Below are 67,535 nucleotides of genomic sequence, written 5' to 3'. Positions count from 1 at the left end.
AGGAGTAAGGTCTGGCTTCACCACACATACATCCCAGGATAGATGGAAAAATTGCTCTGGGTTGTTTGCTTTTCTTTAAACCAATCACAATCGTCTTGGGACGGCTCTAAGCTCCAAACGCAGCGACAGTGGCTCTGCAAAATGGTCCCGGGAAGGAACTTGTTTTGGTGGAACATTTGCACCCTGCAAAAGAAAACATCGTATAAAGCCCGCACTGACAATCTGATTAATCCGAACAGCTCTGGTTCGAGCATAGTTGCTCCACAACGGATCAAGTCCAGACCGAACTTCCCGACCTCAAGTGTTGTGGGCGGGGCTAAGTTCGGCTGGCATCCAGGCTAATAGCCGTGTGCACTTTGTCCACAGCAATCCCACCAACCGGTCCCAAAGCGTCCCAGTTAGAGAGGAAATACCGTAAACGTATTCTTTGTAAATCTTTACAGTCATTCCCCGAAAGAACCAAGCAGGCATGCCTTGTTGCACCATCCAAATATGGTTTAAAACTTGCCTTTTTCACATGTAGCTTCCTAGCTCAAGGTTTGTTGTTGTTGTTGTTGTTGTTTCCGAAGCGACGGGATTTTGAGAACGGCGACACGCAGAACTACCGTTGATTCCGACTACTGTCCTTGTGCAGCACTGCATGGCCGTAGGTGTTTTTGAGTTAAACTGGTTGCTTTATGCTTCCTGTCAGTCGGTGGTGTCCGGGGTAACCACAGCCTACAATCGAGAGCAGCTGTGGCTGGCCAACGAGTGTCTGATCGCCAAGCTGCAAGCTCGTTGCCGTGGCTTCCTGGTGAGAAAAAGACAAAGGGAGCGGATGAGCTTCCTGAAGTCCCAAGACCCAGCAGTTTCATGCATACAGGTGAGATACACCTGTAACACAGCTATCATCCTGAGTGCACACATTGAAATGGCTGTCTGCTGTGAGGACTTGTTATTACACTGATTGTCTCTTCTTTCTCAGGCCCACTGGAAAGGCCACCAACAGAGGAAGAAGTTCAAAGACCGTAAGCAGTATCTGAAAGACCACAGTGAAGAGGCCGTCAAGGTAACGTTATTATGCAACTAAATGTTAGTATCGGACGTACGAATACAGTAAAGACTGAAAGGATTTATTTTTGTCTTCCTCAGATCCAGTCCATGGTTCGGATGCACCAAGCGCGTAAGAAATACAAGGATCGTCTAAAGTACTTCCAGGATCACGTGAGTGTTCATAGCCTCAAACCTTGTTGAAGACAATGAGCCGAAAATTGAGTTTTTGAGACAATTTGAAAAAAGAACCAAGACAATGGGTTGTAAATGGTCTGTCACAGAAATGAGGGTTTAAAGTTAACAGACTGCAGTGTTATCTAATAACAGCTTCTAATAAAAATGACTGCATTCATTTCCTGTGACACATCGCTGACATTTAGTCGGTGTCCTGTGGGCTTTGAGGGAGGCAGACGGATCATTATCACTCTGACACGAGTGAAGTCATTTCCACTTCAACTCATTTGGAGTTGTGGATTCCTGTGGTACTGTTTAAAAAAAAAAAAAAAAGGTCAGCCAAGTGATTGCTGTTTTTCTACTGCAGATCAATCAAGTGGTGAAGATTCAGGCTTTCATTCGAGCCAACAAGGCCAGAGATGACTACAAGACGCTGAGTGAGTAGGATCCCAAACAGACAGATTTTTAGAAATAAAGGCTGATTCATGGTCCTGCGGGGGCTCCGCGCAGAGCTTTTGCTGTAGACTACGTAAGTGGCCTGATGTTTACACTTGTGCGTTGGTGTGTGCGTAGGATTGGGTACCGTTTGGATTTTTACGATTCCGATGCCGAACCGGTACTTTTAAAACAATTCTGATTCCTAAACCGATTCTTGGAAAACTGAAAAATGACATCAAAGAAAGGCTCTTTTTCTAATTATTTAAATTGAACGATATATTAATGTTTTAAAGTACTTAAATATATAATAAGAAAGGGAAAGTGGGGAAACTAGTTCAGTCGACACATTAAGTGGAACCAAAATGAGGAACCGTAATTTGTGTTCTAATCCGGTCCGATTCCTACCGGTTGCGTAGGAACCGGGTTTCGGTACCCAACCCTGTGTGTGTGGGGAGTGTGTGTGTGTGTGTGTGTGTGTGTGGGGAGTGTGTGGTAGAGCGTTAAATTCTTGAATTTAAAAGAACAATATTTGGTGTCCGTGTATCGATTCATTATTGCCACGGAGAATATAGCGATACTATGCTTTATCAATGTTTTCCCCCGCCCCTACTTGACCGTCAACATGTCCTTCCTCCTCCCCCCAGTCAGCGCAGACGATCCTCCGATGGCGGTGGTGAGGAAGTTTGTCCACCTGCTGGACCACAGCGACCAGGACTTCCAGGAGGAGCTGGAACTGATGCAGCTCCGCGAGGAGGTGGTCACCAACATCCGCTCCAACCAGCAGCTGGAGAACGACCTGAACCTGATGGACATCAAGATCGGCCTGCTGGTGAAGAACAAGATCACGCTGCAGGAGGTGGTGTCGCATAGCAAGAAGCTGACCAAGAAGAACAAGGGCCAGCTGTCCGACATGATGATGATGAACAAGCAGCGGGGGGGCCTGAAGGCCCTCAGCAAGGAGAAGAGGGTCAAACTGGAAGCCTACCAGTACCTCTTCTACCTGTTACAGGTAACCTTACAGTTACAGCTCTGCTCTTTGATTGCTTTGTCTCTAAATCCTGATACCTGCCGTCTGCCTCAAGGCTACTCATCAGGGGCGCGGCTGCAAGGGCGGCACGGCGTGGCCATCGCCCCCCTAAAATATGATTGCCCTAGCAAAAGGTTGGCTACACGAAACAACAAAGGCATAAAAGTAAATGAAAACAATATAGATATAATGAGGATGTGTGGACTTGTGTGTGCGAGTGGGACAAAAAGATGGTCTCACATCACTCCTGTTGTTAAGTCTCTTCACTGGCTCCCTGTTGCAGAGAGGATTCAGTGTAAGTTCTCACTCTTACATACAGAGTGTTGTAGCCTGACAAGCCAGACCCACATCAAGATGTTGGGTCTGGGAACTCACCATTGGCAGGGCTCAATCCGAGGGGCGGGATAAACGGTTGTCTTTCCCTCTGCACGTAATAGGATAGCGCTACAACCAACCAGAGCAACGAAGAAGGTAGCGGAGCTAGTTGATAGAGTAAACTCCGAACACATCTTCCTTTTTTAAGAATGACTTCAGTGCCGTTCTTTGTTCTTTTCTCAAAGAAAAGCTGAACTCCAAGTCTTCCAGAGTCTCGGCCAAAAGCCGATTCCAAAGACCGCCGTTCGCCAGCAGCAGCAGCAGCAGCAGCCATCTTCTTTGTTTTCAAGTAGCAGGGAATTCACGCGGAACCGTCGCAACTCTGCCGTCCTTATGTTAAGCCCGCCCACCGACTCTATACACGATGTGATTGGCCTGACTAGAGTTTGGTTTTTCCAGCTCGCAAGCCAACGGAGAGTTGCTAGATGACCCTGGCTGCAAATGACATTTGCTGCCTCTAGGGTGGTCTAGAGTTCTAGGCTAAGAGTGTTGTGCAATCAGGCACCTTTTTATTTTTGTTTTATTTCACCTTTATTATTATAGGTTATAATTATATATTATTTTTTCAGGCAAGTCATTAAGAACAGGTTCTTATTTTCAATGGCGGCCTGACAAGTGGCAAAGCCACTTAGGGAAAGGGAAGGAGGGCTAGAAAATAAAATACTTTAGAAATACATACAATTTAATGACATAAAATAGAATTTGAAATACAACACAGAACGCAGTAAACACATATACTGAGAGGAACACACAGGTACGTGGGTGAGTAAAAGAGGGAGAAACATATATTACAAATATTTAGCTGGAAAATGTTGACGTGGGAAAGCAACTGCATATGTCGGTGAACAAGGATGATATACCTGCATACATGGCCGAGCTACTTTTGTCTGCTCGCTCTCTTAGGTCTACTATGTCATATTTACTGTCTGTTCCATTCACCTGGCTTAAGACCCGTGGTCATCGATCTGTTGAGTCCGTAGCACCGAGACTTTGGAGAGCTCTGCCTCCACCCTTACGGTCTGCTGTTTCTGTGGACTCTTTTAAAAAATCAGATAAAGACCTACCTTTTTAAACGGGCATTTGGTTGACCTGTCTCCACTTTATTTCTTTTCTATTACTTTGTAATTTGTATGTAAATTTGTAAATTTTTTAAATGTAAAAAAAGTTGTGATTTTTATCCGTGATATGTGCTCTATAAATACATTTAACTGACTTACTTATTTACATCTCTCTGATAATATTTAACCCAATGTCTGCTTCCTTTTTTATAGACCAACCCCACATATCTGGCCAAGCTGATCTTCCAGATGCCACAGAATAAATCCACAAAGTTCATGGACTCTGTCATCTTCACCCTGTACAACTACGCGTCCAACCAGAGAGAGGAGTACCTGCTGGCCAAGCTCTTCAAAACGGCCCTGCAGGAGGAGATCAAGTGAGAACCAGACACTGCAACAATCATTTATGAGCACGGTTTTAAATCCGATGTCCATAAATAATACACAAAACATGTTTCAACAACTGTCCGCAGGTCAAAAGTGGACCAGATGAAGGAGATCGTCACAGGAAACCCGACAGTCATCAAGATGGTGGTGAGTTTCCACCGCGGTGCGCGGGGACAGAACGCGCTGCGGCAGATCCTGGCACCGGTCGTCAAGGAGATCATGGATGACAAATCGCTAAACATCAAGACCGACCCGGTGGACATCTACAAGGGCTGGGTCAATCAGATGGAGACGCAGACTGGAGAGGCTAGGTGAGCTTAAAGCTACGTTGTGTAAGAATTTCTCCCATCTAGCGGTGAAATTGTATATGACAGCCAACTGAATATTACTTTCTGGCCCCTCCCATTCCGAGGGCGTTTTAACTCCTACGGTGGCCGAACCCGAAATTAGCTCTTAGTATCTCCATCGTTTACACGCAGCTGTTCTAGCCACTCCAATATTAACTTTGGTCTTGTTGCTTTGCCTGTCGCGTTGTTGTTTTTAATTCTCTTTTTCGCTTCTCTGGCGAGTAATCTCCCCCTGGCATTCATCACGGTGCCACTGAGTGTAAGAGGGCGAAAGGCGGAGGTATGTCCCTCTTTGGCTAATGTATTTTAAAGATGGAGGCGTAACATGGCGGCCGTCATGCGAGCGACTCGCTCGTATGTATTGTGAATGATTCTAAATGTCAGATTCTACGCTTACGAGAATACTTTGATTAGTTGGTGGAAGTAATTACACATGAATGAGCACATATTTGTGAAAGAACAAAGGGGTTTTTGCTAAGAATTAACTCAAAAAATTACACAATGTAGGTTTAAATGACAATTCCGGCGCAAAATGAACCTAGAGGTTAATAACACGTGTAGCGAGGCGACCGTTCTCTGGGACATGTTTTCATGCTAATCGAATGTGACCAGTTTTAGCGCAAACCGCTAATTAGCTTATAACGCTAGCTAGCTTAACCCCTAGGTTCATCTTGCGCCGGCTTGACAAGAGGGTGGCTGTCTAATGTTTTCACATACAGGAAAAACATAATGCAACATCACTGCAAAAACAAACCAAGAAAGTCATATCACTTATTTTACGGCCAATTAAATCTTAATATTTCAAATTATCGATGTTAAATACTCTGGTCAATCACCATTTACATTAGTTCAGTTTCCATTAAACATTTTTAGAGCAAAATATTTAATCTGTTTTTCTGCTAGGCTTGGCAAGTAAAATATATATATATATATATATATATAAAATTATTGCATGATAATCCCACTTACTGTATATCACACACTATTATTAAATGAAAACTAGTTGGCGTACTTATTTCAAGAATCGGACCAAACTTAGAACAAGGCAAAGACAAAAACTATATTTAATTATTTATTATGTTAGCATAATTATGTTTTTACATTTTTGTCTATTTGGCATACCCAAATGGAAAAGCTTATAACAGAAGAATTGTGAGGGGAAAAATCCATGTACAATACGTGAGACTTCATTTGGAAGGTAACCTCTTCTAGTGTCTGGAAATGGGCTTTATGATGTGGCTAAAACACAGCCTAAACTACATCAGTACAAAGTATTTTTGGTCCTCGTCTGTAAAAAGTCATATTTGAATAACAATAACTTGGACATGCTTCATGCCAGAACTATTAAAATCACCACATTCATTCTACATATTGTCAGCCACAACTGTCTACAGTTCCAGACTTTTGGGTCTAACCTTATGGGAGCCAGGACGTTTTTAGTTTGTAGTGTCACTGGATAGACACAAAAACAGAGTTATGGGGTAACTAAGTACAGTAATAAATATATAAAAAAAATATAAGCTGTCTTTTTCACTGTAGTTTAAAGATCAGATGGTGTTTTATAGTGGCCTGATTTTTATGCTAGTTTCAAGAAATCTTATCAATTCATTATTGCTTACCCCATTGACAGATTTCTTTGTTGGTGTTGGCACATTTTTTCGAATTACAGAAGAATTACAGTGATGAAAGCGTGGCTACAGTACTGCACACTAGTGAAGCAAAAAAGGCTTTACCAGGATATGATATGAAATTAACGGTTGTTCCTTTTCTCCGTCTCTTTCTGTCCTGTCCTCAACAGTAAGCTGCCTTATGACGTGACTCCAGAGCAGGCCATGTCCCACGAGGAGGTGAGGACGAGACTGGAAGCCTCCATCAAGAACATGAAGACCATCACTGACAAATTCCTGTCCGCCATCATCGTCTCGGTGGATAAAATCCCGTACGTTCCTCACTCACGGCGCCGCTGTCTGCATTTTTACAGACACAAGTCAGCTGCTTCGAACCAGCAATTATAGTGACATTGTTTCCGCTGCCTGTCTCACGCTGTCTGTGTGGCTTTTTGTCCGTCAGATATGGGATGCGTTTCATCTCCAAGGTGCTGAAGGACACCCTCCATGAGAAGTTCCCAGATGCTACGGAGGATGAGCTGCTCAAGGTTTGCATCTTTAATTTGTAAGCGTAATGTTTGTCACTCTGTGCTTCCCAGTCTTTAAAGGGTCAGTTCTACCAAACCACAAAAGAAAAATATATTTTCCCAGTTCCCACTTACCAGTGTTATCTAAACATGCATCATTTCAGTTTGATGGAGCAAATGAGTGTGAAATCTCTGACACTGAGACTTACCCGGATTTTCCACCAGGCGCGTCTGGTGCTGTGTTCCGGTTTTGTTCCGTCCTCCGTCACGCGCCATACCACACCGAGAGCGTCTCAGAAGCGAAGCGTCTTGCATCCCGACTCGATTTTATTCTCTCTACAAGTACTTGAAAGAACAATCACGTGTTTATTTAGCAAGTATCTACCTTCCACTCCAGGCACTCTTACAGTTAAACTCCATGCCTTCTCTTTTCTGGCGTTGTCCTTTTAAAAAAAAGAATCTATGATGTAGTATTATGTTTTCCACCTCTGAGATGAATCTCTCGTCGTCCCTGGTGTTGTAGTGAGGCATACACGATATTTGGGGGTGTCTTTTGGTAAACTGACTGGATGCTCTCGCTGTGTGACATCCTGCCCGGTCGTCTCAACGCCCCGCGGCTCGCGTGAAAATAGACCTGGCGCGTACCTTTTAGCGTAAAGGAGAGGCGCTTCACGCACGCTTCTGGGACGCAGCTGGTGGATTATCAGCATTGACTTGAATGGCTGCGATTGCTCGCGGCACCTCTGGAACGCAGCACAGACGCGTCTGGTGGAAAATGGGGGTTATGCTACAAACCCAATACAACTGTGGTAACTGGCATTTGATTTGTGTCACTTCAAACATCTAAAAATTAAATTCAGAAGCAGGTCACACAGACAGATTTGTCCGCCTTAAGCTTTGACCACCACCTCCTTCTGCATACAGATAGTTTGCAGTCATTCCGAGATAGAAAGCTCTGTTGAAAACTGGGTGAACTGACCACCATAGCTCCTCTTCTCTGGCCTCGTCATTGATCATCTTCTGCCTGGCTCTCTCTTCCCTGTTTATTACACCTTTCTTTCCATTTCTTTTTCTTTTCCCGCTGTTGCTGTGCTCTTCCCCGCCTTGCCGCCCTGCTGCAGCCTCTCTGTCGGTGGTGGTGGTGGTGTCCTCCTACTCTCTGTCTGCTGACATTAAGGTGGCCCATGACACTCTTCTGGCTCTCCTCCTCTTCCTGCACACGCTGACAGGGTCAAGAGCCTTTTCGTCTTTTTGCACTAGCACCTACCAAACCCTTGAATCTCAACTCATTCCCCTCCTGGTTAGTCTGAATAGTCCTAAAATAGAAAGATGCCAACAAGGATGTAATTTGCAGCTTTTTGGTATGACAACAAATGCAGTCCCTAAATAGCTTAAACTAGCAGTGTGTAGGATTTAGTGGCATCTAGCGGTGAGGTTGCTGATTGCAACCAACTGAATACCCCTCACCTCTGCCTTTCCAAGTGTGAAGTAGAACCTATGGTGGCCTTCAGGTGACGTAAAAACGTGATAGACCCTCTCTAGGGCCGCTTTTTGGTTTTCCGTTCTGGGCTAATGTAGAAACCATAGACTGTATACAAAGATGGAGGACGCGTCTCCACTTGTACTCCCGATGTACAAAAGTGAAGCCAAAATACCCCGGATACGGGCCCTGACTTCTTGTAATTAGAGATGTTCCGATACCGATACCAGTATCGGTATCGGCTCCGATACTGCCTAAAACGCTGGTATCGGGAAGTACTGGAGTTTATGCACCGATCCGATACCACGTAATAAAGCCCTAAAGAAAAAATACGTTAAAGTAGTTTATTTATGTTCTTTTTCCGTTATAACTGACTGTCAAACTGCAGAATAAAAGAAAGTTCTGTGGCGAAGAGTTTAACCTGAGCCAGACCGACAACAAAGATAGAAATAATATCACATCCATACAGGGATAGTAGTATACAGCTGTTAAAACATAATAAAATATATGACACACTGGTATCGGATCGGTACTCGGTATCGGCCAATACGCAAGTTCAGGTATCAGAATCAGAATCGGGAAGAAAAAAATGGTATCGGACCATCTCTACTTGTAATTTCGGAGCCAGAGTCTGTGCAGTAGTGATCGGTGCGGTGGAGCCGCGGTATCAAAGTCCCGCCCATACAGCCTCCTGACCAATCGCGAGTCATTTACAGCTGTCAATCATGACATTTCCCCCCGTTTTTTTATAGCATCAAATAAGTAATAAAAACAAAACTTATCAGAAAAATTAACACTTGAACAAACATCAGCGTGATAAGAACTACCTAAAATGACAGAAACCATCTTTTGAATAAAAAATGTGTTTGACGTGTACTTTAATTTTTTAGTTTGGCCCATGTCCTATTTGCTAACATGGAGGGGGCAGGATTTATAACCTATACTGCTGCCAGCCACCATGGGGCGATCCAGATGTTTTGGCTTGACTTTTACAGTCCTTGCATCAACCCCCTGGTAAAAATGGTGGGGCGACATGGTGGGCTCTGTATAATAAAACAAAAACTCCCTATGTAGATATGAAGGGCTCATTCTAAGCTAATGAAAACACAATGATTCTTAGTTTCAGGGGATTTACACTAATGAAAACATAGTTATGAATATTATATTCCATCTTTGCCGATAGGTCCCCCTAAATCCTACACACTGCTCCTTTAAGTTAAATAAAAATAATCCTAGGTTAATGCCTGCTTATTATTTTTCTGTATGCAGATTTAATTCAGTACTGCGACCACTAGTATTTCTGTTGATGGCTGCATCACCCAGCACACCTTGAATATAACTTCACTAACATTTCTTTCTGAAGAGTTTGATCACTGGTCATACAAGAAGTCCTACGTCTTTGCTAAGTTTTCCAATTTTAAGAGCTTTTTATATGCCATTACGACTTTTCATCCTAAAAAAAAGTGCTCATAAAGCATGAAAAATGTGTCACCTTTTCTCATCATAATAATGTTGACTAACGGAGTCATTTGTTTTTGACGTTTCAGATTGTGGGGAACCTCTTGTATTACCGCTACATGAACCCGGCCATCGTGGCACCCGATGCCTTTGACATCATCGAGGTGTCGGCGGGTGGCCAGCTGACCACCGAGCAGCGGCGAAACCTGGGCTCTGTCGCCAAGATGCTGCAGCACGCCGCCTCCAATAAGATGTTCCTGGGAGACAACGCCCATCTCAATCCCATCAATGAATATCTCAGTTCCTCCCACCAGAAGTTCAGGTCAGATGTTTATCATTATAGAAATTTGAGGCAGATATGCTATAATTAGCAATAACTAGCAATGCTTTTTCTAGGGTGTGTGGAAGCTAAAACTTTTCAAAAAGGGGCGTTCAGTTACTTCAGGATGATGTTAGTAAATGTCTAGTTTCTCCTCAGTGATGCTCTCATGCTGTCTTTGCTGTTTAAAGCTCTTATTCTGACCGTATCCCCTCTTCCATTGCAGGCGTTTCTTCCTGGCAGCGTGTGACGTTCCGTCACTTGAAGATAAGTTCAACGTGGATCAGTACTCTGACTTGGTCACCGTCACCAAACCTGTCATCTACATCTCAATTGGAGAGATTATCAACACTCACACAGTGAGTTTGGACCCTCTCACTCTCGCTCTTTTCTGTCTCAAATCATTCCCACTGCCACACACACATTCCTGTCGGTCTGTACCTAAATTGTTGATATCCAGATGTTTTTGAGAGATTTTTATCTTCTACAGTATGACTAACACACTGCCTGGGCTCTTCTGTCCTGTTAGCTGCTGCTGGACCACCAGGACGCCATTGCTCCAGAGCACAATGACCCCATCCATGAGCTGCTGGAGGACCTGGGCGAGGTTCCCACCGTGGAGTCACTCATCGGTGAGTGGAGTGAAGCAGAAGGCTTTCTTTGTCAGTGTGGTCCAGCAAAAAAATAGCTATACAAGAACTGAACTTAAATAGAAGGGTGGGTGGGTGGGTGGGTCCGTCCATTCATTTCCGACATCCGATCGACTTCACACTTGCTGGATGTTTTGCGGAGGACCCAAGGAAGTGCAGTGTCGAGTGCCTATGTAACTTTCCAAATGAATGCTTTTGTTTCAGGAAATAGCCTGGTCCCAAATAGGGGTGAGAATCACAGGGTACCTCGCAATTCGATACGATACACCATACATGGCTCACGATACCGATAATATCACGATACAGCGATTCTGCAATAATCAATACATTGCTAGACAATCCTATAGTAATATATCACAATATCGGTCTAAATATTAATACAAAATGCCCATGAAAAGGTTAAGTGCAGGTTTTCTCTCTTCATTCACCCCAGTCCTCATTCATGTGTTGAGCACCACCTTGAGGGGCCATGAAGCCGCGACGCTGGGAGCAGGAAAATCTATTCAGAGCGCCTTATTTTATTAATTAAATATTGATATGTGGCGCCAGCGTATCGATTGTGTCGCACGAAGGATAACGATACATTGGCGTATCAATATTTTTTCCCACCCCTAGTCCTAAATAGCTAGCTGTTAGCAAATGACCCGTATACTTTAGCATTCCGAGGGACACAAGTACGTCATGGCAGGTGTATTGTCGAGTGTGAAGTTGTTTGGATGAGCGGTTCTTGAGAAAGCTGAAAAACGGCAATACCGGAGGCCAAGCAATCATTAACAATTATTAAGCACCCGGTATATTATCATCTGATTCTTTGAGCACACTGGCCCTTCATCTGATTAGCTCTCTGTCTCTTTCAGGTGAAAATCCTCTTCCTCCTGACGACCCCAACAAAGAGCTGATGGGGAAGACCGAGGTTTCACTCACACTCACTAACAAATTTGACGTCCCTGGCGAGGCCAATGCTGAGATGGATGCCCGGACTCTCCTGCTCAAGTAAGTATTCATTCTGTAGTATCATGGTAGAGCTGGGGCGATATGGAGAAAATCAAATATCACAATATTTTTGACCAAATACATCAATGCCGATATTGTAGGGTTGACAATTGATGCTTTCACAAAATATTAACACAATGAGAGTCTTGATTAAAAAAATGTTTAGATTAGATTCAACTTTTTGTGCAGAGTACAGTACAAAGACAACGGAATGCAGTTTGCGTCCAACCAGAAGTGCAAAAAAAGCAGAAAAGTCCAATGTAAAATTCAAGTATAGACAGGTGGTGCATAATATATGACTAAGTGGGTAAAGGCAAATCATAGAACAGCTAGTAAGTTCAGAAAATGACATCACTTTACTGTAATACAGACATTAAAACCAGGAGAAGACAACATCAGTGTCATATCACGATATAACGACACACGATATCTAGCCTCATATATCGATGTCAATATAATATAAATATATAGCCCAGCCCTAGTTCATGGCTAACAAAGTAGATTCATATGGTTGTTTCAGAAAATTCAGTGGTTTCTTACATGCTTTTTTTTTAAATTATTATTATTTTTTTTTTCCAGCACCAAGAGGCTCATTGTGGATGTGATCAGGTTCCAACCCGGGGAGACTCTGACTGAGATCCTGGACTCATCAGCAGGCACAGAACAGGTCAGATATAAGATTTAGGGCCAACAAAGCCACTACAGTACACTGCTGATGTCGTGGACCTACAATTTAAAAAAAAATAAATAAATAATAAAAATAAACGTTCCAGAACTAGAAGGGCACTTTGAGAGCGCAGACCTCCGCCAAGGCATGACCTATCTCACAATGTTAATGCAGTGTGACATTTTTACGATTATTCTGACACCACATAAATGCAGCACAAATATCCTGATTCGCATGTTAACGAAAAGTGAAAAACACTTTGCGTATCTGCCCCCGTGAATCCGATCCAATCAGTTCTTCCTTGGTCCATGCTACACACTTTTACCAAGTTTAAATAAAAATTGGGCCAGCAGTTTTTCCGTAATCCTGCTGACAGACATACAAACTGGAGGAGGTAATAACTTGAAGCCATCATTATGATAAACAAACAAACAAACAAACAAACCGTACCCTCGTCACACCACTGTATTCAGCCTGTAGCTTCGTCTACACTGCTTATTTCATCGGGTAGACATTTCTGGATTTCTATATGGCACGAAACAGGAAGAAGGGTGCTTTACTTAGAATAGGTTTTGTTGTCATTGGACAGCAGCTGTACCCTCAGTGGTACACACATAAAATGACAGTTATAAAATGACCATTATAAAGGCAAAAGACACAGAATTAAAACAATAAATATGGTAAATACAATAATAAAAGTCAGATATTGCACATTTGTGTTTACAGAAAGACAGCTTTTGCACTATTATTTGTTGGTGTTCAGTTCTTTTATGGCACATGGGTAAAAACTGTTCATAAGTCTGGATGTGCGGGCCTTCGTTGACCTGTATCGCTTCCCAGAGGGCAGCAGGGTGAAAAGGTGATTGGTTTCCATTTCAAAACAGGCTCTTAAGCTGTTGCTTTTAAGCTGTTGCTTAAAAGCAACAGCTTACTTTATTTAGTAGGCAGTGAAGTAGGCAGTGAAGGGCTAATGACTACGTGTGCCTATAACCTCTATGGCAACATCCTCTTTCCAACAGAAGCAGCTGTGTTTATGGGAAATGGGGAATATTAGCTAACATTATAGCTAATGATACTACTAAAATACCAGAAAGATGTATTGCTGCTAACATTTGTCTTCATCACAGTCTCATTTATTTCCAAGGACCCCTTAACTGAGAGAGGGATGGAGCAGGGACCCCCTACTACATATATAACATTTGCAAAATAAACTGGGCCTACATTAACGTGTAGGGCGGCCTGAAGCCTTTATACATACCTTTTTAGTGCATAGAATACTAAGCTATTAAAATAATTGTTGGCATGATTTTATAAATCCTTTTTTAATGTTAAAAATACATGTGGCACAGTGAATCCTCAGGATGAACTGTATCTGTGGATGGCTGCCTTAGTGACTACCCTACCTATGGGCTAGAAAGCCTATCATTAATGTTTTCTTCAAAAAAATGGGCTGATTTATATTTGCTAATAATATGTTTGATTCATGTTAAGACAGGACTATGGTTAACTGCTCCTCAGATCTCTGCAGGGTAAATCCAGACAGCTAGCTAGACTATCTGTCCAATCAGAGTTTTCTGTTGCACGACTAAAACAACTTTTAAACGTACACGTTCCACCAAAACAAGTTCCTTCCCGAGGCTATTTTGCAGAGGCACCGTTGCTCCGTCCGGTGGTTAGCGCCGCCCAAGACGATTGTGATTGGTTTAAAGAAATGCCAATAAACCGGAATGCTGTGTGGACTAGGCAGACCCTCCTCCGCAGCGCTGTGGAGGAAGGTCTGGCAAAGCGAGACTACATACACTGCAACAGAAAATCAACTTGGGGCCTTTTTAGAATGTTTATTTTTACAACTGTGAAATGGTCCATGGAAACATTGTTTAACTGACATCATAATAAGTATGATCCTCTTGTTTCCCTGGGCGACAGGAAGCAGAGTACCAGCGTGCCATGCAGAGGAGAGCCATCCGAGACGCCAAGACTCCCGAGAAGATGAAGCAGGTAAAACCGGTGGTGGACGACAGCCTGACGCTGCAGGGCAAGAAGGACAAGATCAAGAGCAACCTGCAGAGGCTGGCAGAGCTGGGCAAGGTTCACCCCGAGAACCGCTTCCAGGACCTCATCAACGACATAGCCAAGGTAAATAAAAATGTCTGAAAAGCCCTATTCGCATGGGACTAGTATTACCAGAGGACATCATGCGATTTAGAAACAACTAGGGGTGTCACGATACATCGATCTGGATCGATGTATCGATTCATTCCTTAACGGATCATCGATACAAAGTGAAAATGTTGATACATAAACATTTTTAAGATGCTGTATTCCTACTTTATATTTGTTCTTTTTATTAAAAAGAGTAGTTGTTTTTAATTTAAATGTCTGGAAGAGCTTAGAAATAAAACTGACTATATAATAGTATATAAAACTGACTAACTATATATAAATGTAACGGATTGTGTTAAATAGGCTTATGTATTGCCTTGAGTTGAATCGAAGCATATAGTGGCAGACTTTGTGGCATCAGCAAATGTTGTATCGTTGTCCAAAGTATTGATATAATATTGTATCGTGATAAAACGTGTGATTTACGCCCTTAGAAATTACCCCCCACGTCTGTGTTGGATAAGTTAAGTCCGTATTTTACTCCGATTTTCTGACATCATCCCCCACATATGATGTCAAGGCTCTGTCAAAACTTCCATTTATAATCGGCAACGCAGCCAGTAACGACGCCAAATCACAGGACTAATATCACACCACATATTGTATGTGTTTGGTGAAATATGGCAGGTCATTTGCGGTAGACATTTTAATTGACAAACTCTTGACATGGCAGATTAACACGGGCTTAAGATCACAGACGGACTCCGCAATTATTGCAAATTACAAGAGGTCCCCAGGTAATACTGATCCCGTGCAATAGGGCTAAAGTGGCCAATGAAAACAAGCAGTGTCTGATTTAAATACAACGTGTTTGTGTGTTACAGGACATCAGAAATCAGAGGCGGTATCGTCAGCGTAGGAAAGCTGAGCTGGTGAGACTTCAGCAGACCAACACCGCCCTGAATTCAAAGACCAATTTTTATGAAGTTCAGATCGATTCGTACAATCAGTATATCAAGACGTGCATGGACAACCTGGCCAGCAAGGGAAAGTAAGTGATCTTTCATTTGATTTAACAGTTCACATCTGTCATATACAGTGACAAAGTATTTTTACTTTGTTACATTACAACACTGTTATTACATTATCTGGGTCACATAACAGTGATATTTAACCAAAAGCTGTATCCTGGAATTCATTCAAAACTTTAATTTGTTTAAAAAAAGTAAGAAATAAATATTTTAAAATAAATATTTTATTATTTGACTGAAAGAGACAATTGTATTGTTAATCGCCATTATTTCTGAGACAATTAATTGTACAGCAACATTTGGAATTGTAACATCGCTAATACATATGACTGACTGGCGTCAAGCTGACAGTGTATTTATCAAAAAGCTATGGCGTGTATCAGCAGGCCGCAAAGACGAAGAGCGGATGAAGGCCAGAATACATGGTTTGGTCATTTTCCTTTTTAGGCTACGTTCACACCGCAAGTCTTAATGCTTAATTCATATTTTTTTTCTCAGATTCGATTTTTTGTTTGGCTGTTCACATTACCTTTTAAAATGTGGCCTATATGAGATTCCAGTGTGAACTGTTCTGACCCGCATGCATTATTTCAAAATGTTTGTGTAATGGCAGCCGTAACATTAATGAGCAGGTGCTGGGGAGGAGAAGAATGAAGAGAAAGAGAGCCAAATTGGCTATTTTTTTTTTCAAAAACTGCGGTTACGGTATGATCCTTCTAGTTTTGATTGAATTGAAGTATCTCCCCATACACTAATGAGGTCTAACACCTCCCTCTCCCTCCATTGACTTGCTCCATCACTCTTCTCCATTTTGTAGGCCTAGTCAAGTTTTTAATTTTACTGTCTGGAATACTGTCTAAGGCTAACTCCCGCCGGCACATATTTGTGACAAATGTAGATTGACGTAAAAGTCGCATCAAATCCGCCTTGGTCGTTCACCCTGCGCCCGCATTGAAACAAATCTGACCTGGGTCTGATTCAGGACCACACAGTGTCAAATACAAACCCCATTCTCGACAACCAACCTCCTGTCCTCTGATTTTCCAAACTTGTCGAACAGACTTGAAGAACCATTCTGACTACACGTGCTGAGAGATGTCATCCTGTTGTACTGTACACTGTCTTTCTGTCTCTCCTCAGGTTGTCAAAGAAACCAGGCGACAACAAGACCAAGAAGAGTAAACAGGTTTCGCAGAAATACACCGCCTCTCGCCTCCATGAGAAGGGCGTGCTGATCGCCATAGAGGATCTGCAGCCCAACCAGTGAGTTCTGCTTTCTTCAGTGGTGCAATGTAGTCTATATCCACGCCCTTCCACTTCCGGGATTGGTTCGGCACCAGGGCTCCGTCCGGAGCTTAGCCCCGCCCATGACGATTGTGATTGGTTTAAAGAAATGCCAATAAACCAGAGCACGTTTTCCTCCCGTCCCGGAATGCTGTGTGGACCAGGGCTGTTGGAACGAATACCGAAAGTTGAATATAATTTAAAAACGTAAAAAATCAATACTATTCGAATGCTGAAATTACTATTCGAATGTGACTTTTTTTTTAATAAATATGTTGGCTAACGTTCGCTAATCTCCCTCTTCTCGCCTTGGCTTACCCGCATCTGTCACTCATGTCACGTCTTATGAACAATAACTTAGCGGGAGTGAGAACATTGTCACACGGTTACTCCTTTCACCACATTAACGAGTCTTCCCTCCTGTTTACTCTTCTCTCTTCACAGGTTCAAGAATGCTATTTTTGAGATTTCTCCAGCAGAGACTGTTGGAGTTTTTGAGGTGAAGGCCAAGTTCATGGGCGTGCACTTGGAGACATTACAGTTAGAATATCAGGTACAATTTCTCTTTTCATATCTTTTTTTTTTTCCGACAGTGAATATTGGTGCGTTATACCAGCTGGGATTGATTTATTGCGGCTGACCTTTTCGTGTGTTTTTCTCAGGATCTCCTCCAGCTGCAGTACGAAGGCGTGGCGGTGATGAAGCTCTTTGATAAAGCCACCATCAATGTCAACCTGCTCATTTTCCTGCTCAACAAGAAATTTTATGGAAAATAGAGAAAAAAAAAAGAAAGGATTAAAAAAGGGCGACAGACACTGATTTAAACCACAAAACCCTCTTTGAGGGTTGCAGAAAGCCCTGACCTGAACCACCCCTGGCTTTCCTACACATTCCCTACTGCACTTCTCTTATGTGCCTATGCAAATTTATGTGCATTATTTTTTATTATGTGGATCACCATATGTGCTTTATTCTTAATGGAACACTCCATTGTACGACTCGAGCCATCACACCACAGAAATCTTGCTCGAGTCTTTTTTTTTTCTTGTCTTTGTCTGTAACTGCAGCTAGGTCAGAGGTTTAAGATGTGTATGTTTTGCTTTAAATATTATATGAATATCTTCTGCATGGGCCTTGATTAATTAATTATAAAAAGATGTATGTTACATGTAAAAAGATCACGTTTTGTGTCTTTCTTAGCTGTTAGTTTTATACGCTCACCTGACTGATAAAAGGTCTGTCAAACATCTCCGCAAATACCTACGTTTTCACCATTTTCGCGTTGGATTTTCTGTTGCTGCTTGAGACAAATGGGAAAGAAAAGACCGAGAGAGTTGTGGGGGGAAAAAACAAGATTCACTCTTTCTCCTTCGCTGTATTTTATTTTGAAATCACTGTCGTAAGTTTTTACATTTTTTTTACATATTATGGTTTGAGTAAGATTCATAGCTCTCTTGATTTTGATTTGACCCACCTCAACCCATCCTTAACACACACACATAGTCTGATATTTACGCAAAGAGAAAGTAGCATCACAAAGAGTGTTGGAAAAATCTTTTTTGGGCATGCTCATATTGAGCTGTTAATCTCAAAACCTTTTTTTTTTTAAATATACTTCAAGAACGAACTTCTAATTTGTTGCATGGGCATGACGAATTCACATTACACCACGTCCAGTCTGTCCTGGCACTAATCTGGCTCCGGAGTCTTTCCTGTCTTTTTTTTTTTTTGTTTTTTTTGTTTTTGTTTTTTTTGGGCAAGAAAGTCAGGAAGTTGGTTTGTTTTGAACTGGACTGAGCTGGCCATGACTACAGCCCTGGTGCTCAGAACTAAGCTGCCACTTACGGCTCCGACATTCATAACCAGGATGTGACGTGGCACTGTGCAGATGTGCTCAATCATTGGCTTTCTCAGTTGATTTACTGGGAATGATATATTTTTTTTCTCAATATCTCTCATGGGCTGGTTATCTCGTACAACTGAAACAAGATTGTTACATTCCAGAATCAGTTTAGTAAACACAACATAATGTCTGTCGATCTGTAATAACATAGGATGGGATCTAGAAGTGCAATATGGACATTGAATACAGAGATTTTTATAATGTCATGTTGGAAAGTAATTTGACAAAGTTTCCCTTATTTATATTTTATGTTGTCAATTGACATTCTACTGTAGTTGATGTTTGCAAACCCCTTAAACAGATCATGTAAGTGAGCTTGAGGATGTGCAGAAATCATAGGCGTAAATCACAGGAGGGTCGGGGGGGTCAGGACCTACCCAATCTGAGGGTTGTCTCCCCCCCCCCTCCCCTAAAGAATCATTAAAAAAACATGCTGTGTATTTTAAAAATGTAATAATATATAATTAAAATAATTGTGTAAGTAGTAAAACAATATAATCGGGGCAAAATTGCCTTTTTAGTTTAAAAACATCTTGAGCTCCCCTTCCTTACCTCACAGTGGTTTGGTCCGTTCGGTGGGAGCTGCGTTGTTAAAGCAACACTATGTAACGTTTAGCTGCAGCTGTAGTTCCGATGAGACAATCTGTAGGGGGACCGAAGTGGGAAAGGTTACATAGTCTTGCTTTAAAGGTGCCCTGCCACACGTATTTCATTACTTTGTGGTAATGTCTGAAGTTCTACCATGGACTCTGTAACATTTTTTGTGGAAAAAATGCCTTGGTTACCTTGTTTCAAGCCATTCTAGCGTGGTATAGAAAGCCTGCAGGAAGACTCAGCTCGATTTGTGCCAGTTCTCATTAATATTCAACGAGTTAAGCTGCTTGACTCTGATTGGCTAACAGCTAGCCAATGAGAGCCTGGCTATCAGCATCCTTTACCCAGCGCAACTGGGCGAGCTCATGAATAGTAATGAGCTCAGGCAACATGATGTCAGACTGACCAGCTTTTGTAATTGGCCTGATTTCTCCACTTATTTCTTTTCAGTGGCTAGAACTGACAGAGGAGGTAGCCGTTCATTTTCACATTCACCACATAACACAAACATAAAAACGGTTTTGTGTGGCAGGGCACCTTTAAGAGAGACGGCGCTGGGCTGGGTGGGAGAGAGAACAAAGTTTGAATCACTTCAGTAACTTAAGGTTAGTTATGCAACTCCAGTAAGTAGACAAGGCCATTTTATTCACTTTAAAAATTGGGTGAAGTGATTATTTTCACTGTATCCTTAATAAATTAGTCATGACAAAAGATTTTTCCATGAATCCTCTGTTAGCGGTTATAACGTTACCTAGCTTGTTGGGTAGCTTGTTGGATAGTTAATTAACGTTAGCTAGCTTGCTAATTCCACCCAACATGCTTTCACTGGTTACAGAAAATGCTAGTTAGGTAGCTTGCTTGCTAGGAGGTTCAGTTCTCACATCAGCATAATCTGTATTAGAGAAATTAATCACTTCATCCGATGAATAAAATCGCTTGCCAGCCTTCTTACTGGAGTTCCACAGCTAGCGTTACACATATCCTGTACAATTACAATTTTGGCTGTATTATTTGTGTCCCCTTCAAAAATCGCTTTTGACAAATTTCATATTTATTGTCTCACTCCCCCCCACCCACCGCCCCCCCCCAATTGTTTGATGACATTTACGCCCATGGCAGTATTACAGTAACTCGACTCATGGATACAGTAGATTTACGCCATTCGATTTATAGTTTATAGTCTGTCTCATGTAAAGTTGCCATGATGACCAGAGGTTGACACTGTTATTTGAAATGCAGGAGGTCGTGCTCTCTCATTTACAGTCCATTAAATGTATTTCCCCTGTTTTAGAATAAAGCTCTACAGATGCAATGTGTCTTCCCTCATCTGACAGTTGTTGTGCAGGCTGTGTGCTGGGCTGTAAGTTAGTTTAAGTTTACATATATATATATATATATATATATATATATATATATATATATATATATACACACACACACACACACACACACACCCTTGAAATCAGATAACAGGAAACTTACTTTATACTTCTACTCTGCTACATTTCAGAGGGAAATATTGTACTTTTACTCCACTACATTTATTTGACTATATGGTTACTGGAGATTTACATACAAAACATATAATTATTTTGTAAAATATAATGCATGGCAATAGATTCCACTACAGCAGTGTTGGAATGTAACTAAGTACATTTACTCAAGTACTGTACTTAAGTGCAATTTTGAGGTATTTTTACTTTATTTGAGTATTAAAATGTTTGCTACTTTATACTTTTACTTTACTACATTTCTCTGAAATCATTATACTAGTTACTTTTGACTTCTTTTCAATGCTGAGATCATTAATACAAAATATAAATTGACTATTAAATTATGTTTTATAATGGATTGAGCTATACCTGACAGAAATCCTTTTGAATCTCATTTTGTATACACATTTCAAATATAAAGAATAGATCTGGTGTCTGAATTGTGCAGTTTTTATCTCTGTTAAAAGTTATTATCAGAATCAGTTTTATTGGCCAAGTATACTTACATACACAAGGAATTTGACTTTGGTAGGTGTTAACTCTATACATTCAACAAATAGACATGTAGTAGTAAATAGCAATATAGACACATACTGTACAATAGAGACAACAATATACATATAGGCACATATCAACATAATATACAAAAATACAAATAAGACATAATATAATAATTATTAATTGTATCCATAATACATTGGATGGGAAGAAGAAAAAACAGTAATACAACAGATATTTCCAAACTTTTAAACGGCAGTGTGGTAAATAACCTGAGTACTTTCAGCTCTGATGATGATGATGTTATTAGTAATCCCATAGAGAGACAGGATAATGTAGTAACTTTGTCGCCGCCCTGTGGACATCACAGGTACTGACGACGTTTAACGAGGTAATGTTTTTCTCGCTGTAGTATGTAGGATAACAAGCCAGCGGACCAGATTTGCGGTTACTAGCCCTGCCAACCGACAGCTATAATAAGCTGAAAACATTAGCAGCATTGTCTCTAGAAGAATTCTGCTTTAGCAGCGACGAAGGACACACGCTTTTCTTTCGGCGTTGTTTGTTTATTTTCATTGGAGTCGTTGGGTTGGAGTTTGTGTGAAATAGCTCTGCTGTCCGTGGATTAACACTCAAGAAGACCCAAAGAAGAAGTGCTGTGATATCAATTTAAGTGTAAAATTGTGGATTATATTCCTGCTTCACTTGTGAATATTTGTGTTTTGGAGCTTTCCGCATTTTGTGGCGGTATCATCGACTCGAAATTCAGTTTTAAGTCGGGACAAGACCAGCAGCGGACACTTGTTGAAATAGAATTTACAACTGTTCGGCAGCTTTGCTAACGTTAGTAGCGAGATTTAGCTATCAATGCTAACAACTTTCTCTAACACTAGCGCTAAATCTGCTACAAATCCCTTCTTATATGTGTCTGTTCGATGTTGACCGAGTGTCGACAAGTTGTCAAAGTGCGTTTGTTAAAACTGTTGAGATGACACTGACAGCAGTTTAGCTAACTTGGCTAGCTGCAGCTGTTTCTCGGCTCTCCTGTTAGCAATGACAGCTAACGTTATGTTAACGTTACATTCAAACAAGTGGTTCGCTGGAAATATGAAGTCATATTGTTACATTAACTTTTTTTAATTAACACGTCATTCTTTATGAAAGTTGTTAGAGTTGAATTGTACACACATCATTTGCAAAGGCTTCGTTTATTCCGCTCTCTTGGCATAGGAAGACAACTTTTATTAACGGGAGCTTAGCTACGTTAGCTACTAGCTCGGTTTACAATAACACTCAGTTGCTGCAGCCAGCAGAGTTGACTCTGAATTAACTTTGTCCAACCAGTAATGTTCGCTATGGTTTTAAAACTCGGACTGGTTCACTGCAACACTTACTGAAAGATTCTGGACAATAGACTCCCAGCACCGTCTACCACTTTTTTCACCCCCAAGTAGCTGAAGTTGTAAAACTGCGGCCCGCACAATGTCCGGCTCCCCGAGTACAGGTGGCTCAAACCCCAGGAAATTCAGCGAAAAGATAGCGCTGCACAACCAGAAGCAAGCAGAGGAGACGCGGGCCTTTGAACAGCTGATGACGGACCTGACTGTTTCAAGGGTAAATACTCTAAATTTGCATCTACTTGTCATTTATTAGTGGCCTTTGTGGCATTAATGCATTCAGGGAGAAAGCTCCCTCTTTATCGCTATAAGCTGTTGATTGTCTGTCTGATAGGCTTCATCTGATGACTGAGGTTTTCTGTATTCAACCTGTGCTTCTTGTTTCTGTTCATGCGTTTAATCAGCATACCATATCGATGGCAATTTAAAAACCAACAACAGCAAACACTCGGAGAACCACAACTTAAACTGTCAAAGGGTGAAAATGGGAACCGTATACTATAAAACAGTCCATTTGGAGTGCAGTAAGTAACATACACCGTACAATACCTGTGTTTAATTGCAAGCAGCAATGAAACAGGATATGAATCAGAACCACCCGCCTAAAGTTCCCCTGGTTGCACTGTGATGCATGCCCAAAGGAAGCAGTGTTGCCTGCTAGGATACAGGACTGTTTGCATGTCTTCAGACCCTGCTGTGTTTGCACCTCAAAAAAAGACCTGATGTGCACCCCTGCATCCTGGGCTCAGTGGACAGACTGTACAGACAAGGGAGCTTGGGATCAGCTCAAGAGGATGGTTCATAATTTGGGCATATCGGTCATATACACTCCCATGTATTAGGCAGTGCTACTATTTATTTGTGGCACAGGTGCTTAGGTGCCCCATTTGTAGACTTGCATCGATATTTTAAGAAACTTGACCCAAACAGATGATTTATTATGTCATATTTAGGTGTCTTAAGCACAGCTAAAATGAATCCAGGTGTCCCTTATGTGTCCTATTTATTGTGACATTCAGCTCAAAAGACTTTTTCTGCAGCCTGTAACATGAAAAACTTGGTGTTTTACAATAGGGAGGGAATTAATGCTACTAACACATTACTGTCAATATTGATTCTTCTGGTTATATTTTTTTAATTATATAGTTGCTTTAGTTCTACTTTATAGTGTAATCCTGATGTGTTGAGAAAATGATGCAAGTTATTTTTCTTTGACTCCACAAGTCATTAAAAGCATTAAGGGGGTTGTGCTCCTTGCTCAAGAGCACCTGGCAGTTCTGCTCTTCAGCTACCAATCCACACTTTGTATTTTGGTCCGTACTGGGACTTGAACCAGCGACCCTCCGGTTCCCAGCCCAAGTCCCTACGGACTGAGCTACTGCCACCCCTGTATCCCTGTACGGTGTCCTTGAGTGCAGAGAAAGGCATAATAATAATATTAATAATAATAATAATAATAATAATAATAATGATGATGATGATAGCAGAACTACTACGTGTTCGCAGCTGTACGCGTCCGTTTCGGACTATAGTCGGGCCTTTAGTGTTGTTAGTAGCTCATAACTGATCCTAGGTCAGACTTGCAATTACTATGCCAGAGCAACCGAGTTTGGTGATTTAATTCTTGAAAGTATTCTGCCACCATTCAGGACGCTTCTTCCCTTGCCTTTCACCAAGTCCCTTTAGATATCCTGGATGATTTGGAACCTTTACAGGCACATATATGTGGATCTCAATCTGCAATTGTAGCAGCTCCCTGAATTGCACGTTCAGAATGAACAGATTCAAAATCCTTTTTCGAAGGAGCTTTTGAAATTTTATTTCTCCATCTCATGACAATTTCAAACATACGCTACACATTCTAAATATAAAAACGGGACGTAAAAACTGGAAGGACATAAAAGCCCTTTTTTACATTATCCGCATACCACTGGCTTTATAATATGCTCTTTCTATGAAAGGGAGAGTCATGAATGGCCAGCCAAAGAGGATGTGGTTTTGAGGCGACGGTGAATGAAGTTTGCCATAAGGTATGAACTGTTGGTGACCCCTGTGAGAGAGAGAGAGAAGCCCAGCCAGCGAGGCTGTGGCACGCCAGGGTACAGTACACACTGCCAGCAAACAGCTGGAATTAGAAGTAGCTGCTTTAACATGTACTACAGTGACCAAAGGACTGAGTGTAAATCCCCTGCAGGGCTCTGAATAAATGTACATGTAGTACCCGAGTGCACAAACAGACTCCAGCCTTCTCTCAGCTCTGCTGCATGGAGCTGGCATCCCTGTGAACCATAAATGTGTAAAGTCTGCATTTTTGCTGTTATGTAATAGCTAACACCAGTGGAATAAGGGATTAAATGGGGATTTGTTTTTTAAATATGTTTTATATTTTTTCCATTTGTCCTAGATGGAAAATTGAATGTTGCACAATAATGTCTAAGTTATGTTTGTTTGTATGTCCCTCACTGTTTAGGGCAGCAGTGACAGTTGTAATAAGATTTGTATTGGCCACAGTTAACACATTTTGGCTCCCTGCTACATTTTGGTGTGAAATGTGCCTTCTTATCAGTTGTCAGGTTTGAGTGCAGCTTTCAAGGTTCAAGTGTTTTCTCAGAATTAGAGACGCTCACCATTTCTTGGAAGTTTTAAGTAAGACATTTGTACTAGTATATCATCATGGTGTAATTGCAGAGACAAGGGAAAATGCCCACATTATGACTGTCAGGGTTGCTTTTGCTTCCTTCAGGCGGTTAAGTGGCCCATGTATGCTGATGAATTGAAATGACGAAAAGACAAAAAGGAGTTGCTAGCAAACAAGAAAAATGCACTCATCGCTATATAAATGAACAGTCTGTAGTTAACACTTCACTGTAGTTACTACACATAAACTGACAAATGTTGCACCAAAGGATAAGGTTTTTACTGCCAGTTTCGAAGCCCATCCCTAAAATCTTGTCATATTCACAATCTCTTTGAGAGAGCTCTGTCCATTCGCTGGAAATCCGTTGATAAAATCAATTAGGTCAGTCTTTGAGATTCAAATGTTGCCCTTTAGTCTAAGTAAGAAATGCCCCTCTGATTTGCCTTTTCCTGATAATAGCTGCTGATTGGCTCTGTTTACCTTACTTTGGTAGAACAAGCTGCCTTCTGTTTTCGTTGTGGCATCTCCTGGTAGAGTATAGCCAAGCTGCCCATTTCCTAGAATGTGTCCCTTAAATGTCAAATGTTGCTGCATTTTTTATCAGTTATTATTTCTTACAGCAAAGCATCACACAGCCAAATACAGAATATTAGCCCAACTTCTTTTTCCTGCTGCTTTCAAACAGCCTTTAGACACAAAATCATGACGGGATAAAACAATTACAGAAGCAATTGGCATTTACACTGGCATAAAGCCAAGGTGGAACTAATTGGAAGACTCCTAATGCACAAGTTTTATTTTTTATTATTCTTTGTATTTTGGTATTTTAAATTTCACAGCAGAGGAAATGCTTTTTAGTTTTTTATAGCCTATTGTCTTTTGGGAAAGTGTTTGTTTAGTGTTTGAAATATTCCTTATTTTTCTAATTAGGTTAATAAAAATAAACAAAAAAACAACTTCCAGTTGTACTTTATTTTGGCTTTTTGTAGTTTGGCTTATTTAAAGCTAATGTACTTGCACTTACTTCTTGTTGTCTGGAGTTTGTACCTTCAGGGTTGAAAGCACTTATTGGAAGTCACTTTGGATAAAAGCGTCAGCTAAATGACATGTAATGTAATGTTACAATGAAAATAGTTTACCGAAGTTGCCAGTGGGCAGAATGTTACCTCAGTCCCCAGCAAGAGGATTTTGGCCCTTGCACCACTGTCTGTTCAAGATAAATGCAAAGAACCATTCATAACCGCTTACAGTTGTGTGTTTCTTTTGCCCCCCTTTTGACTGACAGGTGCAGTTTCAGAAGGTCCAGCAGCTTCGTTTGACTCAATCACGGGCGCAGTACTACGGCTCTCTGCCGAACGTCAATCAGATCGGCAACACCAGCACCGAATTCCAAGTGAGCGCTCATCACAGTCAAAATACACAGCACCACTGCATACTAGGAATTCAAACTGCATTAACACCTCTCTTTGACAGTCAAGAGAGACATTCTTCACCTCAGTAGGAACATTTTCAACTCGTCTTAGCATCAGATCGTCTTTCCATCAAAAATCACGCCGTCATTTAAGTTCTATGTCCCGATCGCCAGTACCAGATCGGGACTAAATAAAATAAAACATTTTTTTAACTGATCAGGGATCGACAGTCACCCCGATCGCTTTTACTCCTGTCATCTACGTCGGCTGAGCACAATTTGTGGCAGAACCTAAGTTGATTTCATATGCAAGTTTTACACAAGTGCTAGCTGTGCTCAGATAAATGTAGAAAGCTGAAGAGCTTTTAGTTACTTTGTTATTGTTGTAAACAAAAAAACGGTGCGCAGCTCTATTATCTAGGCAAGCATATCGGAAGTATCGGATCGGGACTCTGTATCTACCGATATTCAACATTTTAAAAATCGGATCGGGGGCCAAAAAAGCTGATCGGGACATCCCTAACAATTACTGTTGTATTGTCTTTGTTACCAGGTCGCGTTTTGCATCCATGATGTCCCATAGAGTTCCAACAAAAGTTGAGCCAGGATTAACTGGTTTTTGCAGGGTGACTGAGCCCTCTGCATCTCAGTAGTATATGTATGTAGATGTAAAAACTAAACATGAATATTTTCTTTAAAACCGTGCTTCCCCTTGGGAACTACAAACTCCAAGGTCTTGTTCTCATTCAGGGGCTTTTCAAGGCCTGAGCACAACAGCCCTCAGTTCTGATGGTGTCTAGTTCACTGGTTCACAAACCTTTTAGACCACAGCACCCTTTTCAAAGTGATGGCACCCTGAGCCACCCAACCCCCAATAATATCAGATTAATTATGTAATTATAGTTATATCAAACCATATTATATCATCCCTATTTAGTCAGATTTTACAGATAAATATTAACCCAAAAATAAACAACGAATACATCTAAATACGCTAATACGTTACATCTATTATTTCTTTTTTTTCTTCTGTTTTAATGTGTATCATAACATAATATATGACAAAAGTCATGTTAATGTTGCTGATTTTTTATTTTTTGAAATGTGGTGAAAGGTTATCGAAACGCATTAAATAAATGAACAATGATATGATAAATCTTGCGGCTTTCTTAACCCGTCCTCAGGGTTGAAAACCACCGGCCTAAACTGGAAAAAAACAGCAAAATACTGTACTGCGCCTTCAGTAGTGCAAACAAGCTTCTCTCGAGAGTGTTAAATAATTCAGCTGCAGACTGGAAAATAGATGGAATAAAAGATCAGTGCAGTCGTTCTCAGTACTCCTTTAAGCAGAACAGTTCTGTATGTGATCCAACTGCTTCCCTGCAGCACCGGGCCTGTATCTGTGTCAGCTCCCCAAGGAGTGGGCTATGCTTGGATACGGATGGTCCAGGTGAAAGTGCCCTTGTTACTTGAAATAATGGCCCTTTGAGGTAGAGCAGTAATTGCAACACTGTGGTCACGTCCAGAAATCAATCCCCACACGGAGGGAGAGAACGCTCACTCATGGAGTCCATTCAACTTCACTTCTGGGAACAAAACTCGAAAAGATTCCACTTGATGATAACCATTTGTGAGCATTTGTGACCAATTTCAATTAAATGAATGCAGAGTACTTAATGTAGCGCTGAGCCTACTAAAACTCACAGAAACAATTTTACTTGAAATCCCAGTCTGCAATTGGTTTGCAGGGTGCACGTGATCAACTATCAAAAGTGGATTATATAGTCCAATTTGTGTGGTCTCTGAAAGTTGGTGCAAACAGGGCCAATAAAGGATTGGGGCTTTAAAAAAAAAAAAAAAAAAAAAAGAAGTTTTTCCCATTTCAGTGTACACTTTTTCTTTTCTTTTTTTTTCTTTTTTTTTAACAATAAAAGGCAAGGGACTAAAAAAGTCGGATCGGTACATCCCTAGCTATGATGCACCAATGTGGTATTCAGTGCATTTTTGAAGAAAGTATTGCTCAAGGGAACATCTTTATGTGATCATGACTCATGTACTATAGTTTGTCATTTCTAAACACAATAGACGGCACCTTTGTGCCTGAAGTGTTGATTAGCAGTCCTTTGTGTTTGAAGAGCCAGCATGACCAAAAACACATTTTTCATTACATGACCATATAATAGTCGTTGATTCTTTCCATATGATGTTGTAAAACGGTTTATAAAACACTGAGGCTGTAGACTTTAGTTGAGGCGTGAATACAAATGAAATATTGGTTTTGGCTTAAATGAATGAAATTGGAGCACAGTACTGCGTTCAGATACAACTGAAATGTAACTAAAGTTACATTTGACAAAGTGTGTGAAACTGCGGTGTCTGATGTCTCTTTTTCAGGGTGGCTTACCGTCCGGATTGGACTCGGTGAGAGGGACCCGCCACCATGGGCTGGTGGAGAGGGTCCACCGCAACCGCATCAATTCCCCCCATCGACGACCCATCGACAAGCACGGACGGCAGATATCCTTCCAAGCCTAAATCATTGACAGTGGGCGATCTCAAAGGGTGATCGGCGGTGTGGCAGTGGGTGTTGTGGCTTCCAGGTGGTTAGTCTTTATTGTTGTTTTCTTTTTCAAATTTGTGTGTGTGTGTGTGTGTGTGTGTGTGGGTTCAAGTTTGACGACACTTTCCAGTGTAGGCAGCTGTTTTGCAGCCTCAGGAACAGAATTAGTCATTATGCTAATTTGAAATGTGACGCAGAGACAGTGCGTTTTACTTGTGCGTAATGGACATCGACGGTACTGGATTCTTAGCATACTCCGGTTGTTTATGCATGTGTGTATTTTAGCAGCAGATGTGATTTATTTTTTTTATTTATTTAATTTTTTTTTATGAGGTTGCGGAAGGGTCTAATTGTAACGGTGATAACACAGAGTGAGGAACATAAGGGTTAGTGTTTGCACATAAGCTCTCAGCTACACCCTTCAGTATGATTTCCCCAGAGTCTCCTCCAAGTTGGAGTGAGTAAGAGCAAAGAAATCGTGCGTGTGTGTGTGTCAGAATTCATCACAGCTGCGTAGGTATCTCATGTAGCACAAAATAGAGACATTAATCAGTGGTTGAATTTAGACGCAGAGTGATTAGCAGCCATTTTAAGTTCTAAAATAATGGATTTTTTTTAAATGGATTGTCGCTTGGAAATACTGTCTTGAAAAATAACAATTAAAGCACTACTTTCATATTGGTCGTGTATTTTGAGCTGCACTTAGGAAGTTGATTTATTAAGCAGGAATCATTATGGATTTGATTTGAAGGGCTGGAAGACAAGGTCCCGGACTCAAGTGCCTGGAATTGTTCTGAATGAGACCAACATGTACAGTCCCTAGTATAACTATACACAATATCACAAAAGTGGTTACTTCTTATAAATAATAATTTGATTTGATGAATTGAACTGTTGAGTTAATCAAAGCACTAAATACAGTGCATTAATACTAATAATAATATTAATAATAGTGAAAAAGCCCAAAGTCCACCCCAAAGGGACTTACCATCTCCAACAGAAAACACTGTTCACAAACTGCTCCAAACAGCTCTGTTGTAGTCCAGCCTTTACTTCAGAGACAAACGTGGTCACTTTGGAACACACGTTATAATGCTCGCCTAGCTGCTAGCATGGCACGCCCTCATACTCTGCTTCTGACTGGCTAGTAGTCCTTACCTAGCTACTGTCAGGGCACGCCCTCATACTCTGCTTCTGACTGGCTAGTAGTCCTTACCTAGCTACTGTCAGGGCACGCCCTCATACTCTGCTTCTGACTGGCTAGTAGTCCTTACCTAGCTACTAAACGTGCGACTCCCAACAAAGATGGAACAGAAGTGAGATGTCTCACTCTGTAGCTAAAACAGAGAGCTCAACACACAGGGTGAAAAGAGGAGCTGCAGCAATGTGCAGTTCAACAAAAATATGGTGTTTTTTGAAAATTAAACCATGTAAACTTATTCTGATATAACCTCTAAATACAATTATGAACCTGAAAATGAGCATAATATGAGCTCTTTAAAACATGATTTATAAAATCATGCCAATGACATGCCTATTATTATTTAATGGCTTAGTATTCTAGGCACTAAAAGGTATGTATAAAGGCTTTAGGCAGCTCACACGTTACTGAATGGTAAGTTTAATATGCAACTTCATTTTATATGTAGTAGGGGGTCCCTGATCCGTCTCTCTCAGTTAAAGGGTCCTTGGCTTAAAAAACGTTGAAGACTCCTGGACTAGTGGTCAAAGGAGCGGCTGTAAATAAACACATTTCATTTTCTCTAAATTCTTTATTTTAAAAGCTTTTATTATGAAGCCGCAAAATCGGGAAATGTTGGGTTTTCGTCAGTAGTAACTTAACAGCTGAAAGCGATCATGAGACGGTAAGATAAAGTAGACATCTGGAAGTAACAAACGGGGACGCAGGAGAGAAACTAAACTTCATACCACAGAGATTCAGTAAGAAGCTACAAAAGTACTGAGAGCCGAACACACAGACTTTAAAAAAAAAAAAAAAGTATTTCTCTCTGGTCATCTGCACAGTCAGGAGTCAAGTCTCCCAACACATGCTTGTCTGAGGGGGAGAAGGGGGGTATATATTATTATTTAGTCATTTTATTCTGTAAAACATTTTGTAAATATTGTTTAGAAACTGTTCTTTATGAATTACATACAGTTGTTGTTTTTTTTAAGATCCAGGACATTTAGCATTTCCCAAAAAATCTCTATGCAGGAAAACCCCCGTTCTACAGTTTGTATAGAGTCATGCGTGTTTGTCATGTCTGGCAGGGTTGATGTGTAATATAGTTGTGGGTGCCCTACATTGAGGAGGATGTTTTGACTGTTTACATTAACAAAGTTCAACCTGTATAGCCTAGCTCTAAACATACTTGACTGTTTCAAAGGGTTCCTGATTGATTAACAGTGTAATTTAAACTAATGTAGTCAATACAAGCTCTGTAGTTTGTCTTACTTTTTCCTGTTTATTGTGAATATTAGTTTTAATGTAGAACACACTGTAATGTACACAGCATGGGTGGAGGCACTCGTTTAAAGGAACACGCCGACTTATTGGGACTTTAGCTTATTCACCGTATCACATGTTGTGATTTGTATAGCCACAGTTTGTACAAATAACAAGGTCACATGAGACACAGCCATCTTCTAACCGTATACATACTGGGAACTATATTCTCAGAAGGCGAAGCACTGCTACTTGGGCGGAGTGATTAGCGCAACACCTGAGAAGCCCCGTTGTTACTCTCTGCTCCTCACCACGGGGCTTCTCAGGTGCTGCGAGCAAATCACTCCGCCCAAGTAGCAGAAGTAGCAGTGCTTCGCCTTTCTGAGAATATATATTCCCAGTTTGTATACGGTTAGAAGACGGCTGTGTCTCATGTGACCTTGTTATTTGTACACGCTGTGACTATACAAATCACAACATGTAAATAGGAAGAAGTTGGCGTTATTTTGTCACTTATTGGGAGCAGTAGGCTAGATGGAGCCGGTTACCTCCAGGATCTGTGCTAAGCTAGGCTAGGCTAGCGGTGGGGGCGTCAGACAGAGTTACAACACGCACGGAGATGAGAAGGGTATGTATGGACTTATCTAACTCTGGGGGATACGGTGAATAAGAAAGTCCCAATAAGTCGGCGTGTTCCTTTTTAAAAGTCTGCTCTTGTTTGTATTAAAAAAAAAAAAAAAGAAGCAGTTGGCCCATTTGTGGGTGGGTGGTGTGCAAAACTTATATCGATATAATAATGATATAATGATATATTGCCCAGCCCTAATTAGCACTTAATTGTTTGTGTTTGTATCCTTTGAGAAAACGTGCATTTTCTAGAGCAGGCATGTGTGTGACAGAGGAGGTCAGAAGTCATGGTAGTAGAGTAGCCAGTGGCAAATTTACACAGAAAAACAAGAGCCGAAAAGGGCTAAGGTGGTTACTTAGTCAACTTTTCTGTTCCAGAAGAGAAAAAAAAAAAACTGACACTCATGAAAGTTGTTGCTGTATAGACCATGTATTTGCCTACAATGTATTTAGCAACTTTGAGATGCTTTGTAAATTGGTCAAAATAAATCTAACGTTCTTGGATGAGCTCAGCTCTGTACATCAGCTGTTCTGTATTATAGTGTTCACATTAGAATATGTGAAAGAGCAGCTTCAGAGTTCTTTATCTATACTGTAAGTATGAAAGAGGATTTTAAAAACCCATTCCAAACTATAAATACTCACTTCAAGGCTGCCAGTTAAAATAATGTGATGCTGTATTCATTCAATGATGCCTGTAGGGAAATTATTGCAGAAGCCAGTATACTTGAATGCTAGTGAGCTCTGTTTTTGCTGTTCTCAAAAAAAGGACAAATTGTGCGAGGAAAATATTCACTGAGGGCCAGCCTCAGCTTTAGGCAGGGCTCCTGCATATGCAAAAATATTTTTGTGAGTGTGTGAGTTAAAATTTCACGTGGTGGTATTCATGCGACTGCTTGATGATCATTATCATCGGTGCCCCCTTCGGCACTTGGTGCCCTGCACGCAGCGCGTGACGTACGTGTAAGTAGCGGCGTAGTACTTAAATGAAACAATCCATTTAGCTTTTACCGTGTTCCAAAAAAGAAGCAACCTATAGCTGATTATTAAAAAAAAAAAAAAAAGCAAGATGAGAAGAGAGATGAGGAGGCTGGGGGGGAGGGAGAGACCGACTGAGCCAGTGAAGAAGAAAAAGTACCACTTTCAACCATGGTGAAACTTTGTGTGTCCGTCCGATTGCAGCCAACTCTAAACTTGTTACCGGGCCAACACAGTTTAAAGCTTTGAATTTGCACGACGGCCGTAAGAAACCCGAAACCTGCAGAGACTGACACATGACCTCAAACACTGAGTCCCTTCCCGACTTCTTTTTAGCGGTTAGATGAGATAAAAAATTCAGATTTAAATATTTTGCAAATATCAAGTCTCAACTCACTGTGAAGAAGACCCAGGACTAGGTGGAGAGATTATATCCCCCAGTCATTGCTCATATTTTCGACAGTCAAACCCACTCATAAGGCTGTAAATGTCTTTCGCCAAAATAATGCTATTAAGTACGGCTGGGTATCGATCGAACCTCAATATGTTTTTTTTTTTTGGGTACCAACCGAAATGTATCCCTAGTACAGTTTATTGTAATGTGCCACCGAATACCTTGTCAGATTCATAGTCTTGTTTATTCTTTAATGAGATATTTACTGATTGAATCTAGGGGTGCAAGATATATCGACTCAATATCGTTATCGCAATATATCGAAAGTGTCGAGATAAGTATGCAATATTTTGTTGAGCGCTGCGTCCCGTCCGTTGGCTGTGTGGCAAGTGTTTGATGTAGAGCCCGCTTGAAACGCTACAATGATCATCATTTCATTATCGGCCAGTTATCGTGCCACTTGCACATGTTAGTGCACGTCAGCGCACGGGTCCACTACGTGACAAACTCTATGGAGTGTACCACGTGTGTGCATATTTCAACAGAGTGACAGTGTAAGTGAAGAAATGGAGACAACAAAACGGAACGAATCAGAAGCGAAAGAAAAGTTGTCCTGTTCTCTTTCTTTATATATTTGATACTGTCCAACCAGTAGAACACGTCCTGTTCTGTAGACATGGTCCTTATTTATTTATTCATGTTAGACCAGTCCAATATGACCGTCAGTTGAAATAAACCTTGTGTTGTAAGAAAACTTGTTTAATTTGTTATGAATCTATTTTGATGCGTTTTCCCGTAACTTTCGTAATGTGACATATGTTTAAAAATATCGAAATTAATATCGATATCCCAATATTCATAATCAATATCGCAATATCACATTTTGTCAATACCGTGCAATCCTAACTGAATCATAGCTTTACTGCTTTTTGGACTGTATTTTGTGTAAGCGAGATCCTTGAATGGCTGCTTGTGTTTAGATAACGTTTGAAAAGTTTGACTTCTTATATTAAATGGTTAAAAGGAAAAAAAGAGAAAATTGCAAATGGGGGGGGGAAAGCAGAGTTTTTGGCAGGTACTGTAGTTTGCTTCATCCACTGAGAATTACTTTAGTCTGGCAGCTGCAAAGTAGACCATTATCTGCAGTTTAAATGATGACAACAGGAAGCAGCGCTGCATCTTGAAAATGAATATGTGTGTAGGTCTGTGGCTCTGGCTTATCCAATCATGATGCCATATTTTGAAAGTGGAGTAGTGGTTTGTGGCTCTGATTGGTTAAAGAAATAGAGGGTGATTTTTATATTAAGTCCAAATTTTACAATCACTGCTTATGTAGTAATGTTTCTTCATACTGGACACACAACTTAAGTTTGCCATCTACAGTTTACTATTCTAGTTGTTGAATGGTGTGAGGTAAGAGCAAATGAAGCCGTCAGATCCAGTTTTAAAACCAGTTTGACAGGATTGTTCCTCCTCTGCATCTTGAGAAACCATAATATTGTCCTTTTTTCATTTAGTTGTATTTGTGTATATTTGAAAAGGGGCTTATCCTGTGTTTTGTGTGAGGGGGGGGGTCATAGCAGGGCTCTAGTCTCTGTAAATCTGTCCCCACACTGATAATGATTTGTTCTAAACGGATGCTGTATAGAACAGTGATTGTCCTTGTCTGGCACACACTCTCTGTTTTAATTTATTTTGGTGATTGGTCAACATTTTCAACACCCCTCCCTCCCCTCAACAACTCCCCAGAGATGAGCCTGTTTCCACAGCAGAGGAGCTGCACTTGCAAAGACTAAAGTAGTGACTGTCGGCAGGACGAAACGCCACCCTTCTCAAGTCCTGCCCTCCACAGACAATGCCAGGAACTTTGCCTCCGCATTCAGTAGTAAATCAAATGATGCTGTCATTGTTTCATTGAGTATTTGAAAAAGGCAGCTCCATTGTTCACACTTGTGTTTCACCGCTGTAGGGGCATTAATGAGAATTTTGTCTTTAAACATGTTAAACTCTCATCCTCTTTAGATTGAATGTCAGGCATTTAGAGCTCAGAGCTATAGTTGGTCATGGTCACGATGGAGTAGAGACCATGGACACTTTATACTTAAGCTCGAACTCGTCCGACGCAGACAATCTCCTGTCGTGAGCTACTTGTGTGAAAGAGAAACTCGAGACAATGTCGGGACCCGATTCTCCTGGCATTGTCCGGAGTTCATACGAGAAAACGGCTTTAAGATTGTAACTATGTTGTATTCTACTTCCATTTCTTTCTGTGTGGTAAATCTAATAACAATGAAATGCATGCATGCAGTCTTTATAAAAAATGAACTTAATATCACAGTGATGTTTCTGTGTTTGTGCCAATGATTCCCTTGACTAAAACCTACATAGAGAGCTCTCCGTATGGAGCCGTGTACCTGTCCCCACCTCTGGACAACAACTGGAGAAGGTGAGTAGCACATCTGTTGAGCTGCCGACAAAATGGTTGTTGTCTTCTTCTTCTACCAGTGTTTCCTGTATCAACCCTCTCCGTGTCTACTAGTATTTCTATAGTCTTTAGTCTTTCTACATCTAGGCACCAGCCATCTTGATCAAACACACGTCAGAAATGTATACAACAGTAAGTGGGTGTCCAGGGCAGAACTGAGGCAGGGTGACGGGTGGAGTTGTTGACCTTCATTGTTTGTGCACAAATGTTTCAAGTGCTGTGTTAGCCCTGGGAAGGCTGTGTCTACCTAAAGGTGTTTGACAGATAGCCTTTTCCTTTTAAAGGTCATGCCCAACAGCAGTCGTCCTACTGTTTAGGGATTTTATGTTGTTACAGCACCACTGCCCCGTGGTAAAGAATTTCCAGCTTAGCAGGATTTCAATAGCAGTACCTGCCGGAAAACAATGCTACACTAGCTGGCCTTGGTTTTTCAAGCTCTGGTTGTGCCTTCGTAGAGCAGTCGGTGCATTGGTAGACGGCGTTTCCTTCAGTGTTTACGAGGGAGTGAATTATGGCCCTGTGATAAAAAGCTCAGCCAAGCTCCTCCCCGCTCACTCTCTTTCACTCTCGCTCCGTCTCCACACTTGTGTTTTGTATGCTGGCTTGGGCTGGCTGCCAATCACCCTGCCTCGTCTTCTTCCACAGCGCAGACACAGACATTTGCCAGGCTCTGTGTGGAGCCGACTGCAACAGCTTGTACTGTAGAAGTGAGTAAAGCCCACACCCTCTCATCATTGTGGACTGCACAAAACAGGTTGGCTGACAAACGGAGCAACCAGACGTCAGTGTTCTCAAAATGTGTGTGTTTCTGGGAAAGCCATGTGGCACAAAGCAATGAATGCAGACTTTAATCTTTAATTTGCGCGGCACTGCTTTGTCGAACGCAGTGTTCCTTAAATTATTACATGTTCTGTCGTGAAGGTACATGCAGGCTTGGCTAGTAGACTTCTCATTCACACTCTACATAAAGGGAACCTCTGAATTGATGAAACTAATCTATCTGTAGCGTAAACCTATTTGTCAAATGCTGTAAAGTGATTGACAACAGCAATTTGTGACAATTCTTTTCCATTGATTGCCATACATGGTCTCTGTAGACAGTCCTCCCCTGTTTGTGATTTAACAGCTACAATCAAAATCTCCCTGCTTTTCATAGAATTGTGAAAAGAATATGTTCAAGTAACCTTGCGAAATGGCACAGCATTTATCTCTACTGTATTCTACTCATCTCTCCCCTTTTGATTGTTTCTTCTCTTTCAACCACTCCACGCTGTATATGTGATTGGCATCAGCTCTGTCAAGTCTCTGCAGGCCAAGCCTAGCCTTCTGCTTCAACCTGCAGCAGATTGTTGTCACAGTGTGAAACGGGGATGAACTTCCCCTCAGCAGTGGATTTTGGCCCACTTCACTGTCACAGGCAGAGATATACAACATTAAGCTGGCTGTGTCCAAACAGACAAGAGTCTGAATGCTTGGAGAGCCACTGAATGTCCACCAATCTCTTTATTGTCTTTTCCGTTGATTCTGAGTGTTGAATATATCCTACTTTAGGGGTGTGACCAGCTCACTTTTAAAACAACGTTTTGATTTGATCTAGATCTTCTTTTGCTTGCATCTTTTTTCTAAAGGTTTAGCCAAGACAAACATGGGTGGTCTTTGCTACTTGTTCTTATTTTTAGTAGCTCAATGTTATCTTGCTATGTAAAAAAATAATAAAAAGCTGGCCATTAAACCCTCCTGAAATTTAGGGATCTGGCAGAATGTCATGAGTGAATTACCCTTTTATAATTTATGGTTGATTTACAGACTCTTGAGTTTCACAGAGCATGTGAAAGAGTAGAATGGATAAAGAAGGTGGAGATTAATGTTGCACGGAAGTAGTAGGATACAGCTTGTCTTTATTTCACACAATTTGATCATGATTCATGTCATTTCAACAGAAATATTTTGCAAGAGTTTCCCCTGTTCGTGTGAGCTGTATACATGGTCAAAATGAATGAATGAACAGTACATACGCTTGCTTTTGCACAAGCAGTGTTTTTACTCTTAGACTGCTGACAGAACTTGTATCTTAAATGAAGACGTAAAGCCCTGTCGGAGGGGAAATGGTACTGTATGTCAGACTCTGGACGGATGTCTAGCCAGATTAGGGAGGCTCTTCTTCCAGTAGCCTGCTGGGAAATCTCATTGAAGAAATTTCTCTTTTGTTACACTCCTATACAAGAGGCTTCTTAAGACAGGAAAAAAAAACGTTTTCCCTGTTGTCCGAAGCACACATCAGTGCTTCAGCTTAATATCCATCCATGGATGGTCTGTAGGCTCTTGTGTTGTTCCTCCTGCTTGTACGTCTCAGGGGAGAGTGGGACGGTAAGTGTTTACAACACCAACCACATCTGCATTACATTACAGGCAGTCAGCTCTGGAGGAAAGTCACAGAGCTCTTTTACTGTTACAGTCCTTTAATTACCACAACAGTGATCAGCTATCTCCTGTCCAACCAGCCTCTCGAGCCCTGACGATGGCTTAGAGCAAACATCTGAGAACAAGGGGACAGAGAGAGGGATTTTTTGAAAAGCACCAACTACAATTACATTATATTTTTACTTTACAGCTGCATGTTAGTATTAAGATGACTTGTGCCAAGCTTCCCAGCCTCTGATAGATCACAACTTGGAGGCAGTAGGACAGTGCTCAGGGATTGTAGGCACGACAGAAATGCAGGGGAACAGATCTGTTCACATAGCCTTTAACCGCTCCATGACCAGAAGTCTTGGCCAACAGATTTGATCATCTCTCTGGATTTTGTGAAGTCTTTTTATACAGGAAAAGAAGTGGTGATTTCCCAACTTTGTCCATCTGCAGTGTGTCAAACCATGTTTTTTTAATTTTTTTGATAGCCAACATCTGTCCTCTAGCGTTTACTCAAAGTATAGTGTTTGTTTGGAAAAGTGGCATGTCAAAGAATATGATTGTACGCTGGGAAGAGAAGGGGATTGGTTCCTGGAGTCCTCAGGCATCAGACCTGAGTACAGCCCCGTATGTGTCCCTTCGGAGACCATCTGTTTCAGGGTCAGAGCCTCGATCCAGTCCCACGCCCTCCTCCTCTTCCATTCACCCATCTTTGGCTTGCTATTCCTGCACCAGCCTCTCTCGGGATGAAATCTCAGACCGAGCTCCCTGGAGATTGCTCTGTAGAAAGGCCCTCCATAGCAGAGATCTTAAAAAGGCCGTTTTTAGAAGATTTGGTACCATGATTCTCCGAGGGCTTCAAACATCCATCTAGGTGGTCTGATCGCTGCCCAAGTTTGTGTTACTGCTCGGAAAGACCATCTTTTTTTTTCTCACTCTAAAATCACATCACGAATTTGGTCCATTCTTTTCATAATGTTAGGCTAGTTTACCTCAGTAGACCGTTGGTCTGTCTGTCTGTTTCATCTTTAACGCTGCACTATTTTGCCTGGTTAAAGTAGCCACGCCTTGTTTCTAGATTTATACTATGTGCTTAGTAGCCAATATCCTAAGTTAATTTCTTGTGTTTATTTCAACATAATTACACTTTTCTCAACATGAGAGACTCCAGCAGGAAAACATATACAGTAACAGATGCCAAAATCAACATGTCATTGTGTCAGAGGGTTGTTGGATGAGAGGAGTGCCACAGCTCATCTGCATTCCATATCTCTAAATATAAATATGGGCTATCACACCCAACAGTGACAAGCTTAGTGGCTACACCAGGTGATGTGACACGTGGAGGTATTATAGTTAGTCTACTGCTCATCAAATGTCCAAGTGCATGAAAGGACGCTGACATGTCCCGCGATGTGTCCCTGTAGTATGACTGAAGACCTACAGGCTTTGATGTTGCATCAAGTTGAACTTTTAAGGCCTTAATAATAGCCTTGTTTTTAGACTGACCATCCAGCATGTCTCAGGTTTACAAGCGTTTCAAAGGTTTAGGAAAAGCAAAACTGTTTAGCTTTTACGGATAAACAGCAACCGTGGCCACAAGTGACAATAATGGAATAATGGTAAATTGTAAAATGTAGCGTATGCAGGTATGTTCACACCAAACGTGAAGTGAATTTCGGGTGGCGCAATTACATAGAAAGTCAATGCAAAGACGCAAATTGCCACTGGCTGCACCTCGCTTACAGATGCTACCTGGGGGTTGTTTGAGCACACAACTCCTGCGTGTTAGAAATAAAATGCAAATTAAATAAGGTGCCCCGCCCTGCTGGTTCCGCGGTGCTGGTGCCGCACATATCCATATTGTACTGTGTACATACCTGATGGGTAATTAAAGGCAACAGGATACATACGTAAATGCACAGAGATTTTTGCATCAGGACCCACAGCTTGTTGTCCTACATTCCTATTAGTTATAATAGCATCGTACTCACCAAGTTAATGGCTGAAATCTGGTAATGCGGGAACATCACAAAACAAATTGTCAAGACTAGAAGAACTTGAACTCACTTTAAGTTTACCCTCCACATCTATGAAGGTAAATATGGTGCAAAATGTGAGAGCTTGTAGAATACGATGTGAGAACTTGCAGAACAAACAAATCAGAACTTATTGAAAAATATTGGAGGCACGCAGATTCGCCACTTGGTGATACGAGAAAGCACATAAGTGAAGTTGCAGTGACGGATTCGAGAGGTCGTAATCACGGAGTTGTGGTTGTGATGGAAAGTGGACCTGAGTAAAAGAGAAATGAATATGAGTAAATAACTGCATTGCAAGTTTCCAGCTGTCATTGTGTTCACGTAAATATCAATCTACACATTTGTAAATATTTTTTCTGTGACTTCACATTCAGAATACGGGTGTGTGAACATTTTTCAAAAGTGCAAATTTGAACGTACAAGTTGAGATTTCAGAGTTCTCACATCGTGTTCTACAAGCTCTCACATTTTTGCACCATATTTACCTTCATACCCATCAAGTGTTTTAGATAATCTGGACTGTTGGCTTTTCAACAAGCTCTCCTCTACATTTCTTCCCCCGCCTGACTTCATTCTAGAAATGTCATTGTGTTCCCAAATCTCTGCAATTGTTTTGAGTACAGTGTTATCATAACCAAAAGAAATGATGACCCAAACTATGACATAAGAACCCAAGTTGTAATAAACTGAAATTATACTTTAAGCCGTAATGCCATAGAACTTTTTAGACGAAGAAACCAGCATTTACTTCTTAAATTAAAGCTGAAAAACAAGACAATTAACAAAAGTCTGTAGATATATTCTGGTATGTGGGCAGTGGTTGCTTCTGTGTACTTTCAGCCTAAGGAAGAGTCAAGACCCCTTTTTGCTGAATGCTTCAGAAAAATCCACTTAGTCACTGTTCCCACCCCATCGTTTATCAGGCTTTGACAATGACCCTTCACTTCAAGTGTTTCATGTTGTTTCTTTCTTTGGGCAGCCATTTCCCAGAGAGCTTGTTTACTCTCCCCATTAGATCCCAGCTGCAGGTTTATAAACCTGGCTTGGAGCTTTCACTCTGCTTTTAAGTTATTTTGTCTTTCCATTTTCCTCAAATGTACGGTGGATTCTGCTGTATCCAAGTATTTTACAGGGTCTTTCTTCCTTCCTTACATGTGCCAGCACAGGCTGATCATACTTTTTACCAATATATTTCCTTTTCTTCACAAACCTTAAGGCAGGAGCCAGGGGTCTCTACTTTCATCCAGTAAATTTCTTTCATCTTTTTCCTCTGTCTCTCTTTTGAAGGGAACAGCAGCCATGGACTGAGGAAAAACGGCCTGGGTTTAGATTAATATCACAACTCAACAGGTGACCCTTGACCCCTCTATCTCTCTCTCTCATTCCCTCAATCTATCTTTACTTTTTATCCCTTGCTCACACAGAGACCAACAATTCTGTTCTTTGTCTTTTTGCAATCTCACTTAGCTACATTGCGTCCTGGTTTCAATCCTTTGTAAATCTCTGCCTGATTTGTAACATCTGAATAATCCACTCCTTTCTTCCTTTGAAGCACTGAAATAGAAGGCCACAAATCTCAGCTAAAGACTGTTATGGTTGATTTATTATTATTTATTTTTCTCCTTGTAGTGCTCCACTCATCTTTCCAGTTTGGTATTTCTGAAACATTAATCAATAATTCCTCTCTTACTAACCCAGCTTTAGGACCCGTTGCTCCTTCGCACTCTTAACATCGAGGCTTCTTATTCACATTGTTTAAAATTGTATTTATTTTGTTTTGAAAGATTTTAAATAGCAACAGTGCTTATTGAACGAGTTTCGAGGGTTATTAGAGAAATGTATTTGTAAACATGTACTTTAAAATGTTGTGGAATGTGCTTATTTGCTGTCTCACCAAATGTTGGATGAGACAATTATCAAAATGTGTTACGTTTATGTACCTCTCTGGGTTCAATACAGAGTTAGCTCTTCAACATGTTTATCCTAGCTTTGCATTAAACTGTCTGCTGGCAGCAGTGTTGTAGTCAAGACCCACTTAACCGAGACCAAGTCATTACCAAGACCAGAGTGTGTCAAGACCGAGACAAGACCAAGACTTTGAAGGGTTGAGGCCGAGTCAAGACCATGACCAAGGCAGGGCGAGACTAGGATTGGGCATCGAGAACCGATTCCTACTTGGAATCGTTTCAAAAATTTTGATCCCAGTGGAATCGTTTCTTTATTGGAATCGTTTGGAGGATTTGGTTTCAAATCCGATCATCGCTTCCCAATTTAACACGCGCAAGTTTTGGTTTCCGAAGCAGCCAGGCTCTTGTTGTGTTGCAGCCTTGGAGCACAGTAAGCAGTGCTCTACTGTGGCTTTATTTTACGTTGAAAAAGCCCCGGTAAAACTGCAAACCACCATTGAATCAAAATAAAACGTTCCTCTTATTTGTGAAAATAGGCATGTGGCCCGTTTCAACTCCACCCCTCAAAGAATCGGAATCGTTAAGAACCGGAATCAGAAGGAAGAATCGGAATTGGAATCAGAATTGTTAAAATCCAAACGATGCCCAACCCTAGGCGAGACCGAGACTGGACCAAGACCAGACCAGTGCCAGACAGCCATAACTACTTCTGTCTTCGAGATTCACTTTCTTGGGCGTGCGTGTTAAGTGGGCGGGGAGAGGGGGTTAACTGTCACAAATTTCACCTTAGAAGTGAGTCAAGTTATTGGTTGCATCTGAAGCAGGACGTTTCACATCCAATCACGGTAAAGATGTTAACACACAAAATCAGACAATGCAGAGGCAATTAAGGGATATCTCTGCAGTTGTGGTCTTGATATGAAACCCTGAGTCCTCTTGGTCCAAGAGTTATTTAATGTTACTAAACAAAACCCTTCGCTGTGTGTGAAGTCAGTAGCTTCACTATACGGTAACAGGACTTCAGAGATGCTGTGTGCACAGGGTTTCCCACAGTAAATTTGTTAGTTAAGGTGATAGGGTTGCCATCTGACTGGGGGAGGGGTGGTGTGGTGTGTAGACTCTGTACTACACACCACACTAAATATCAAATTTAAATATGTAATTAATACATCTCTGTAGTGCAGACTCTATACTAAACACTACACTAAATTTAAATAATAACAAATAAGTAATAAATAACCAGCTTTTCGAAATAACAGTTGCAATGTGCAATTTTAAGCTCATTAAACTATTTTCAAAAGAAGTGTTTGAGTGTGAACAATTTTACTGGCATTGCTCCCATTATCCTCCGTGACACGCTCTCTTCCACTTTACCTGACAACTCTTCTCCAAAACAAACTGCGCTGAGATAACAGAGCTCAGCCCATAGCTTCACTGTTATCTACACTAACCGTGTATTGTGAACCACGTGTAGTGATAAAAAAAAAAAAAAAGACAACTGCTGTGTCTCAAAGACTGGGCAACAGCCGGGCGCGTTGAGAATCCACGCGCGAGAGGTGATGTATAGTTCCAGTCACTTCGTCATGTATTCACTTCGTTGAAACAAGAGAAGAAAGCCTCACTGATGTGAAGAACAGGACAGAGAAACATATATAAATGCTCTCTGCCCACCGTATGCCAACACTCCGGTAAGTCCATCACCCCGTCTCTGCCCGGCCATGCCCCAGCTGCCCGTACATTTGTTGACAAACTCCGACGCACACGCGACGGTGAAATGACGATTTATCCCTAAATGTGAATAAATGACAGTTAGACTCACCGCCAGCAAATGTTCTTTCTGTTGCGATTGGTGGTATCTTGACATCTCGCCGTTACCTTGTTTCCTACAGACTGTGTTGATGCGACTTCTACATTACAGCCACTCAAACAGGACAGAGTAACACGGCAGTTATGTTTTTTTTTTTTTTTTTTTTTTAAGACTCAGTTAAGGCGGCATGCGCGTGTTGTTAAGGCGGGCCGCCTAAACTGCAAAGTGCTGCGGGAAACCCTGGTGCAGTCACTGTGCCCAGCTGTAAAGAAATGGCAGTAACACTTTACTTGAAAGTATCTACATAAGAGTGACATGACACTGTCATGAACACATGACCCTGTCGTGACACAGTCGTGACACATGAACCCTAACCATAACTTGTCATGACAAAAAAAGAATGACACTTACTAAAAGAAGCGTTATAACGTTTATGACGTGTTTGTAATGTTTATGACACGTTCATGACAGTGTCATGTCACTCTTGTGTAGATACCTTCAAGTAAAGTTCGATGCTTAAGCTTACTGCTCGTTAAACCAATATATTTTAGTGTCATTTAAAGTAATGAAACTGTAAAAAAGCCAATCTTTTCAAATGTTAAAAATTGTCCACCTCTGCACAATGAAGAACAAACATCCAAGTGAAGTAACCAGTAGGCGTTTTTGAGGAGGGATGCTATCCTGCTTGACAGTGTTCAATCAATCACAAAGCTAATTATATGACAGTAGCAGCTCCTGTACGTCTTCTTCTTTTACAAACCGGCCAAATGGCCTCCAGATTTTCTCATACACCCACAATTTGCCTCTCTCCATGGACATACATTGCGCCATGTTCTTCAAGTACTAATTGTAGGTGCCTCCATTTTCTTCCAGATGAGAGCCAAAGTCCTTTTTGCCTGTAGTATAGCAAAATCAGTACATTTATTTTCTTGGGTTTTCAGATTCAGATTTGTGGACAGTTTTTGATACCAAACATTTTAACGTGTTAAGCAAGGTGAAAGGTGAAATCATATGTAATGCACACAGATAAAAAAAAATAGCATTGCTCTCTCACTTAACTCTCTTTAAGAAGGCAAATAAAGACTTCCCAAAACGTCAGTATTCTTTAAAATGTACTATTTAGGCTGTAAAAACTCACAATGTTATAAATGTGTACCTAGTGCATATATTTTTTTTAAAAGAAATGCTAATACTATGAATTGCTTCTGCGTATTGAAATGGTGACCTTGTTTGGAATGTTTTATGTAAAACATGGCAAATTTATTCCGTTATACACAATAAGTTTTCCATCATTGGAATATTGCATTTTCCTTAATTGCTGTGTTGCTCACCATGTTTTGAATTTGAAATACAACTTCAAAAACAACACGTAAGCTGATTAGACAGTCTGGCTGGTGAGTGATCTTTTTGTATGTGAGTGAATCTTGCATGTAGATGAGACTTCAGATACAGTATTAGGGGACCACTAAGGCCTATATAAAAGAGACTTCAGATACAGTATTAGGGGACCACTAAGGTCTATATAAAAGAGACTTCAGATACAGTATTAGGGGACCACTAAGGTCTATATAAAAAGAGACTTCAGATACAGTATTAGGGGACCACTAAGGTCTATATAAAAGAGACTTCAGATACAGTATTAGGGGACCACTAAGGTCTATATAAAAGAGACTTCAGATACAGTATTAGGGGACCACTGAGGTCTATATAAAAGAGACTTCAGAGACAGTATTAGGGGACCACTAAGGTCTATATAAAAGAGACTTCAGATACAGTATTAGGGGACCACTAAGGTCTATATAAAAGAGACTTCAGATACAGTATTAGGGGACCACTGAGGTCTATATAAAAGAGACTTCAGAGACAGTATTAGGGGACCACTGAGGTCTATATAAAAGAGACTTCAGATACAGTATTAGGGGACCACTAAGGTCTATATAAAAGAGACTTCAGATACAGTATTAGGGGACCACTAAGACCTATATAAAAGCATCCAAAAAGCAGCATGTCATAGGACCTTTTAAATTTACAATCTCGAAGATCTCCGTTTCGTTGTCTTTGGGGGCTATAAGCGGTAACCAGGGACGTCACTAGGATTGAAAGACGGGGGGGGCTTAGCCCCGAGGCTATGCAAAACTTTCCCTTGCAAAATCTTACTTACAAACTCTAAAGTTAGCTTTTAGATACATCAAAGCTGCATTGGGGGGGGGGTTACTTAGGCCAGACTGTGCTCCTGCTGAGTTCTTCTTTAGGCTAAGACTTAACTGCTATCTATCTGCCCGTGTAAATGTGTGGTAAAGTAATACCATACCTAATTCCTCTCTCTATTAGATAAGGTGCAAGTCAAAATAAGACTATTTAATTACTAGGGGTGTAACGATACACGTATTCGTATTGAACCGTTCGGTACGAGGCTTTTGGTTAGCTGCGCATTACAAACCAAACGATTCGTTGGACTAATCCTATTTCGTTTTTAAAAAAAAAAGATAAATTGTGTGAAATCTAATGTTCTCAGTGCCGCTGCACTCAACAAGGCAGCCCAAATGACGAAACAGGCAACATGCTGTCTGCCCTTCCCACTCCTAAAGAAAAACACACTACTCCAGTCAGGCACGATACGCTGAACTAGCTCGTTGCAATATGGTTGACAAGGATTTAAAGTATGTCTGAATTAATAACCTGATGGCGAGATGAATAAACGTTCTAGTATGTATGTATGTATGCTCATATGTAGCCTAATCTACATTTAGGCAACATCTACATACTTGTTTAATTTTTTACAGCAAAGGAATGCAGACAGTTAAGTTGGTCAGAATCAAGCATATATAATAAATATCATGAAATAATTTAGTTTAGGCTCTCTCTCTCTCCTAAAATATCTTCCAGTATCCATTTGTTCAATGAATTGAAGGATATACTGGTACAATAGCATTAACAGTGACACTATGACATTTAGAGACTGATATTGTTTTTAATACTATAGAGAAAGCAGGCTATATTAATGGTAACTAGGCGAGCTATTTCTTGTATTTCACTCGTTTACACTAGCTAGACTATTGTTTTCTATAGCCAACTAAAATATTCCTTTATCTTTACCTCAAGTAAATGTAGCTGAAGTGAAGCAAGTGAAAGTCATTAACAACAACTTACCATTTCACTCTGTATCACTCACTGTGTGTGCGGTAGCAAGTCCAGACCAAAGATTTGCGACGAGACGAGATGAATCCTGCAGCTACGTGCAACACACCGGTCTGCAGCGTTCTGAAAGCTGCCAGTTTAAACCAATGAGAAGAGACAAGACGGTGTATCATCTTCATAGCCATTGACTCTTTGTACTTCTGTCTAACTTTCGACTTTCCGGCTTTTTTGTAGCTGGATATATTATTTGTTGTTTCTAATTATGAATTTGGATAACATTAATGATAGTGAGATACTTGCTACAGTTGCATTTCGAGTGAGAAACCGGCGAAAACATTTTATTTCTCTGATTTACTGCTTTGTTTTAATGCTGCCTGGTGCTCTCTCTCTTCAGTAACTCTCTACCTCGCTCGTCCACATACCGTTACCGTGCAAGCGGCCGCTCGTGAGCCTCTCTCTAAAACACTGCCATTTCCACCAGTTGACAGTTAAAATAAAACACACTGCAGTGCATGACGACACCAACAGATGAATGGTGAAGGAAGATTGATTCCACATAGTGAGTGATAACAGAGTGCACTGTAAAAAAAAAAAAATGTAATTATTATTTTTCTTATTATTATTTGGGGGGGCTTAGGAACATTTTGGGGTGGCTTCAGCCCCCCTAAAATAGGCCTAACGACGTCCCTGGCGGTAACTGAAGGTGTGTTTTTTGGATCTCACTTCCCAGAGATCCAAACAGTGCAGCTCTCTACGCACCGGTGAGTTAAAGAGGGAGTTTGTTGCGTTAGCTCAGCCTACACTCTCTGGTGGACCAACCACTGCTGGCTGATTGGTATACCATTAACTGTGTGCCGCTTGGGAATTTTTCCCAGGAATGTCGCCAAAGACACCCAGTTCGTAAAACTGCAAAGACAAGGGCGTTCATCAGTGGGCCATAGGCTCAATCACCATTGTGTTACCTCATGCAGCGATAGTGACTCAACAGACATTTATTTAAATGAAAATCTTTGAGATTATTACCTTAAACTATGACCTTGAGACCGTATTCAAGTGTTGTTTTTTACGCTTCTAACTTGAGTGTGATTGCTACAATGTACTAAAAGGAAAGTAGGAATGACTCATGAAAGAAACCATTGAGGCTTAATGGATAGCACTAGAGAAGGCTCGCAGCTGGAATGAAGTGTGTGTGTGTGTGTGTGTGTGTGTGTGTGTGTGTGTGTGTGTTGATCTTCATTTCACTTTGAGAAGTTTGACAAATATTGCCGAGTTGTCAGTTCCCTTTCATGTATCAATATAATTAGGGAAAAAAGACGCATTTCTATGATTATTTCATCTCTGAGCCAAAATGTGTTTTCCTCTCAGACTGATAAACATTTAGTCCAGAGCCTGCTAATGAATGCAGCTTGTGTGGAGGCAGAGCAGGAAGCAGAATGACTCACGGGCGTTACGGCCCTGAGAATTCCTCTGCCTCTGTACAAGGTGCTGGAACATTTTGCATAATTTTCATCTTCCTCCTCCTCCTCCTCTTCGTCCTTCACAGAACCAACTCCGACTCTGCTCTCCATACAAGCGCTATGAACCCAAACCCTCAGGACCCCTTTGGCATGAACCAGCAGATGGGCCGAGGTCCCCTCCAGCGCAATGGTGAGAGCAACACACACACAACCAGAACACAAGATACTCGCCTTCAAAGAGAGTAGTTTCTTTATTTGTTTGGAGATGTTCTTGTTTTAATGTGCCCTTAACTGTTTGACAGCTAATGGAGGCTTGTACCTCAGCTCCATCATTTGTATCCATTTTGTCTTTTTAGTAGAGATGTACCGATACCAGTATCGGTATCGGCTCCACGTAATATATGCCACGTAATAAAGCCCTAAAGAAAATCTACCTTAAAGTAGTTTATGTTTTATTCGATCTGTACTGATCTCCGTTCCTCCATCACTGTTATTGGCCATCCACCTGTCTTCCATCATCAGACCTCCATCTCAACTCAGCATGGGCCGGTATACGAGTCTGACGGTATGATAACCTTCAGCAAAAATATCACAGTTTCACGGTATTGCGGTATTGCAATTACAGCTTTAAAAAGTTCTTTTTAAATGTCTGGGTAAAAAACAACTTTGAACATAATGTTTTTTATTTTAAACAAACTGCACACTGGCCGAGAGAAGGATAACTAAACAGCAGTTTCTCTCCTTGACCACTCATAAAAAAACAGCTCATACCTTAGGAACGGTAGGACAGAAAAATAGTGGTTTTGAAACCTTGACTTTTTCAAACCGCGCTATACCTTGAAAACGGTAACCGGCCCATGCCTAATCTCAACAAGCTAACAGAAGCCTTCTAACTATATAGTTTAGAGAATATTATAGATCCAAGATGAAACTGATAGAAGGGCGGTGCTCAGAGAAAGAGTCGCAATTACAAAATGATCTGCTACTTTAGCACCGCAGACAGCGCCATGGATTTAACAGTACACATTATGGGCCTGCGGCGGCTCCACGCAGAGCTTTCACCATAGCCTGCGTGAGTGGCCTGAAGTTTATACTTGTGCGTTGGTGTGTGCATCGATCTAATAGCAGGGCCGGCGTGTGTGTGTGTGTGTGTGTGCGGTGCGGTGGAGCGAGTGAGAGAGTGACGCGATTAGCTTCGGAGCGAATGTTAGAAATGATTTCCTTTCATTTGTTTTAAATTCAACAAGCAATTTTTTGTATTTCAGCAGAATACTGAAAGCAACAGAAATGCAGAACACTTTAATATCTGTTTACATATCACGAGGAATATCGCAATATTCAACAACGCTATCACATATTGTTCTCATATCGTGCAGCCCTAACATATAATATGTTTGAATTTCTGCTTGATTTGTGTGAAGTGCTGCATGTGTTGCTGACCTGATGTGACACAAACCTGTTGTTTCATGGAGTGAGTGTAGAGGATCTATTAACAAACGAAAGGCAGGTGGAATATTCCCAGTTGGACATGCGCACCACCCTCCAAGGGTAGGAAACAGCCGAGAGAGTCTAATTAAGAACCACTTGTGTATTGAGACATCACCCACCCAGTGCATTGTACTTTGTCGAAGACGTGCAGTCTTGTGAAAGCAGAGCCCGACTGTATGTCATTGCAGCACAGAGTCAACATGTTTTCAACTCCGTCACATGCACTATGCAGGTTGCTCCTGTACCGGGCCCATGTCGTAGTAATCATGCTAGTTTATGGTGTTTGTGTTGCTTCTCTGCTGGTCATTCATTAACAGAGAACACAGTCCATCCAGCCAGCTGCTTTTCAGTCTCGTACAGTATACCCAAATCACCGTCAGGCCTTTTGTTGATTCAAAATGTGTTTATTCTTTTTGTAGTTGAATTGTAATTGGTCCAAAGAGAAAAAAGATCCAACTATAATTCATAGAATGAATCCTCCTCCCTCTCTCTGCCTCCCGTCTGAGCTGTTTCCGTCTGAGCGTCCAGTGTTTGTCATGTTTGTCTGATCTCAGCGCTGATGAAGTGTGTGGATGAGAGAAGTGGAGTACTTTTCACTGTGTTTAGCCTACAAGTTTAAACAGGATATTGCCTTAAGGTCTGGGCCAAGTGTATATAAATGAATTGCCTGTTGTGGTTTAAATTGCTCACCTTAGACCCAGTTGGAAATGTTGGCCTGCGTGTGTTGTTTACAAAAATAGCTGGTATTAGGTATTTCATGTTCATGATTGCTTCATGTTTGTTATACCCATGTCCCGCGAAGCTCTTGTGAATGGCTGCAACTAATGATTATTTTAATTTCAGACTAATGTACCGATGATTTTCTAGATTAATCATTTGTTAAGTTCTCAGTCAATGATGACATTTTAAAATGTCATATTTTGTCCGATCAACATTCCAAAACCCAAAGATATTCAATTTACCATCGCAGAAAAAACTGTGAATGAAAACCAGTGCCTGAGAAATTAATTGAACAATTATTCAATTATCAGAATTCTTTCTGATTAATTTTCTGTGGATTGACTAATTAAAAAAAAAATCAAGTATTTGTGCAGAGCGTTCTGTGCCTTGTGCAGAGCTGCCAACATACCTGGAATCAAGCCATTCTAGTTAAACTGTATATGTGGTGAGATGATTATATTTCCTCAGAGGTGAACTGAGCTGGCTGTGGAGGATCACATAGTGTATACAGTACAGTTTTCTTTCATAGCCTGCTGTGTATACGTCTACCAGCACATACAGTACAGGCTGTATATCCTTTCCTCTAGAAGAGGCTAGGACACCAAACTGGTTCATGTTAAGGAGCGAGCAGCGCAGCCTCATCGGCTCACTGTGACGCCCCAGGGCCTCTTTGGCACCTCCTAAGTTTCAGCGGGTTTGGAGTGGTGTTAAGCCCTGGCTGATTAAAGAAGCATCTAACTAGAAATTACAGCTATGAGTCACACTGCAGGGATGGAAACACTTAGAGCAGAGGAGTTCAGCTACAGTCTTTTTGGCGTGATCTCCTTTCTGCCAATTGTCAATGGAAAAGGAGCAGCATCAGTCATAAAAGAATGTAATGTTACCTCTGCAGCTGAAATGCCTCTGATTACGGCAATGCTCTAGCAATAGACAGTGACAGTGTTTTTTTTTTTTTTTTTTTAAATATATTTTTTGACCCATATTGAGTGCATTGCACAGTGTAATGGCCCTGACACACCAACCCGATTTTCGGCCGTCGGACAGTCGGGCGAGGTCAGTGACTCGAGTCTGTTTGGTGTGTTCCGTGCCGTCGTCAGCCGGAGGAGCTGTCGGCCTTCATTTTGGCCGACCTGACACGCTGGGTCGGAAGGCGGGCAGTCGGACTCCATGACCAATCTGATTGGTGGAGTGCTAACCCAAAAATGACGAGCGGGATGAGCCTGACTAACGCTTCTCAAAATCTGACGAAAATCTTTTTAAACTGACTTTTGTCGATCTGTAATGAAGACAGATTCAGCAACTGCATGGCCCATTTCTCGCTTAAAAATGTTTTCAGAAACACGTTTCAGTGAACTATCTTCATAAAATATGAGATCGTATTCCGAAAGAAGCCGCCATTATGCCCGGTTGTAAAATCCGGGAGCAGCCAGACCCACGTGACGCGTTCGTCCAATCAGCTGCCGGTTTGAATTTTTTTGGGCGACAATACAGATTAGCGCCACCTGCTGTTATGGAGACGTATTACGTACTCTCAAGTCGGCGTCGCTTCGGTGTGTTCTGTCAAGCAGTCAGTCCGACTGCCTTTTCTGCTGACGGTCGGCCGTCTGGTTGGTGTATCAGAGGCTTAAAGGATCCAGCCAGGGACACAAGCCAGCCGTTTTCCATCCCAGTTGTCCTGTTTCCGTTCCAGTTGCACCGCTGCGAACAATAGCGAGCAGATGCCTTTTGAAGGGGAAATGTAATGCTGCCAGTAGAGCTGTATCAAATAGTTTGACGCTTCATTCATAATGACATTGACATTCAAATACTAAATCAATATTTGATCAAAAAACTATTCATTCTGTTTAAACCCAGTATTTCTGCACATTCGCAGATAAAGATTTGGCTACACTAATATTGTTAGTATTATACTATCTGTAGAGTTATATCCCAGTGGTGGCTGCGTAGGATTGTTTCTGACTCAATCCGTGTGATTCAAACACTTCCAGTAACTCGAGAGCACTGTAAAGTCCAATGAAAAACATAGATGTAATCATTTCCAAAATGTACAACATGTTTTTGTCTAACAAATATTCAGCTTCAATCCATATTTGTTGCTGTTTATCCTTTCAAAAACATTTTCTCTGGGGTAAAAAAAAAACCCAGCAGTTTGGCACGCACCTGCATTAATGGGGCAGTAACCAAACAGCACCATAAATTACATTCATATAACCAAAATGAGGATTTAGTTTGAGGACTTTTATTTTTAGGGTGATGACGTCCTAAAACATGACAACAGACGTTCAAAGCTTTATTCGAAAACCTCATTTAAAGCGTTGAATGTGACATTCGGTACAGCCCTGGATGCCAGACTGTCGTACCTCATTGTCCTATCTGCTCCAGCAGCCGGAAAGCTGCCTCTCCAAAATGAAAAAGCCTCAGAGAGACTGAGAGCATGAAAGGACAAGGACTGGGTGGGCAATGGTTCAAAAAGCTAATGGAAGTCTGAGCTATGAGGAGACTTGAAGGAGACATCAAGAGAAGAGAAAAGAAAAGATATTTTCCTAATAAGTAACAGAGTGCACTAAAGTGTTTTCGCGGAACACAAAAGTTACACACGGAATAGACAAAAGTTAAAAGGAGGGAAAGACAAAGGCATGTGTCTCTGGCATCGGGTCTACAGTAAGAAGCAAAAGAAAGAGGCTCTTTGTGGCATGAGAAAAACAATGGCCCTCTCTTCATTGCTCATCAGTCTATGAACCCACCCAGCTTAACCTCCTCCCTTTCCTCGTCTCTGTGACTGATAACATGATGCCAGATGCCCAGCTGTTGTGTTTATGAAGCTACACAGTAATTGCCGTGTGTATTCCAAAGGGCCTGTTCCTCTCAGAGCGACTGATTATTGTGCCCGACACGCCGGAATAATTCAAACAGCTGGTTATTATTGAATATCCTCTAATGTTCCTCTGCTTTTTGTTGTTATGTCTTTTCTTTATTTCGCCATTTAAATTGTCTCACCGTCCTTAATTTCTTCCTGTTTATTTGTTTCTTTCTCCTGAAGGCTGGAATGCAGTGCGCGTAAATGAGTCCGAGCTGGACGGCTCCGGAAATGGTGAGTTGGAAAATTCCTTCAGTAATCGAGGGATATTATCCATTGGTTTGTGTTGTAGGACACATGTTTAATTCAAGTACGTTCCTCTCTGCAGTCTTCTCCTTCCCCACCCTGACTAACGAGGAGAATCTAATAGGTGTCAATAAGCCCCTTCCCAAGCAGCTGTGGGAGGCCAAGAAGGTGAGTACTTCTTACAGCAATATCTGGTTGATTCTGTCTGCGCTGTTTGACAAGATGATCGTCATTCGTTGCTCTCGCATCGCGGTGCATTTGTCGCCGTGCTTACAGTGAAAATGACCTACTGCGCTAACATGTATGTCTTTTAAGAAAAGGCCACTATGTCACATTAGGCGATTGCGACACTTTAAATTCCTGCCGTGACTTGGCAGAGACAGGTTAGACTACACGCGGAACCAGTCTTTCCTGCATGACTGCAAATATCAGGAAGACTGGGTCAGAGACTAATTTCTGGGATCAGGAATGTCAATGACAACGACCTTAATGCGTCATGGGAGGAAAAAAATCATAGACGACAACAAAACTAGACGAGAAACTTCAAAACAAAGGAGGCATATTTTTGCTAATGTGGAATGTTGCACTTAGTGCATTTAGTGGATTTCAGGGGATTTGCAGCTCATTACAGATAGATATACACTGATCAGATACAGAAGACCAGTAAGGGTGCGGCTACTGACCTAATTTTCAGGATCAGGTGTTGGCCGTGACGTGATTAATCCACATTAGGTCTGTGCCGATCAGATCGTATATCGACGATTGTTTCTTCCTAAGTCTATATTAAGGCGATTTCACTTACTATCAGAACAAATATTTTATAGAAAAGAATCCCTAGAATCTGCGCCCCCGTGCTTTACGAGATGGTGCAGCATGTCCGCCTGCTTAGCCCTGTTAACCAGAAGAACTGACGAGATACGACGGCCACTCAGCTCTCCATAAAAGTAGTTGATGTTATGGATATGATTTTATATTGTATTATTAAAGAGAAGATAATCATGTTGAACGGAACATGATGCTGTGTGCACCAAACAAAGACACACAGACTTTTAAAAAGGAGCCGTTGAATAGAGGAGACATTGCTATTAAATAGATTTTTTTTAATGTTTAAATATTTATTAAAAAAATATTTATTCTTCACACTTCTTTTTATTATATTTTTTTTATATATATATAAATGTTTGTTTACGTAACTTTAACTGTTTTGCTTGCAGAAAGCTTAAAGGTTTGATTATTTCGAAGCTCCGTCAGACGCTGAGCCACGTTGCCGGCCCCCCCCCCCCCGGGCAATCAAATCGCGAGTAACCACGATTGGACAATATGAAATCGCCCAACCCCCAGTTTCTTTGTAAATGTCATAATAACAATTTGTATTTGATCTGTATAGTGAGGTATACACATTTTTTATTTGGGGAAAAGAGAGCAGTAATATGTGATTTTGTAAGTGGTATCCACAGATGTCCTGAGTTTAGGAAATGGAATATAAGAGAAAAGGTTAGACCACTGCATCCCTAAGGTCCCAATGGAAGCCATCATGTTGTCTTCTTTTTGCTGGAGTTGTCTTATCTTTTGCCTATTTAGCCCATTCAGTCGTAATGCCATAAACATTTCTGTGCTGAAAGGCTGAATAGCAATCTACATTATGCAATCAACCTGGAACTAATATTCTGTCGATTAATATGCAGTGTTGGAGTGTTATCTACTTGTAATTTTTGTGTTTCTGTCTCAGGTCCAGTCTCTGGCATCAAGGCCTAAATCATGTGAAGTGCCTGGAATCAAGTAAGTCTGAGGGCAGAAGTCAGCGTGTATTCTTTTTTGCTTATTCACAAATAAACCTTTTCTTTTCATTCCATTGCACCCACACCATTAGTGTCATGGTATACAAAGCATGTGTGATGCCACACAGGCAGCAGCTGCTGTAGCTGGTCAACAGAAACAATGGAATCCCAAGAAATAAAATGCCTCACATTCCCACCTCGACAAACAGGATGTCTGTGTTCCTCTTCACACCTCTAACACCCCCTTTTGAAAAAAAGAGGAACAGAGTTATTACAATCAGATTCCATGGCCATTGTTTTCCCACCGCAAAAGACCTCTGGTGTCATGTCATGATTTAGAAGCAAACGGACATCTCTATTTTTTTTCTTGTCAACTCATTAGCTTTTCCTGTAACATGTTGCCAGTAGATGCATAATTTAGAGTTCATATTCTCTTACAGAAAGCAATCCAGGCTTCCTGTATTCCTGTGTAGCCAGCACCAGGCTGCTTGGACCTCTTTATTTCATGCTGTCTCTTTTTTTCTGACAGAGAGAAAGACACACACTGTTTGTATGTTTGTGGAGGCAAGCATTTGTTCGTTGTTTTGTGTTGTGCCAGTTTGTGTGGGGACAGACAACAATGAGTCACTGTTGCTGCTCATATGCTGTTAATGCAGCATATGAGCAGAAATGGAAATTAGTGAAGTAGAGGAGGAAATGGAGAGTGGGTGGAAAAAAGAAGAGGCTAGAAGAGAAGTGGATGGGAGTCAAAGAAACGTCTTGTCAATTAGGAATGGCAGTGGCAGCACATTAAAGGACCCTACATTTAATTATGCACAGTTTTTACATAAATCAAAATGGATTCTGATCATCAGTGTTGTTCCTGATGACTCCCAACAAGTTTTCTGTGTATCTTCGCTGCAGTATATTCCCCTCTCCGGAGCAGAACGCCGGCCTGTCCCACTACCAGGGCTTGTTAAATAGCGGCGGCTCCCTGCCCGACCTCAGCAACCTGCACTTCACCTCACCACTCTCCACCCCGCTGGACCCCGAGGACAATGGAGGGTACCTCAATCTCAGCGGGGGCAGCAGCACCGGAAACCTGCCGGCCGCCATGATGCACCTAGGCATCGGCAACTCACAGGGTGGGTGGAGCACAGCTGTGTGTGTGTGTGTGTGTGTGTGTGTGTGTGTGTGTGTGTGTGTGTGTGTGTGTGTGTGAAAAACAAAGCAGTGTCTACTTGCAACTTCTTACAGGTTGATTAACAGGTTAGTTTGTTTTTAGTTTTTATTACAGTTAATATTCACAGGGAAAAAACGAAGATTAAAGGAGAGTAGGACAAAATAGGCATATTTTTCCTCCGCTTTCTGTGCTGTGAGTTCATCAGGTTTCCGTGCAGAGTCTAAGCTCACCTGATGCTCCCCTTGCCCATATGAAGTTCACTCTCTCTTTTGGCTGTCATCTCTTCAGACCCTCCCCCTCTGTTTCTTGGCCTCTTTTGTTTTTGTGGCACACTGGATATGAATAAGACACTTTTTTTTGTGATGAATGTCTGTCCCTGCTTTGATACTGTCATTTACAAGAATGTGTCTTCTTGCAGGATTTGGGGTGTTGCCTAGCAACACAACTCTAATCACAGTTGAGCTGTCGTTCAGTGCGTTATCTGAATTGAATGTGCCTCTTCTGACTGTCGAGACTAAATAAAAAAAAAATCTGTGTGTGGTAGTGAACCATCATCTGTAGGGATTCTAGTATCTGTGAGTTTAATAATCGGAAGGTCTGTTCAAGCTTTAGACTCAAAGTTGGGAGCCACTGCTGCAGTGCTTTGAGCAAGTTCCAGGTTTCTTCCTCTGCCAGCCGAACCATACATTATGGATAGCTCACTGAATGATCTCTCTGTCTCCAACTTCCTCACTATAAACTCTGCTGCCTGATCTGATCACACCCACCCCTGCTCCCTCCTCTCTGTCTATCCTTTCTGTATTTTGTGAGTGTATGTGTGGTTGGGCTTCCATGTTGAACACAGTTCAGCTTGGCCGAGCATCAAACTGAAAGGGGAACTTTGACCCTGTTTTGGCTTGTTACAATCAGCCCTTTTCTTTTCCCTCAGATTCCCTCTGCCTTCTCATTTTCCTTCCCTCTGCTCTCCATCTTTCTCTGTCTCCCCATTCACACAATAACATGTACTGTTTCAGGTCAGGGACTGGAGAGCATGCTGGAAAATCGAGTACAGTACATACCACATCATAACCTCCACATGTTCTCCTTGGTTTCTAAGGATTCTGGATTCACAGCTGCCTTTTTAAGATTCATTTTAATGTACTCATACTTTTTCAATGTCTGATCGATGTGCCCATGTCTTGTTATCTTTACTGTCCCTGCAGGGCTCTCCTCCTCTCTGAGCAATCCCTCAATTCAAGGGTCTCTCAACAACTGCCAGCTGCAGTCGTCGCTCAGCAATCCCTCCATCAACTCATCCCTGCGTCTGTCCAGCAACTCCCCCCGGCGACGGCCTGCTCCCATTAGCCCCCTCACCCTGTCTCCTGGCACCGAGCAGCGCAGGGGTCTGGCCAAGCAGCTGTCTCCCACCATGTCACCCTCGCTGTCCCCCATCACACAGGTACACACCTCCTCACATTCCTCTTATAACAAGAGGGATTGTTTACTTTGTAGTGCACTGGATTAGCATTATCAACTTAAATTAATCTATAAAACTGAGTAGTATGAGAAACATTAGTAGTTTTTGTATACGGTTTGTGCAGACCAAGAAAAATAAATTCAGGCGTGTTTTGTGGGCACTTGTGATTTGATTGAGTTGATTTGTAGGGGCGTCTGCATTGTGTAAACTAAGAACCACCGCTGTCGAAAACACTAAAACTAGAATTAAAACTAAAGTTCAAAATCTTGCCATTGCAAAAACTACACTGGTGCAATTGTTTTTACCCCTGCATTGATGGGGAGAGTTCAGTTGAGTAATGACACTACGTTCAGAATAAATAAACTTCAAGTCCCAACTCTTTGTTAAACTTGTAGTCAGTCTTTTGAGACTTTTGCTGGCTTTTCTCTGTCCTGTGTAGGGAGTTGCTTTGGATACCAGCAACATGCCAAGAGAGCCGCCCCCACCCTATCCGCTCTACCAACAATCCCAGCATGCAGTGGACCAGGGCCGACAACGCCAGCAGCAACACCAGCAGCAGCAACACCAACAACAGCAGCAGCAACAACAACAACAGCAGCAACAACAGCAGCAACACCAACAACAGCAGCAGCAGCAACACCAACAACAACAGCAGCAGCAACACCAACAACAGCAGCAGCAGCAACACCAACAACAGCAGCAGCAGCAACACCAACAACAGCAGCAACACCAACAACAACAACAGCAGCAACACCAACAACAACAACAGCAGCAACACCAACAACAGCAGCAACAGCAGCAGCCTGTTTCCCCCCTTCAGAGCATCTCTCTGGACTTCAACACGAGCCAAGTAAGTGGCATGAAGAGCGTCTTTGTCAGGGTGTGTGTGCACGGACAGTACGCTGATGCGCACACACACACACACAAAATCATATTTTGTGCGCCAGTCTTTGCGGTGTTCTGTGCGTGCACATTCCTGATGGTTATCATTTGCTTTTGTCTCCCTGCAGGGCAGGAATTAGCGTGGGAGATGAGATACAACTTTGTAATTCTAATAACCCACACTAAGCTGAGCAATCACATGTGCTGTGTAATTTGTTATTTAATAGTCAGACCCAAAAGATAAAAAAAAAAAATATTCTGCCCATTCCCATAGCTATAAATATTAAGACATGGATACAAAGACAAGTCTAGTTCTAAACCTAAATATATTGTATTCTGTTGACAATTATATAAAACCGAAAACCAGCCAACCCTCACATTGGAGAAGCTGGAAACAATAATGCTTGATTTAAACCATTGCTTGATTGTTATTGTTACGTTGTTACATTTATATTATTGCCTAACCAAGAATAGAAGCCTGGTCCTTTTCAGTGAACCACTTATAAAAAGTTATTTATTTACACACATAGTAAATTATGACAGTAAATCATAGAAACAAGAGACTTGCAGACAGTTCTGCTTTCTTCCAAGATTTGACAACAAAGTGATGTTTTGGCACTTTTTTTTATTGACAGCACAACAACATGGCAACACTCTTCAACGACCCTTTCATGGAGCAACAGTTCTCCAATCGCCAGACCAAGACCCACCCCTATACGGTACAGGTTCACACACACACACACACAAACACACACACACACACACACACACACACACACCCGTTTAAGCATAAAGTAGTGTCTATCTTCAGTCAGAAAGAGACATTTCAACCAGTAATGTTGGATTGTTAATAGTGTTACAACACCTGTTTTGGCCTGTTTTTTCTCCGTAGCCCTCAATGTAGCATTTCCTTATTGACATATGAGGGCTATGTGAAGGCTTGCAGAAAATGTGCTCGCAAAAATGAGTAATATTTGTAATGAAATTGTTTTTTCAAAATAAATGTGTAATGGCAAAATCACTGCTGCAATTTAGGGTGAACTTTGACTCAAAGCAGAATCTACTTTTTAGACAAACAAGTTAAAACCACATAATATCTTTAGCCAAGAATATATATTTGTTTGCCGTTTTACAGGCGAAATGTCGTTTTTGCCCTGCAATGTTAGTTTTTCAGCAGGATGTATCTACATCTTGTGAATGGATTGTCATACATCTTGGCCCAGACAATAACTAGTAATTAAGTTTTCAGTCCGACTACAGAGCCGAACAGAGTCTGTCATTGTCAGTTTTAGTGTTAATAAGGTTTTCTGGGCACTGTGGATGTTAGGCGAAAACACTTGAAGACATCACAGAGAATCAGGATGCCAAACGTGAACTCGACAACTCGGCTCACTGATTCATTGCATTTTGTTTCGTTTGCCATTTTCTCTCCGCCATCTGCCGTTTAGTTGGACCAGTTCACTCTGTTGGAAAACGCGATGAGCTCCTCAGCAGGGGGTTCTTGCTTCGACCCTTCCTCCTCTTCCTCCTTGCTCTACTACTCCCAGGCTGCCCTCTCGGGGCTGGGTGGAAGCCATGGCAGCCTGCAGGACCCAATGCACATGAGGTCCAACATGCTGTACTCCAACTGCAGCGGAGGACTGCCCAACATCATACTTACCGGTAAGTCTTAACAGGTGGGTGGCTTGTTTTAATGTCACCCATAAGTGGGAAATTGGGAATTCTGGGATAGAGGAATTCAGTGGGGTTTTTTTTTCTTTTTTTTCTTTTTTTTAAACAGAAAACAGCTGAACATATAGAGTTTAACAGTGTGGTTCCTGAAGTAAAAATCCTGTTCATTTTCTTTATAAGGATTTTGATTATTAGCCATATCCCTGAACAAACAGACAGACAGACAGACGAGCGAGGAGATTGCAGAGGCCATAGGTCTGTATGAAATCAACCTCGTTCCAAGAACAACATGTTTTATTCACAATGTCATAAATAAGTACTACGCTACCCACAATCCTTAGTGTAACAGCGACATCTCTGATTGGTGGAGCTTGCTGTTACCATGGACATTTTTATTGGAAATGTACACAAGTCTTGTAACTTTTTTTGCCGTTTTTTTTTTCTTTTTTTATGTTTTTTTTGCGCCGAATCGAATGATTTATGGTCAGGATTTTTCTCGGAGCTGGTTGGCTTGGTTCCAGACTTAAAACTCTTTTATAGAAGTATTTTCTGAAACATCAATGAAATCTTTGAATGGGGAAAATCACTGGTCAAAAAGGGGTCGGTCACTGTTAGGCTCTGTAGTATGTTGGAAAAAACTAAACCGAAAAAATCTCCCAATTAATAGTTTGAAGAGGTAAAACTCCAGCAACACTTGTAGTATACAGAACAACTTTATTGTCATAAAGTAACACATTTCGGCTTGTGGCCTTCATCAGGGTCATCCTGTGCCGCTGGAGTTTTATTAATTCTTATTCTGCGTCTACAAGAATTATTTGTGTGCCTGTTTAAAACTGTATACATTTATTTTTAGCAACTAGTGGGTAGAATACAAGCTCACAGACACACGGTCCTGACATATTATTACCTTAAAAGTTTTGTTTGCCGTTTAGTGTTGGGCAGGTCATGGTAAGTACAATCGGCGTATCATTTCTTGTTTATGAAAACAGCTGCAGCTGAAAGCGAGTTGATGAGTCCTGAGACTGAACCATTCAATTAGATTGGATCGACTTTATTGATCCCAAATTGGGACATTTCAGTGCTACAGCACACTCATGTATTCAGTACTTTCATTCAGCAAAGTAAAGAGTCGTAAAACCAAAACTTCAAGCTAAGACATTTTTCATATTTAGTTTATGAATATAATGCGAGACGAGGGGATATGGCCTGTTAGATAGTAAGATGGGCTATAGTAAAATGTCCTTCGACCACCATTGGCCTCAGAAACAGATTTGCAATGTGATTCTACATACATACTGTAATGTTCTCACTTAAGACTGATTGCAGTTCCCCGCAGTAAAAGCATTAAGTGTCTCCAGACAGATGAGAATTATTCTCTGAAATTTCAGTGTTCCCACGGTGCTGTTTCACTGAATGCAAATATTAGTTAGTGATGTTTTCTAGCGTTTGCAGAGCAGTTAGTTTTTTCAGGAATCAAGCGTAGTAGGGTGATATGTCTCACAGGGGGAACATGAAGATACCTTCATGAAGACTTGTGTCTGTGCTGCCTTGGGCCTCCAGCTTTGTTTTAGCTGCTGATATGTGGGTCTAACCATGGCTTAACAGACAGGGACGCTCCAGTTTAAATGCAACTGTCTTGAAGGGAGGAGAGTGTCAGATGTGCTGTTTTTTGTTTGTTTTTTAAAGAGTTGTCGTGACTAGGCCTGCACGATTCGGGGAAAAATATGAATCACGATTTTTTAGCTTAGAATTGATATCACAATTTTCTGCCACGGGTTTTTTTTCTCACGGAGTGTGATGTTTATTGCACACATGAACCATGACAAAACAAAACAAACTGGCAGTACCAAACAGATTGTTTTGGGCACCTATAGCACATTACGCATCACCACAAGCCTGTAAACACAGAGGCTTCAATGAAGAGAAGGGAGAGCACTGCAGCGCTTGGGAGCTCTTTAAAACCCATTTTATACAGTCCATGTTTAAAACTCACAGAAGGAAGTAGTAGCTCGTAAAATAAAATCTAAGTTATTTAAGAATTAAATCGTGAACAGGGTGAATCGAGATCGCGATTTTATAACGATTGATCGTGCAGGCCTAGTCGTGACTAATGATGAGGGCAGTGAGACTGTTGGCTAGAGCAGGAGGAAATGTTTTCCTGGCCGTGGGAAACATTCACCCGCCATCATCTGTTTCCCTCTCTCAGATGACTCCAGTCTGTCAAAGGACATCAGCAGTGCACTCTCTACGGTGCCTGAATGTTTTGACTCGGAGGGAGGCTTCCCGTTGGAGGACGAGCTGCGCATCGAGCCCCTCAGCCTGGACGGTCTGAGCATGCTCAGTGATCCCGACATGGTGCTGCCAGACCCATCAGTGGAGGATAGTTTCCGTAGTGACAGGCTCTGAACATAAAGGGCGTCACAGGTTCCAAGAAAGATAACACAAACATGGATTTGCAGTGTACAGCGTGTATAAATCTGAATATGCATGCAAACAATCTCTATAGGGCCACTGTGCATGCATGCATCCACTGCCACTAAGATTCTTAAATGTGAAGACACCATGTACACAGTCATGCACACACACTTTTTAAGGAGGAGATTTGTGAACAAACGCTGTTTACACCTGCTTCATGCAAAGTTCCCTTCATACATGCTCGAGCTCGTATCTCGCAGACATTGTTTGTAAAATGCAGTTTTGGGTTTAAAATCAGCTCTGGGAGCAGAAACCGGTCCAGCTCTGAGAGTCTGCACCTCTTCCTCCCTCGCCCGAACCCCAAAAGACTCGGACGAACACGTGAGGCGATCCCACTTCTTTCTCTCCTCACCAGCTCACAGCCCCCCTGAAGCCATGGCAATCTCATCGCCATGGTTACACACCATAGCAACCCTATTGCAAAGCTTGAGAACAGCAGGAATGCCAACACACACACACACACACATTTACTTTTCTTACAGCAACCAGTAAACGAGGCAAAGGGAGCCCAGAGCTGTGCAGTTACTGGCAGCCCAGTTGTCTTCAGGTGAAGTAAAAAACCAGCCATGCCGTGGCTACTTCAGGCTCTTGAACAATCATGGTAGAAATGAAGACTAGAGAGATTAGAGCTTTTGTTTTAAATGTATTTCTTTACATATGATATCAGATTATTTTTTAGATGTTTGCCACAGATCTATATATATATATATATATATATACATATGTTTTTTTAATATATATATATATATATATATATATTACACATATAAGCCTCAATTTCAGTCTGATTAAATTGTATTTTCAAACTCGAAACAAAAAGGGCAAAGTGTTTACAAAGATGAGATTTTATTAAGTTAATATTACTTAAGAGTATAGATTTTTGAACTCTAATTAAGAGATAAAATTCTAAGATGTATTGAATAAATGCTATATTTTTCCTTGCAATTTGGTTGGATATTCCCCGTCTCCTCGGTCACTTTGACAGCAGTGGGACAGCGTCAAGATCCATTAAAAAAAAAGAAAAGAAGGAACTTCAAGTTTTTTTTTGTTTTTTTAAATACTTCTATGTACAGTAATTGCATATGTTTTATTTTACATTTTGTACCGACTTGTAATGGCGCTTCATCTGTACTTTAAACCTTGTTGTGAATAAGGGCATGTGTACTGTGGATCGATTATGCCCTAAATATCTGTTGGCAGTACAGTGAAACAACCCCCCCCTCCTCTGTGTCTGAACAGTCAAAGTGACTCATTCAGAGAGCAGACTGTAATCATGTGGACATCGGACATCATGTAACATTGCACTTAACCTCTTTTGCACTAATTGGTTCACAGTGTGTAGACTTGATAGTTTTTACACCAGGTAAGTATGCTTTTTTCTTATCTTTTATTTACCTGATAACCCAAAGAAGTTGAATGAAGCCATTACTAAGAAAAGCGCCTTTCATGTGACTAAATATTAGTCGCTGCACATACACACATTTCAAAACACCAGCAACGGGCGTTTACTTTTGATATGATGTGAGGAAATTGAAATTTATTCTCCGCTTTGATTATTTGGTCATATAGTAATATGTTTTTGTAAAGAGCTCATATTTGCAGTTGATTATGTAATAACTCGGCCATTTAGGGCATTGAGTGCCCCCTAGTGTTTCAATAAAGGCAAAGAGAGATTTTTTTTTTATTAAATATTGTTTCTGAAAAGGATTTGGAGCATATTTAGCTCCTTTAGCTATGCAATGTTTCCAATTCAGTGAGACCTGTTGAACAGGTGCAACTTGTACATTATGCAGTGTAACATGGCATGCAGGTTCATTTTATGTGCACAATGTGGGGGATCAAATTAGCTAGAAATCACAATATTACATGTGTCCAGTGTCCACAGTGTATGTTGACTCTCAGTAAGAAGGGTGTCTGCTCCTGCAGGATTTGCAGCTGAATTTACATCTGATCAACAGTCGGACAACAAGAGCATTTATAGTGAATGATTTAAAGTAACTCGTGCACCTTTTTTGGACTGCAGGCAAAATGGTGCATGGCACTGTTTGTGTTTATTTTTGTTTGTTTCTTGTCAGTCCGAAGGTGTCGTACTTGTGCTATGTGGACCGTGGGTTGATTCCCAGTGTATGAAAGAGCTTCAGTGTGTGATTATTTGTCAAATACAAAATGAAGAGGGCAGTCGGGGTTATCGTGACGTTGATTTCTAAGAGTTTATATTCAATTTCAGCTATTTTACATGCTTGCCTGCTCTCTTGTTAGCTCCATAAGACGGTGGGTTACTTCCTCTGTCCCTGCCGGTTTCCTGCTGTCTGAATGCCTGCCTTCTGCTGCCTTACTCTGTTTTTTTTTTTTTTGACTTTTCATATTCCAGCAGTAACCTGTATCAGTAATCTCCTCCCTTTAGCTTTAGCTCTGTTTAGTACTAACTGCCCATTGTCATTTCCTGTGTCTTAGTCTCACCGTTTCTTTTGTGGTGTCTTACTTTTTTAGTTGCATATAAAAAATGTACAGTTCTGTTATTTAAAAGAATGTTTTGTCCACTAGTGTTACTACTTCTTTTTTTTTTGTAACGTCATTTGAGTTTGTTTCCCCCCAAGATCTAAAATGTTCTTGGTTTGTAACCTATGTTATAGTGCTTATCTTCCTGATTTAATATAAACAATAAAACTCTATACTGTGTATTAAAGGTTCTGTTGTTCTAAAATATCATAGGATGTGGTTGTTTTTCTGGCCAGTAGATGGCATCAGTGTGTTGTAAAGAAAAAAAGAGATATAAGAATACGTTGTTTAGAGACCTGCTGACAAATTATTTCAAAAGTCTGCTTTTTCTTTATTTTAATTTTGGTGAGAAGCTCTGTTATTTTTTAAATAAGCAAACAGACCAGCATTTCAGCCAGAGGTGCATTTTTTTCAATCTACTTAAGTTCACCACATGAAATAATCTTTTCCCTCACGTCTGCTGTAATTTGTCATTAATGCTCTGCCAACACTCGCAGAACCACATCATCAATCTTTCAAAGTTCTTTTACTTTTAAAATGTAAAAAGGAAAAAACAATCCTATGGAAAATTCCCTGCTGCGGTGGAGGGAACCAAAGAGAGAGACTAACTTTATATAGATAGATAGCCACTTGATTAGCTGAAGTCTGAGTAAAACTAAAGTTATCACTTAACTTAATTGGAATTGTGTTATCAAAGGATGTCTTTATGGCCAGTTTGCAGGAAGAAGAATTACAAAAAAAAACAGTTTTCAGTATAAATATGGGCATGTGAGAATTGCTTTAAGAGAGAAAAATGCTTGTTTTGTTGCTGTTTTTTCAACAACAAAATGGTTAATTTCTATGGAAACGGATTAGGGCCACATGTTAACAACGTATTTGAGTTCTGAGTTTAAAGTCAGAATTCAAGTGGCCAAAATCCTCTTCCGTACATTTCAAAAATGGTGGTTCTCAGTTTGTTAACATAGGATTTATAAATCTGACATTTGGTGCCCAGCGGGTGGGAACCGCACTCTCTGCGTTCACACACACACACACACACACACACACACACACACAGTATATACACATAGGAGTGTGTGAGGACAGTATAGTCTGGCAGATGGACAGTGTAGTCTCCTGGAAATCGGCCAAAACAACAACACACACACACACACAGAGTG

At 41.2% G+C, this 67,535-nt stretch overlaps 2 protein-coding genes across 3 annotated transcripts in view; both read left to right on the top strand.

Moving 5' to 3' along the window:
* Positions 1-18,135, top strand: part of iqgap1 (IQ motif containing GTPase activating protein 1) — a 71,808-nt gene extending 53,673 nt beyond the window's left edge. The window contains exons 19-37 of the mRNA XM_078254528.1: positions 692-862; positions 965-1,048; positions 1,132-1,203; positions 1,574-1,643; positions 2,289-2,653; positions 4,318-4,481; positions 4,578-4,802; positions 6,637-6,777; positions 6,909-6,993; positions 10,000-10,232; positions 10,456-10,588; positions 10,759-10,861; positions 11,737-11,872; positions 12,452-12,539; positions 14,466-14,675; positions 15,527-15,693; positions 16,814-16,936; positions 17,402-17,510; positions 17,620-18,135. Of these exons, the coding sequence (XP_078110654.1) occupies positions 692-862; positions 965-1,048; positions 1,132-1,203; positions 1,574-1,643; positions 2,289-2,653; positions 4,318-4,481; positions 4,578-4,802; positions 6,637-6,777; positions 6,909-6,993; positions 10,000-10,232; positions 10,456-10,588; positions 10,759-10,861; positions 11,737-11,872; positions 12,452-12,539; positions 14,466-14,675; positions 15,527-15,693; positions 16,814-16,936; positions 17,402-17,510; positions 17,620-17,733 (2,793 nt within the window). The 3' untranslated portion in view covers positions 17,734-18,135. The remainder of the gene's footprint in view (positions 1-691; positions 863-964; positions 1,049-1,131; positions 1,204-1,573; positions 1,644-2,288; positions 2,654-4,317; positions 4,482-4,577; positions 4,803-6,636; positions 6,778-6,908; positions 6,994-9,999; positions 10,233-10,455; positions 10,589-10,758; positions 10,862-11,736; positions 11,873-12,451; positions 12,540-14,465; positions 14,676-15,526; positions 15,694-16,813; positions 16,937-17,401; positions 17,511-17,619) is intronic.
* Positions 18,136-21,828: 3,693 nt separating this feature from the next.
* Positions 21,829-65,615, top strand: crtc3 (CREB regulated transcription coactivator 3). 2 transcript variants are annotated; one of them, XM_078254542.1, is made up of 15 exons: positions 21,829-23,059; positions 26,766-26,873; positions 29,286-29,411; positions 36,284-36,342; positions 42,120-42,182; positions 49,228-49,331; positions 54,390-54,440; positions 54,535-54,620; positions 56,182-56,231; positions 57,134-57,354; positions 58,595-58,830; positions 59,288-59,698; positions 60,366-60,449; positions 61,179-61,392; positions 63,608-65,615. In XM_078254542.1, the coding sequence occupies exons 1-15, from the start codon at positions 22,928-22,930 to the stop codon at positions 63,805-63,807; spliced, it is 2,145 nt and encodes a 714-aa protein (XP_078110668.1). In that variant the 5' UTR covers positions 21,829-22,927; the 3' UTR covers positions 63,808-65,615. The 2 variants fall into 2 exon arrangements, with proteins under 2 accessions (XP_078110668.1, XP_078110676.1); XM_078254550.1 differs by lacking the exon at positions 42,120-42,182.
* Positions 65,616-67,535: the final 1,920 nt, after the last annotated feature.

The sequence above is a fragment of the Sander vitreus genome, chromosome 1, assembly GCF_031162955.1.
Source record: "Sander vitreus isolate 19-12246 chromosome 1, sanVit1, whole genome shotgun sequence".
NCBI classification, from domain to species: Eukaryota; Metazoa; Chordata; class Actinopteri; order Perciformes; family Percidae; genus Sander; species Sander vitreus.
Note: the sequence above shows the minus strand (reverse complement) of the source record. Positions and strands in the feature narration are given on the sequence as shown.

What these genes read in the sequence shown, in the direction of transcription:
- crtc3 (XM_078254542.1), top strand. Translation starts at nt 22,928, where the DNA reads ATGTCCGGCTCCCCGAGTACAGGTGGCTCAAACCCCAGGAAATTCAGC. An exon ending in AGGTCCCCTCCAGCGCAATG is followed by an intron (nt 49,332 to 54,389) that starts GTGAGAGCAACA and finishes TTTCTCCTGAAG; the next exon opens with GCTGGAATGCAGTGCGCGTA. An exon ending in GCTGGACGGCTCCGGAAATG is followed by an intron (nt 54,441 to 54,534) that starts GTGAGTTGGAAA and finishes TCCTCTCTGCAG; the next exon opens with TCTTCTCCTTCCCCACCCTG.